General features: G+C 39.8%; 1 protein-coding gene across 3 annotated transcripts; it reads left to right on the top strand.

Annotated features, from left to right (window-relative positions):
* Positions 1-33545: 33545 nt before the first annotated feature.
* Positions 33546-47465, top strand: COPZ2 (COPI coat complex subunit zeta 2). 3 transcript variants are annotated; one of them, XR_007953291.1, is made up of 10 exons: positions 33546-33683; positions 34711-34785; positions 37018-37099; positions 38165-38256; positions 38725-38780; positions 39922-39999; positions 43696-43747; positions 45218-45256; positions 45762-45891; positions 47082-47465. XR_007953291.1 is itself a non-coding variant. In XM_051994714.1 (9 exons), exons 1-9 carry the CDS (start codon positions 33561-33563, stop codon positions 47127-47129), a joined length of 645 nt encoding a protein of 214 aa, XP_051850674.1. In that variant the 5' UTR covers positions 33546-33560; the 3' UTR covers positions 47130-47465. The 3 variants fall into 3 exon arrangements, 2 of the variants coding, with proteins under 2 accessions (XP_051850674.1, XP_051850675.1); XM_051994714.1 differs by lacking the exon at positions 45762-45891; XM_051994715.1 differs by lacking the exons at positions 45218-45256; positions 45762-45891.
* Positions 47466-72089: the final 24624 nt, after the last annotated feature.

Genomic DNA, 72089 nt, shown 5'->3' with positions numbered 1-72089 from the left:
CAATAAGAGTCGAGAAAGAGATTAAAGGAATTACAGTAGGCAATGAGGAAACCAAACTATCACTCTTTGCAGATGATATGATGGTATACCTAGAGAACCCCAGAGATTCTACTAAAAAGTTATTAGAAATAATTCATAACTTTAGCAAAGTAGCAGGATACAAAATAAATCCCCATAAATCCTTAGCATTTTTATACATCACCAACAAAATCCAACAGCAAGAAATACAAAGAGAAATTCCATTCAAAATAACTGTTGACATCATAAAATATTTGGGAATCTATCTATCAAAGGAAAGTCAGGAATTATATGAGCAAAATTACAAAAAACTTTCCACACAAATAAAGTCAGACTTAAATAATTGGAAAAATATTAAGTGCTCTTGGATAGGCCGAGCGAATATAATAAAGATGACAATACTCCCTAAACTAATCTATTTATTTAGTGCTATACCAATCAGACTTCCAAGAAAATATTTTAATGATCTAGAAAAAATAACAACAAAATTCATATGGAACAATAAAAAGTCGAGAATCTCAAGGGAATTAATGAAAAAAAAAATCAAATGAAGGTGACCTAGCTGTACCTGATCTAAAATTATATTATAAAGCAGCAGTCACCAAAACTATTTGGTATTGGCTAAGAAATAGATTAGTTGATCAGTGGAATAGATTAGGTTCACAAGACAGAATAGTCAACTATAGCAATCTAGTGTTTGACAAACCCAAAGATCCTAACTTTTGGGATAAGAATTCATTATTTGATAAAAACTGCTGGGATAACTGGAAATTAGTATAGCAGAAATTAGGCATGGACCCACACTTAACACCGTGTACCAAGATAAGATCAAAATGGGTCCATGAGCTAGGCATAAAGAACGAGATTATAAATAAATTAGAGGATCATAGGATAATTTATCTCTCAGACTTGTGAAGGAGAAAGAAATTTGTGACCAAAGATGAACTAGAGACCATTATTGAACACAAAATAGAAAATTTTGATTATATCAAATTAAAAAGCCTTTGTACAAACAAAACTAATGCAAACAAGATTAGAAGGGAAGCAACAAACTGGGAAAACATCTTCACAGTTAAAGGTTCTGATAAAGGCCTCATTTCCAAAATATATAGAGAATTGACTCAAATTTATAAGAAATCAAGCCATTCTCCAATTGATAAATGGTCAAAGGATATGAACAGACAATTTTCAGATGATGAAATTGAAACTATTACCACTCATATGAAAGAGTGTTCCAAATCACTATTGATCAGAGAAAGGCAAATTAAGAGAACTCTGAGATACCACTACACACCTGTCAGATTGGCTAAGATGACAGGAAAAAATAATGATGAATGTTGGAGGGAATGTGGGAAAACTGGGACACTGAAGCGTTGTTGGTGGAGTTGTGAACAAATCCACCCATTCTGGAGAGCAATCTGGAATTATGCCCCAAAAGTTATCAAACTGTGCATATCCTTTGATCCAGTAGTGTTTCTACTGGGCTTATATCCCAAAGAAATACTAAAGAAGGGAAGGGGACCTGTATGTGCCAAAATGTTTGTGGCAGCCCTGTTTGTAGTGGCTAGAAACTGGAAATTGAATGGATGCCCATCAATTGGAGAATGGCTGGGTAAATTGTGGTATATGAATGTTATGGAATATTATTGTTCTGTAAGGAATGACAAGCAGATGAATACAGAGAGGCTTAAAGAGACTTACATGAACTGATGCTAAGTGAAATGAGCAGAACCAGGAAATCATTATATACCTCAACAATGATACTGTATGAGGATGTATTCTGATGGAAGTGGATTTCTTTGATAAAGAGACATAACTCAGTTTCAATTGATAAATGATGGACAGAAACATCTACACCCAAAGAAGGAACACTGGGAAACGAATGTGAACTATTTGCATTTTTGTTTTTCTTCTCGGGTTATTTTTATTTTCTGAATCCAATTCTCCCTGTGCACCAAGAGAACTGTTTGGTTCTGCAAACATATATTGTATCTAGGATATACTGCGACATATCTAATATATATAGGACTGCTTGCCATCTAGGGGAGGGGGTGGAGGGAGGGAGGGGAAAAATCAGAACAGAACCGAGTGCAAATGATAATGTTGTAAAAAAAAATTACCCTGGCATGGGTTCTGTCAATAAAAAGTTATTATAAAATTTAAAAAAGGCTACTACAAACATTTTGCACATGTGGTTCCTTTTCTTTTTTTATGATCTCTTTGGGGTATAGACCTAGTAGAGACATTGCTGGATCAAAGGTTATGCACAGTTTGATAGCTCTTTGGGCATAGTTCCAAATTGCTCTCCAGAATGTTTGGATCAATTCACAATTCAACCAACAATGCATTAATGTGAAACCCAAAATCTTACAGAAATGAATGTTGACAACTATCATTACATGTAAGAGGAAAAATAAAATACAATTAAGTAAAAAAAAAAAAAAAAAGAAAAAGAAAAGAAAAGAAATGATGCTTGTGTTGAATGTAGAGAAGCAGGGAAAACTTTTATTTAAGAACTGCTGCAAAATGAAATAAACAGTAATAAAAACAATATACATAGAGAGTATAGCAAAATAAATGCAACAAAATAATCACTACCAATGAATCAAAACTGAATGCTATGGAATTATAAAAACAAGTTTGGTCCCAAAAAAGATACAAGAGAAGAAATTTGTTTCACTTTTCTGAAGAGATAGAGGACCATGGGCCTTGAACAATGCATGTTATATCAGACTTTTTCAATGTGTTTATTAGGATTCCTTTTTTTTCTTAGTTCTCTAAAAATAAAATAAAAAAGAATAATTCTTTCTGGGGGCAGAAATGAAGTTTATTAAGGGACATCTGAGTAATTTTAAACAAAGGAAATTAATTTTTTCTAAGAAAAGAAATTCACAGGTATGCTGTTCCTGAAAGTTTCCCTGGCCTTTCATATTATTAGGAAAAGGTAAGGCTGACACTTTCAATTATCCAAGGAAGATGATAGTCATAATATCTAAGGAAGATGATAGAGGAAAATGTTCTGGGAACATCAAAGGATCATAGATTTAGAGTTAGAAGAAATCATAACTGTCATGTAATCCAAAGCTACCTTTTTATAGTGGAGGAATCTGAAAACCCTAAAGTTTAAATTGCTTGGTAAATGTTACCTAAATAATAAAAATGGAAAAACTGAGATTCAAACCCAGAGATGTTACTCCAAGTCCTAGACCTCCTTCTGCTACTCAGACTGAATCAAATATAAACAGAGCTATATCTTTCTTGTGTTCTTAGATTTTAAGGCCTTGCTTCAATTTGGGCTTACTTTAAAAACTTTCTTCTCAGATATAGCCTTTCTAGTAGTTACTTACACTATTTCCTTCTTAGTCTCATTAAATTAATCAAGAAATGTAACTCAATGATTTTTTTTGATGCATGACAAATACATTTAGAAAAATTGCACATGCTTAACCTAAATTGGATTGCTTGCTGTTGTGGGGAAGGGGGAGGAAAGAGAAGAAGGAGAAAAATTTGGAACACAAATGTTGAAAACTATCATTGCATGTATTTGGAGAAATAAAATACTATTAAGAAAGGAAAAAAAATACATTTGATCCAAGAACAAAACATTATATTACTGTCCTTCAAGCATGCTATGTTCTTACCTAAAGAAACTGTTAGCCTGTCTCTGAACTTGAGACACCATCTTTCAACTCCATGTGTAAAGAAAGATGTATGTTTAACATATATTGGATTACTTGCTATCTAAGGGAGAGAGTTAGGAGAAAGGAGGGAAATTGGAACACAAGATTTTGCAAGGGTTAATGTTGATATCTAACATATATAGGACTGCTTGCCATCTAGGGGAGGGGGTGGAGGGAGGGAGGGGAAAAATCGGAACAGAAATGAGTGCAAGGGATAATGTTGTAAAAAAATTACCCTGGCATGGATTCTGTCAATATAAAGTTATTATTAAATAAAATTTAAACAAAAAAAGGATTGATGTTGAAAATTATCCATGCATATCTTTTGAATCAAAAAGCTTTAATTAAAAAAAGAAAGAAAGATGTGTGATAAAACTCCCGTGAAGCTCTTGGATTGTTCATTGGCATTGAGCCCAGAACATTAGACTTTAGGAATGGCCCCTTCTGAGTGGTCTATTTAAATTTATAAAGGCACTGAAACTTTGAGGTGTCTATTTGCATATGACAAGATCAGGAAACTTGCAGAGAACAGTTTGTTGAGATACCTTTTCCTCTGTCTACTCATTGATAAGGTCAGATAGGAAAGATGGAGAGTTTAAAAGCCAAGGAACAGATTTATACCCATTCAGCTAAATGGAGTAGTCCAGGAGTGTATGAGAGTGGCTGGTCCATTTCCTAGAGCTGGATTTTTTCTCCAGAAAGAGCAGACTCCTGCTGGTCTTATGGTGTGGGTACTGGTCTCTGCTGGCTTGTGTGCAGCCTATATATTCAATCAGTGTATCAGCTGATATACTAGAGCCAGTGAAGATAATGGCCAAGTAATGGGGACATGGGTCCAAAATCCTTGGAGCAGATCCAGGAAATTCCGGGGGAATGAATCAGAATCACAACATTGATGCTGTGATCTGCTCTACAAGGAACAATGCAAGGATGTCATGAGTAGACATGGTGGGATTAAGAGGGAAGTGATGAAGAAGAGGGCATGTAGCATAATAAAAAGAACATTGGATTTGTAATCAGAAAAAAAAACCTGTGTTCCACTAGATATGTGATTTTTGGCAAATCATTTAATCTCTCAATGCCTCAGTTTTCTTATTTGTAAGATGAGTCGATTTAATTCATTGACCTCTAAAGTCCTTCTAGCTCCTTGCACAGGATCTTGTGATCCCTTCAATGGCAGGCTGTAAGTTGCCTTAGCCACATGTTGTCTTCTCTACTTGTGAACTCTACATATGACTTTGCCTCTCACTGCCCCTAGGTATTTTAGTGGGAGAATTGCCCCAGTTTTATAGGGGAAATATATTCTTACTATAACACTACAGAAAAAGCTGATTGACTTGAGTAATTGTTGCTTCTGTTTGACTATGAAAAGTAAACATGAATCCTAAGCTTTAGTTTAGGAATTTTAGGAGGATGGACCAAAAAACATCTAGAACTTGAGTTAATCATTCCCCAGGGAATCAAATTTATTTGAGTGAGTAGCCCAGAATGGGCATTACACATGCAGTCAGGCAGGGTATCACTGTTTTTCAGAACCCTTCCTTGAAAGCTCAACTCAGTGCTTTCCCTTCCTTGTATAGCCTTCTCTAATCTCTCCCCCTCCCCACCAAACTTCAACTAAAAATGCTCTCTACTTCTCCACATGTTTCTGGAGATCTTGTGAGCTGTGTGATCTCGGGCAAATAATTTAACATCTTTCTGGTTCCATTTTCTCTTCAATAAAGTGGAAATGATAATAGTACCTCTCTCCTAGAGTTGGTGTGAGATGTGTGACCCTGGGCAAGTCACATAACTTCTGCCTACCTCAGTTTTCTCAATTGTCAAATTGGAATAATAATAGCAAAACGTTAAAGTGCCATGTAAATAGTAGCCATTATTAATATTAACTATGAAATATATTCAATTAAATAAAAGAGAAAGATATACAGTAGAAAATAGAAATTGGGTTTACCTACTTTGTTTCAGAATATTATCCTTCCCTACCTTGTCGTCCAAATCCTATAATGTCCCTACCCTCGATTTGAATAGGAAAAAAAAATGCTTTATTGTTCATTCATGTTTAAATTAAAGCTTTTGTTATGTAATCATAGTTGCTGGATATAGACTGGGTGATGGGCTAAGTGTATATGCCATCTGAGGCCCAACCTAATTAAATTCAGGAAAGTTTAACACTGTGGTTGGTCACAGGGTAAAGAATATTTAGGCCATAGCAAATTTTCAAGACCATCTACTAAAATGCAAAATGGTTACAATCTGTGTCAATGGGAGGTCATCCATGCCATGAAAATCCAGGATCCTTGAGGCATCATAGTATTATATAATCACAGAGTTAGAAGGTACTTGAGAGGTCATCTCCAAATCCAACATTTTCTGCTTGTTCTGTTACTCCATAGAGGTGATATATGTCGCAGGGAATAAATTCACCAAATTCAGAACCGTATAATCCTCTCTTAATGACCCCAAGAATAATTAGGCACTTAATAAGCACTTCTAGTCCTTGGAATAGTACTTTTTGTAGTAGCAAAAAATTAGAAACAAAGTGAGTTCCCATTGATTGGGGATGGGATGATCAAATACACTTAAGTGTATTTGTATGGCTTAAAGGAAGACAGAATAGACTTTTCTAACATCTTTTTTCCCACCCAAACATTCTCCAAGGGAGACTTTCTTCTTGCCATGAGGAGAAGCAGAAAAATGGGGTGAAGTCTCTGCTCTAGAATTTTATATACCTCCTCCTTTAGATATTATTAATATATGGTATGTGATCAGCTTCAAACTTATTTCTGATAGCTGTTAATTTTGGGCAGGAGGACCAAACTTTGTATCTAAGATTTGCTCTCTTTCCCACTAAATTTTTTCAACAGTTTCACAATGAACATACATAGCAAATAGCAAAGAAATTCATTTATACAATTTGGTAACCAACCTAGAATTCAGAGAAAGTATACATAGGCTGTTATACACTAGAAATACAGAATGAAGCAGCTTTCCTATTAGGGTTGAGGTAACAGATCAAAAGAGAGAGAATTCTAGATCTTACCCAATGGGAAACTCCCCAAAGTCTCTGGAGTAGCAAACTAGGTATAAGGACATAAAGAAGACTTTCAGCTCCTCTCTTGTCTTCCTAGAGTTTTTCCTTCAACAACCTGAAGTCAGCTTGACTCTTTTCGACAATGAGATAATTTGAGACAAAGTACCCTCTGCATCCAGAAAGAGAAGTATGGAAACTGAATATAGATCAAAGCATAGTATTTTTATCTTTTATTGTTGTTTCATTGCTTGTTTTTTTCTTTTTTGTGATTTTTTTCTCTTCTGATCTGATCATTATATTGATTAGAGTAGTTAAATCTTTTACAATTGATCATTATTACAATATGGATGTTATCATATACAATGTTCTGGTTCTGCTTGCTTTATTCTCCATTACTTCAAGTAAGTCTTTCCAAATTTTTCTGAAATTAACCTGCTCATCATTTCTTCTGCAAAGTGACTAATATGAAAATATGTTTTAAACTATTATACATATGTAATCTATATCAGATTGTTTAACTTCTTAGGAAGAGGAAAGGGAAGGGAAGGAGGGAGAGAATTTGGAATTCAAAATTTTTTCAAAATAAATGTTTTTATAAATTGTTTTTATATGTATTTAGGGAAAAAATAAAAGAGGGGACAAGGGGAAATGGGAAAAAGGAGAATAAAATGAAGAGAAGGAAGGAAGAAGAAAGAAGAGAAGAATGACTTCTTCCTAAAGATGCTGAAAGCTCAGTGAATGTATTGAGATCAAGATAGTGGACTTGATTTCAGCATGTCAGTCTTCCTCTGTTCCATGGAATCACTTAAATAAAAGTGATTTAATAACTTAAATTTAAAAAAATAAAAATAAAAGATGACCAAATATTTATCCCATGCAAATGTTTCTTTTTGCCATAAAATCAGTTCCACCAACTCTTTTATTTATCTCTCCAAGGAGAATCTATGAGCTAATTGTAACTTTTAAAATTTCTTCTGGTTTCACTTCATATTGCTACAATCAGTTTCTTTAGTAGTATGTTCATTCCTTTCTAAGTCATGAGACAATAATCCCCCTTATCTGTTGGAATACCAACAAATAAATTAAAGTTTACAGATGATCATAAATTATGTGATTCTGAACACTCTGCTCCCTTCCCAGCTCATCCAGTTATTGTCATTGTATAAGCAAAAAGGATTCCCATACAGGACTCAGAGCAACCTCCTCTTAGGTTCAAGATATTTTGTGAATGTAAATCTACACAAAATCACAACTCTTGAGTCTCTGTTGATGTGTTTAGAATAATAATAACTAGTATTTTCATAGCACTTTTAAGTTTGCAAAAGACTTTTTTACAAATATTATCTCATTCTAATCCTCCCAACAATCCTGGAAGGTTGGTCCTTCTTGGTTTTACACATGAGGAAACTGAGGTAGATGAGGTTGATTTACCAAGAGTAACAGAGCTAGAAAGTGTCTGAGCTTACATTTGAGCTCAATTATTTCTGACTCCAGGTCTAGCATGCTAACCACTGCTCAACTTAGTTGCCTCTTAATGATGATGATGATGATGATGATAACTAACATATAGCATTTACTCTGTATGAGAGACTTGAGTAATGTACTTTAAAATTATTATCTCATTTGAACCTCACAACAATCCTAGGAAGTAGGTGCTAATATTATCCCCATTTTATAGATGAGGAAACTGAAGCAGAGATATATTGACTTGCACAGGATCACACAATGGGTTAGCTGACTCCAGACCCAGTGTTCTGTGCACTACAGCACCATTTAGTTGCCTTTCAAAAGGCTTAAGTCACACTGTCCCACATCACTGATGGGGTAAATGGAGTGATCTCAAATAGGGAACATATATAAGGAGCATTATAGGAGCATTACCACTTATATTTCCTGGTCCACAAGTCTTTCTCTGCTCCTTGCTGGTTGGTTGGTTGGTTATGATATCACTATGTTAAAGTCAAATTTCAGTGAGTCCGGCTGTAGCTGATCAGAACAATATGAGCTCGGAATGCTGTGCTACAGGTCAGATAAATAGTCCCTATAAACATTTGGAGTGGACTCTGGCGTTTCTTCTGAGCTATTCAATTCTGCTTTGCTCATAGAGCACAGCATCTTCTCCATGCTGAATGGTTCTGTGCTAATCTCTCCCATGTCATGCACTCAAATCTGAAGTTCTTAAGAGAATCCTTGAGCGTGTCCTTGTACCACTTTTTCTGACCACCACATGAGCCCTTGCTCTGTGTGAGTTATCCATAAAACAATCTTTTTGGCAAGCGTACATTTGGCATTCAAACAATGTGGCCAGCCCCCAGTGGAATTGTATCTCTGCAGCAGAGTTTGAATAACTTCTCAGTTTATCTGTTCTGGTCCACCCAAACTGTCTCATACATATTTAATTGGCTAAAATATATAACTTGTGATATACTTTCTGGTCCACCCAAACTGTCTCATACATTTATAGTTGGCTAAAAGTATATAATTTGTATTTATTTAGTTGGCCAAAGTATATAATTATATCTAGGACCCATTTCCTAGAGTAGTCAGGATCAAATGGGATTATTTCTCTGCTTCACAGCTACTAGAGCCAGGCTGAATTACCCTCCTAATATCCTTCAAATTCCAAAATATGAAAGAGATCAAAGTCCTAGATTATGCAGAACTACCTAATTTAGGATTGGATAGTTGCAAAATCTCTGGTTTAGCATACAAATGAATTTGAGTCCAAAGGCGTTAGTAATTAATAATAATGATAATTAATACTTATATAGCACTTATTATCTGCCAGGCATTTTGCTAAGCACTTTACAATCATTATCTCATTTGTCCTGGGATGTATGCTATTATTATACCCATCTTACAGATAAGGAAATTAAGATAAACAGAGATTGAGTGACTTGCTAAGTATCTGAAGCTGGCTTTGAATTCAGGTCTTTCTGGCTCTAGATACAGCTATCTGCTGGATCACCTAGCTTATCTAAAAATAAAGGATCTTCACTCATCCAGCTGAATTCCTATCTTCATTATAAAGAGCTGTCAACAGCATAGCCTCAGCAATGCTTATTTTCTGCCAGCATAGCCTTCTAGAACCTAGGTGACTGGAATAGGACTGTGTGGTTGTAGACATTCGCCCTTACCCCTAATTCCTGACAGTTCGTCCATGGGAGCCTTTGCTCATAAATAAAACTAAATAGTGTGTGGATGGCTCAGGGCAATACCTCCAGATGGAACCAGAAACATATTTTACATTCTACCATAATAAAAAAGTATCATTTTCCCAGACAAGTGCACCTTTCATATTCATACATATGGCAAAATCTGATTGCTCAGAGAAGTTCGTGGTAGGTCGGTTTCACGCCGGTATATTTCCAGGTTCTGGATAACGAAGGGTGTTCTCGTGCTCTCCTGATCACTAGTGGAGTGGAGCAGTGTTGTGTGTGCTTGCTCCCGAGCTTTTTATTAGAATGTTTTCAGTGATGTTGTTGGATGCCTTTAATGAGGATAAAAACAGCATCAAGGTCAGCTTCTGCACTAACAGTAAATTATTTAACTTGAGAAGGCTAGGAGCCAGAATTAAAATGGGGGAGAGTTGGTGAGTGACTTTTTGTTTGCAGATGATTGTGCACTCAATGCAGCCTCTGAACCTGAGATGCAACAAAGTAGAGATCGATTCTCTGTAGCTTATAGTAATTCTGATCTAACAATTAACACCAAGGAAACACAGGTTCTCCACTAGCCAGCACTGCACCATCCATCTGTGGAATTGGTTTCAGCAAATGAGGGAAACTGAATACTGTGGATAAGTTCACTTATCTTGGCAATATACTTTCCAGGGATGTACACATAGATGATGAGGCTGATACCCACATTGTTAGAGCTAGCTCAGTGTTTGGGAGACTTCAAAGGAAAGGGCGTCTACCTACCAATTGAAGGTCATTGTGCTAATCTCATTGTTGTATATCTGTGAAACTTGGACAGTCTACCAGCACCATGCCAGGAAACTGAATCAATTCTATTTGAATTGTCTTAGAAAGACTCTGAAAATCACCTGTCAAGATAAAGGACCAACACTTAGGTCTTTTCTTGAGTTGAACCACCAAGTATTTAATTCTATTGCAAAGAAGGCAATTTTTAGGGCAAGCCTGAAAGACTATTTTATAGAGAGCTCACACATGATAGGCACTCACAAGGAAGTCTGAGGAAGTGATACAAGGACATTTTCAAGGTCTCTCTGAAGAACTTTAGAATCAATTGGGATTCATGGGAGATATTGGCACAGGACCACTCAGCATGGTTTGTCTGTGTCAAAGAAGGTGCTGTATTCTAAGAACAAAGCAGAATTGCATTAAGTCAAAAGAAAAGGAGATGCACAAATTTAGAGCTGTCTCCACTCCAAATGTTCATATGAACTATTTGTGCCTGACCCATGGTAGAGCCTTCTGAGCTTATCTGATCTATCACAGCTGAACACACTGTACCTTGACCTGGACATAGTGATATCATTTTGGTCTTATTCAAGAATGAAGGACAACAACCATTATAACGAAAAGAACAGAGGATCTATTACTTTACATGGGTTTCTTCTCATCACATAAAGCAGGAGTTCAAATACCAGCAAACACAATGCATTGGAATGGTAGTCAGAAGTCATAATTAAAGGAAGGGTCTCATGAACTATTCACAAAATGGCAACTGGTAATTAGGAATTCTTGCACCAAGATTCTCCAGATTGGAGAATGACTTGAGGGGGAATTAAGTATGACACTCCTCTGGAAATTAAAGTAATCTTTAAAGTAGGGAGAAGTCAAGGAAATTAAAGAGGCTGAGGAATTAGTAAACAAAAGTCTTTGAGCCATGGGCATGATGGAGAAGAGGGAAGGTGACCCTGAGGGCCATGCATGACAGCAAAAAGTATCTGCACAAAAATAGCAGCCTTTTTTGTAGTGGTAAGGAACTAGAAATTTAGAAAATGCCCATCAGTTGGAGAATGGCTGAATTCTGGCATATAAATGTAATGGAGTATTATTGTTCTATAAGAAATGATGGACATGGGGGCAGTTAGGTGGTGCAGTGGATAGAGCACCAGCCTTGAAGTCAGGAGGACCTGAGTTCAAATTTTACCTTAGATACTTAACACTTCCTGGCTGTGTGACCCTGGGCAAGTCATTTAACCCCAATTGCTTAGCAAAAAAAGAAAGAGAGAGGAAGAAAGGAAGAAAGAAGTTTGTTTTTTTTTTCTTTTTCATGCTTTCTTCCCTTTTGGTCTGATTTTTCTTGTATAACATGACAAATATGGAAATATGTTTAAAAGAATTGTACATATTTAATCTATATCAGATTACTTTTTGTTTTGGGGAACAGGAGGTAAGGAAGGGAGAGAGAAAAATTCGGTACACAAAGTCATACAAAAATGAATGTTGAAGACTACATGTATTTAGAAAAATAAAATTCTATTGAAAAATGAATTTTTAAAAATATTTGCACAGGAGGCAATTAATTTAATTTAATTTAAATATTTCTTTGTGTTCACCAAATATATCTTTTTTTAATTAAAGCTTTTTATTTACAAAACATATGCATGGGTAATTTTTTAACATTGACCCCTGCAAAACCTTATGTTCCAAATTTTGCCTTCTTCTCCCTCCCCCCCTCTCCAGATGGCAGGTAGTCCCATACATGTTAAATATGTTAAAAATATATATGTTAAATCCAATATATGTATACATAGTTATACAGTTATCTTGCTGCATAAGAAAAATTGGATCAAAAGGGAAAAAAACTGAGAAAGAAAACAAAATTCAAGCAAATAACAGAGAGAATAAAAATGCTATGTTGTGAACCATATTCATTTCCCACAAGCCTCTCTCTGGGTGTATATGGCTCTCTTCATCACTGAACAATTGGAACTGGTTTGACTCATCTCATTGTTGAAGAGAGCCACATCCATCAGAATTGGTCATCATATAGTCTTATTGTTGCCATCTCCTGGTTCTGCTCATTCACTTAGCATCAGTTCATGTAAGTCTCTCCAAGCCTCTCTGAAATCATCCTGCTGATAGTTTCTTACAGAACAATAATATCCCATAACATTCATATACCATAACATTCAGCCATTCTCCAACTGATGGGCATTACCTCAGTTTCCAGTTTCTTGCCACTACAGAGGCATTTTTTGCATGTATGGGTCCCTTTCCCTCCTTTAAGATCTCTTTGGGATAGAGGCAATTAATTTTAAAGAGAAGTAGCTTCTATAAGATAATGTCAGAGAAAGGGTGTAAAAGTAGAAATGGTGAGTAAATATACCCACTCTTCCCCCTGGTCTCATGACTTTATCTCTTCTAGCATATTTTGGTGATAGAACTGATATGGAGTCCTGAACTTAGAGTGAGGAAGACTTGGGTTCAAATTATCTCTCTGAGGCTTTCCATATGACCCTGGGCAAGCCTTAATGTAGGTATAAGCTCCTCCATTTATAAAATGGCAAAATTTGTATCTTGATATATGCAATTAGGCTCTTATTTTTCAGAAGCCACTGCCAAGATGCATCTCCATAATTCCAAAAAGAGTGAAGCATATCTCTTTGCAAAATTTAACTTAGTATATACTAATGCTTTGAGAGAGCATTTGGTTTGGAGTGGGGGTGAGAACACTTGCAAAGGATTCTCTTTAAATCAAAGCCTTATTTCACCAATAGCATGGGCAACTAATTGGCAATTAGAGTCAGGGAGAAGAAAACTTATATACCATAATTTTGGCTTTAAGCCATGTTAGGAATACTAAGGCTGCTAAAAACAGAACCTTTTTCAGACAATAGCTTAGCCACAGGATCTGTTAAAAACAATTAGTCAAAACATCAACTTGGGTTCAAGGAACAGCTTTTGGGGCAAGTGTTCCTTCTATGAGCCCAGCAAGTCTAAACATACTTATTTTAGTGATTTTAGAAAATATTTCTATTAGTAATTTTCATGAGCTAGTCTAGGGACCAGGATTGGGATTTGCCAAGTCCTCTACACTAACTTGCTCAAATTATGTGATTTAAATTTGTTTTAACTAAATTAAACTTTTTAATAACAAGTTTTTCATAATTTTCCTCCTTGCAATCTCAAATTCCACATATGCTTTTTCATTTCCCTCTTCCAGTGGACTCTTTCTACTCTATCTATAGGTAGGTTCCCAGATCTGCCTGATCCTTATCTAGAAGTATGCTGATAAATGTTTAATAAATGGCTGTGGGGAATGGGAAAAGAGAAGTAATTCATAACACACCTTTAAGTTTCATCTGCACTATTAACATTTTCTCCATCACTTTCCACTTTCTTAAGTCTAGACAAACAACAAAACAACAAACCAATCCCTGTTTTGTTACATTTGCTGATTTCTAAGGTGTAAATTCTTACATAAAAAATGCTCACAGTTCTGACTCCAGAACACTCCTGCTTATCACTATTTTCTAGAACTTTTCTCTCTGCTTTTCACAGGAAATGATACCTACAAAACTACCAGTATAATTAGCCATATTAATAACCAAATTAACAAAAACCATATGATCATTTAAATAGATGCAGAAAAAGATGAAATCCAATATCCATTCCTATTAAAAACACTTGAGAGTATAGAAAAAATGGACTTTTGTTGGAATCTTTACAAACTGCTAACTAATTAGAGTTGATCTAATCTTACAAGAAGATGTTTTGGGCAGAACCTGAAACAAGGTACTAAGTAGAACTAATTAGTACAATGCTTGTGTTTGCACCTTTACTCATTGGAGTTCACAAGTATGCCAGCTTCACAAAGTAAACTTTGTAACTTTGTAAGTTCACACCTCCCTTGAAGCTCTTTGGGCCAGAGAGCATTATGGGAGAAAACCCATAATCCCTCTCTCTCCTATCCCACAATTCATCCCTCTTGTATAAAAGAAACAGACAGAGCCTCTCGGTCAGATTTCAGCAGAATTACGCCAGAAGCCCTCTCTCCGAGGCAAGGCAAGAGAGAATATATTTTCCACTTGGCTGGCTGGTCGCAGAAGAGAGTTCAGCTGGACTGGAGAGGAGCACTCTGGTGCAGACAGAGAGCACTGTGAGGGATTTCACCGGAACGACATGAAGAGTGGTGCTGGCTCTGGAGGCTGAAGAAAGCAGAGGCAGAAGCAAAGGACAAAGCGGCAAGAGCTCTTGGAACCAAGCAGAGAGATAGGCCTCTAAGCTAACCGGGCTATATTGGAGATAATAAAAGATCTGAACTTTTATCACCTGGCTGCATTTGGGAAGAAGATCACCACAGACTTTTCCTTAAAATAATCAGTAGCATCTATTTAAACCATCAGTAAACATCATGTGTAATGGGGACAAACTGCAACCATTCCCAGTAAGATCAGGAGTGAAACAAGGTTGCCCACTATCACTGTTACTATTTAATGTTGTATTAGAAATGCTAGCTTTGGCAATAAGAGTTGAGAAAGAGATTAAAGGAAATGATACCTACCTATCCTAAAGTTTTCTTTTAAGAAAAGTATCATTTTTAGCAGTGATTCTACTGGCTCTGTATCCCAAAGAGATCATAAAAGAGGGAAAAGAATCCACATGTGCAAAAAATGTGTGTAGTAGCTCTTTTTGTAGTGGCAAGGAACTGGAAATTAACTGGATAGCCACTAGATGGGGAATGGCTGAATGAGTTATGGTATATGACTGTAATGGAATATTATTGAAATGATGAGTAAGCAGATTTCAGAAAAACCTGGAAAGACTTACATGAACTGATGCTGAATGAAGTGAGCAGAACCAAGGGAACATTGTACACAGTAACAACAAGATTATGTAATGATCAACTGTGATGGACTTGGTTCTATTCAACAATGTTGTGATTCAAGGCAATTCCAATAGACTTGGAATGGAAAATGCCATATCCAGAGAGAGAATTATGGAGACTGAATATGGATTGTAGCACAGTATTTTCATCTTTTTTGTTGTTATTATTTATTTGCATTTTTCTTTCTCATGATTTTTTTCCCTTTTGATCTGATTTTTCTTACACAGCATAACAAATATGTAAATGAGTTTAAAAGAATTGTACATATTTTGCCTATTATCAGATTGGTTGCTGTCTTGGGCAGAGGAGAGGTAAGAAAGAGAGGGAAGAAAATTTGGAACACAAAGTTTTACAAAAATGAATGTTGAAAACTATCTCTACATGTATTTGCAAAAATAAAACACTACAAAAAAATTTTTTTGAAAAGAAAGTTATCTTGGAAGAGGATTCTGGGAAGATGGGGAAATAGGTTAGAAAACTCCAAGCTCGCCATTCTCCAATTGATAAATGGTCAAAGGATATGAACAAACAATTTTCAGATGATGAAATTGAAACTATTTCTACTCATATGAAAGAGTGTTCCAAATCACTATTGATCAGAGAAATGCAAATTAAGAGAACTCTGAGATACTACTACACACCTGTCAGATTGGCTAAGATGACAGGAAAAAATAATGATGAATGTTGGAGGGGCTGCGGGAAAACTGGGACACTGAAGCATTGTTGGTGGAGTTGTGAACAAATCCAACCATTCTGGAGAACAATTTGGAATTATGTCCAAAAAGTTATCAAACTGTGCATACCCTTTGATTCAGCAGTGCTACTACTGGGCTTATACCTCAAAGAGATACTAAAGAAGGGAAAGGGACCTGTCTGTGCCAAAATGTTTGTGGCAGCCCTATTTGTAGTGGCTAGAAACTGGAAAATGAATGGATGCCCATCAATTGGAGAATGGTTGGGCAAATTGTGGTATATGAATGTTATGGAATATTATTGTTCTGTAAGAAATGGCCAGCAGGATGAATACAGAGAGAGTAGGAGAGACTTACATGAACTGATGCTAAGTGAAATGAGCAGAACCAGGACATCATTATATACCTCAACAACGATACTGTATGAGGATGTATTCTGATGGAAGTGGATTTCTTTGACAAAGAGATCTAACTCAATTCTGACTGATCAATGATGGACAGAAGCAGCTACACCCAAAGAAAGAACACTGGGAAATGAGTATGAACTGTTTGCATTTTTGTTTTTCTTCCCGGGTTATTTCTACCTTCTGAATCCAATTCTCCCGGTGCAACAAGAGAACTGTTCGGTTCTGCACACATATATTGTATCTAGGATATACTGTGACATATTTAACATATATAGGACTGCTTGCCATCTGGGGGAGGGGGTGGAGGAAGGGACGGGAAAAATCGTAACAGAAGTGAGTGCAAGGGATAATGTTGTAAAAAATTACCCTGGCATGGGTTCAGTCAATAAAAAGTTATTAAAAAAAAGAATTGGACATATTTAACCTATATGAAATTATTTTCTGTCTTGGGAAAAGGGGGGGAGAAAAAATTGACACACAAAGTCTTACAAAAATTAATGTTGAAAACTATCTTTACATGTATTTGGAAAAATAAAATACTATTGAGAACAAAAAAGAAAAGAAAAGAAAACTCCAAGCTCCCCAGATTTCCCCCTGAAACAAGACAAAATTGTGTTTCAAGGTGAGTGTAGAACAGTTAAAAACAAATAACAGTTGGTCAGTTTTCTGAAACAATTTGAGAAGATCCAAGGAGAGATACTAGAACTGAGGATTGACTCACATGAAGTATAAACACCTCTGAAACAGTAAACTGCAAACCCTGGAGCTAGCTTGATTGGGAAGTAGCCTAGGCTACAGTCACAGAAAATTTCACCTTCCACATAGTGTGGGGCATCAAGTGTCTGAGTCCAGGAAGACTGAGGGAACTTCTGCTGATAAGGAATGCCAGAGCCTGGTATTTTGCTCAGAAGCAGCCTTGGGTGACAAGGAATTAGCACATACTCAGTGAAATGATTGCAGAAGTTTTGGGGCAAGGAACTGCTGATTACAGGCACTTACAGATGGGTGAAATTTTTGGTTTTGCTAGGATATAGGGGAGAACTGAAGGAGGGTCTGAAGTTAGAGGCACCCCAGGACTAAAAGTGATTACATCAACAATCTGCTATGAGCAGGGAAAGGAGAAAGATTCCAACTAGAGAAAGTTACTATAGGAATAGGGAAGACTAAGTTCATCTTCAGAGGATGATAAAAAAGAATTCTCCTACCCCAAAGAGTAGTATCAAATGGTCACCTGTTCATAAAGAATTCATAAAAGAATTTTTAAAAGATTTAAAAATCAAATGAGGAAGAGTTAATAAAAACTAAAAGAAGGAAAAGGAGAAGAATACAAGAAAAACATGAAGATTACGTAAAGAAAGTCAACCAACAAAGAAAATGACTGGTTGGAAACTAGAATTTGGCAAGGGAAAGCTAGCAAATTTATAAGAGACCAAGAAATAATAAAACAAAATATAAAGAATGAAAAAATAGAAGAGAATGTGAGCCATCTCATAAGGAAAATCAACTGATCTGAAGAACAGATCAAGAGAAAACAAGTCAAAGGATATAAACAGACAATTTTCGGATGAAGAAATTGAAACCATTTCTAATCATATGAAAAGGTGCTCTAAATCACTATTGATCAGAGAAATTAAGACAATTCTGAGATATCACTACATAACTCTCAGATTGGCTAAGATAATGACAAATGTTAGAGACAATGTGGGAAAGCTAGAACACTAATACATTGTTGGTGGAATTGTGAACAGATCCAATCATTCTGGAGAGCAATTTGGAATTATGCTCAAAGGGCTGTCAAAATGTGTATAACATTTGATCCAGCATTTTTTATTGGGTTATATCTCAAAGAGATCTTAAAGAAGGGAAAGGGACCCACATGTGCAAAAATGTTTATGGCATCCCTTTCTGTAGTGGCAAGAAACTGGAAACTCAGTGGATGCCCATCAATTGGAGAATGGCTGAATAAGCTATGGTATATGAATGTTATGGAATATTATTATTCTATAAGAAACGATCAGCAGGATGATATCAGAGAGGCCTGGAGAAATTTACATGAACTGATGCTAAGTGAAGTGAGTAGAACCAGGAGATGTACATGTATTTGGAAAAATAAAATACTATTGAGAACAAAAAGAAAAAAGAAAAGAAAACTCCAAGCTCCTCAGATTTCCCCCTGAAATAAGACAAAATTGTGTTTCAAGGTGAGTGTAGAATAGTTAAAAACAAATAAAAGTTGGTCAGTTTTCTGGAACAATTTGAGAAGATCCAAGGAGAGATACTAGAACTGAGAATTGCCTCACATGAAGTATAAACACCTCTGAAACAGTAAACTGCAAACCCTGGAGCTAGCTTGGTACATGGCAACAACAAGACTATACAATGATCAATTCTGATGAATGTGGTTCTTTTCAACAATGAGATGATTCAGGTCTGTTCCAATGATCTTGTGATGATGAGAGGACTGTGGGAATTGAGGGTGGATTACAACATAATTTAAATTACATAAATTATAACCCTTTTTTGTTGTGGTTTGCTTGAATTTTGTTTTAGTGTCATTTTAAAAAACTTTTTGATCTGATTTTTCTTGTGCAGCAAGATAATTGTATAAATATGTATGTCTATTTTGGATTTAACATATATATTTACCATGTTTAATATATATTGAATTACATGCCATCTAGGGGAGGAAATGGTGGGAAGGGGGGGCAAAATTGAAACACATGGCTTTTCAAGGGCCATTGTTGAAAAAATTATCCTTGCATATGTTTTAAAAATTAAAAAATTCAATAAAAAGTTAATTAAAAACAAAAAAAAGAGAAAACAAGAATAATTGGATTACCCAAAGCTATGATTTTAAAAAGAATTTTGATTCAATAATATGAGAAATAATTAAATAAATTGTTTTGAAGTATTAGAACAAGAGGGGAAAGTAGAAATAGAAAAAAATTCACCAATCATCACCTGAAAGAGATCCCATGAGGAAAATCTACAGGAACATCATAGCCAAATTCTTAAACCTCCAGGTTAAGGAGAACATATTATAAGCCACAAAGACAAAAACAAAAACAATTCAAGTATGGCAGAGCCACATTTAGAGTCACAGAAGACATAACAGTAGCTGCATTAAGAGACCATAAGTTTCAGAACACTGTATATTGAAGAACAAAAGAACTGTGTTGTGGCTGAAGATATACTCAGCAAATTTAAGCATAATACTGAATGGAAAAAAAGATACATTCAATTAACTGTCAGACCTTCAGGATTTTATTGCAAAAAGACTTGAACTTAATAGAAAATTTGATATATAAGATCCAAGAGAAATATCAGGTAAATATCAAAGATTAATTTCAAGGGACTTAAGGACAAACTGTTTATAATTTATATGTGGAAATAAAAAATATGTCTAATATTGCATTAGTAAGTGGGTAACTCAAAAAGTAACACTGGGGTAGAGCTGAATATAATGTGATTCTAAAAAGGAAAAGTATATTGGAAAAGGTAAAAAGAGTAATTAAGCTAAACAAGGTATGAAAGCAAGAATTGCCACAGAGGAATTAGATGGGGGAGGAGAGTCAGTAGTTCTGGAATCCCACTTACATGTAGAATGAGTTAAAAAAGCAACTATATATATATATATATGTGTGTGTATATTATACATACACTCACATTATATATGTATACATATATATGTATACCCACCTTATATATGTAGGCATAAAAGTCTTCTAAATTTATTAAGAAATAAGAGGGAAGAGAATAGGATAAGGGAGCAGTATAGAAGGGTATGTAGATTAATAAGAATGGTATAAAGAGGGAGGGAAAGGATAGACAAAAGTGTAAGGAGAGAGGATAAGGAAGGGATCCTTGGAGGGGGATAAGTTAAATAATAGCAAGGCAAAGGTAGAAAGTAGAAGTAAAGTAGAGGAATCAGGAAGAATAGGAAAGAAGAGATACACACAAATAGAATAATACTGATCAGAAATAGAATATATTGGGGAAAAAAGCAGGGGAATAATCATTGATCTCAAAGTTAAAATAGATTCAATGAAAAGTGAAAAAGAGGGAAACTACATTATTTCAGCCATATTAATCAATATTGTTTTAGATTATTTAAAACAACTAGATAGTATAAGATTGGAATATTGTTGTGGTATAGGAAATGATGAATTGGTAGATTTAGAAAAATACGGAAAGACTTAGACCTAAGAAGGATGATGTTATCTATTTTCAGAGAAACAGAAGTGAAGTACATCCTCACATAGATGTATGTGAATGACTATGGGTATATGTTTATGATTATAAATATCTATGTATATGCATGTATATATGTGTATATGTATGTGTATGTGTGTGTATAAATATATCCATGCTTAACTGTAGCCTGCTTAGGGGAGGTGAAATAGAGGAAAGGGGAAAAATAGAATAACGTAAAAAGTGCACAGCAGAAACAAAATAAAGCCTATAAGAAAGCAAAATTAAAGAGGAACAATTCTGAATACAATATATAACATTTATTACATATACTTTCTTGAAATGGAAAATTTTTGTTTCATATTTTGACTCCTCTCCTATGATCTGCTATATATATAACAATGTTTTTTTTTCTTTTTTTTTCTTTTTCTGTTTTGTACTTATGTTTTAAATAAATAAATATAAAAGAAAGAAAGGTATCATGATGTAGATAGTAGAAGGAAGAAGTAAGTTCCTTTTATACCAACCTGAAAACTATAAAATTAAAACTGACCAGCCTGGGCTGGCACGGTGGATTGTGTGGGATTTAGAGTCTGGAAGAAGAGAGTTTGAATCTTGGCTTTTAGACACTTACTACCTGTGTAAATCTGGCCAAGTCACTTAATGTCTCAGCTTATATTTGTCAAGAGGGAATGATATTAGCAAGTATATTACAGGATTGTTATGAGAATCAAATGAGATCAAATGTGAAGTGCTTTGCAAACTTAAAAGTGCTATAATATTAGCTGTGTTATTATATTTAGTTAAGTGTCAAAACAAATTCCTAGATGTGTTCTAAAATCATATTTAGACTCCAATCAGGATGCATATATAACATGTTTTTTTTTTTTTCCCTACAGTATGGACAGTAATTGTTCATGATCAAGGAAAAACTGAGACCTTGTAAAAGCCTGAAGTACCTTCTTAAGTAAAGATTAATTATTTCCTCCAAAGTCTTAATAAATTAATAAAGTGGTAATTAATAAAGTTAATAAATTAACTTCTTGTATTCAATTTTTTTGGAAACTGTTGATCTCTAAGTGGTTTGGAGCAGTTAAGTAGTACAGTGGATAGAGTGCCAGGTCTGGAGTCAGGAGGATCTGAGTTTAAATCCACCTCTCAGACACTTACTAGCAGTGTAATCCTGGAAAAGGCACTTAATCCTGTTTGCCTCACTTTCCTCATCTGGAAAATGAGCTGGAGAAGGAAATGACAAACCAGTACAGTTTCTTTTCCAAGAAAACCCCAAATGGGGTCAGGAAGAGTCAAACAAGACTAAAGTGACTTAACAACAGCAACAACAGGTGCTGTAGAAAGTTTTTCTTGACTGGATAGGAAATTCAAGTAATTTCTTAGGACTTTTATTTCATCTATAATACAAAAGAATTGTATTAAATGACCTCCAAGGGAGCTTTCAAAATCTAAATCCTATGAACAGATACTCTCATTCCACAGTCATTCTAGTCTTGAAGTCTCTCTAGTGCTTTTCTTCTAACTTGAATTCAAAGCTTAGGTCTCACAGGAGTGACTACTACCTAGGATTCTGTGGCTGCCTTATAGAACTGTCCTTCTAAAACTATAGGTCAAGAAGGATGATTTCAGAAAGGACTGGAGGAACTGATGCTAAGTGAAGTGAGTAGAACCAAGGGAACGTTGTATACAGCAACAAGATTATGTGATGACCAACTCTGATGGATGTGGCTCTTTTCAACAATGAGGTTACTTAAGGCAGAACTGTGATGGAGAGAACTATTTGCATCCAGAAAGAGGATTGTGGGGACTGAATATTGATCAAAACATAGTATTTTCACCTTTTTGTTGTTGCTGCTGCTTCCTCACTCCCACTCTTTGGATTTGATTTTTCTTATGCACCATGATAAATGTGGAAATGTATATAGGAGAACTGCACAAATTTAACATATATTGGATTGCTTGCTGTCTAGGAGAAAGGGTGAGGGAAAGGAGGAAGAAAAATTTGGAACGTAAGGTTTTGCAAGGGTGAATGTTGAAAACTATTTTTGCATGTATTTTGAAAATAAAAAGCTATTATTTAAAAAAACTAAAACCCAACATCTCAAAAGAAAAATAAAATTATACATCATGAGCCCTCACCAGTGTTTTATCTATTACCAATCAGACAACAGACTAAATTAGTTCTTAGCAAAGACATTTAACTAAATGGTATAACTAGAATAGTAAAAAAGAAAAAAGGAAAAAAACAACCAAATATTAAGTACTTATTATGTGCCAGGCCCTCCTACTAAGTATTTCACACTGATTATCTCATTTAATCCACACAACAACCCAGAAAGATAAATGCATGCTATTATTATTCCTGTTTTACAGTTAAGAAAACAGTCAGACCAAAGTTAAATTACTTGCAAAAAAAAAAAAAGATCCTTCCCAAAAAACCTTGGGGAATACTTTCCTACAATATACATTGTCTGTGAGGAGAGTGAGAGAACAAATTTAATGCACAATGGTAGAGAGGCATATTTATAGAATCCTTAGTTCAGCAACATATCCAACATATATAGGACTGCTTGCCATCTAGGGGAGGGGGTGGAGGGAGGGAGGGGAAAAATCGGGACAGAAACGAGTGCAAGGGATAATATTGTAAAAAAAAATTATCCTGGCATGGATTCTGTCAATATAATTATTATTAAATAAAAATTTAAAAAAAAAGAATCCTTAGTTCAAAGATGAGAGTCTTGTCAGTGAGAAACTTCACTCAAGAAGTAGCCAGATGATACAGTGTAGAGCACTGGGCCTCGTGTCAGAAACACTTGGATTGGAATTCTGCTTCAGACCTGGACTAGTTGTGTGTCATTTAACCTCTGTTTCCTAACTTTGAGTTTCCTTAAATATAAAGTGGGGATAATAATAGTACCTTCCCCCCAGAGCCATTGTGTGGATCAAATGAGATAATCTTTTTTAATTATTTAGTATAGTCCCTAAAAAACTGCCTCTAGCCTTCTTTCCTGTAACTCAAGGTACACTTTCCAAATCTTCATCTCTGCAGCCTAGGGCATAGTAAAACAGTAACTATTTGCCCAATAATTATCAATCAACTCTGGGTTTCAGGTTCCTCTATTTTGAAAAATGAAATTTCTTTATAAACTATTCAAATGGACAGATGAGGAAAAAGTACTAAGAATCTAATATCTCTATGTCCTGAAGGTAAGTTTATTGCCAACACTGGCTTTTTTTTAATATACAAATGAGCCTTATCCATAATCATTTCCAACCAGCCCTTACTAGATACAAATGTCATTTAGACATACACCGTTAAATGTCATTGCCTCTAATTTAGGAACAGAAAATTTGTTTTACATGATGAATATGGAAATATGTTTAGAAGAATTGCACATGTTTAACCTATATTGAATTTCTTGCTGTCTTGTGGGGCCGGGAGGTGGGGGGAAAGAGAAAAATTTGGAACATAAAGTTTTCCAGAAGTGAATGTTGAAAACCATTTTTGAAGTACTTTAAAAAATAAAATACTATTTTTTTCAAGAATATTTGCCTTATGTAAAAAGATATACCTTTATATCAGAGGAAGGAGAAACAGAGAGAAGAAGATAGGTTGAGGAACAGAAGGAGAGATTTTGCTGGAAACAACTTGGATCAAAGAATCATAGAGTTGGAAAGGACCCTAGAGGTCTTTCTGAGCCTGGGCCTAAGGTCACCTGACTGCTGGGATTTTACAAGTTACTGTAGATATTTCTCAGTTCCTGTTTAATTCTTGGACCAATTCTTTTTCCATTTGGGAGCAAATAATATTTGTAAAATTGCTTAGCAAAGTGCCCAAGACATTATAGGTACTTAGTAAATGTTTACGTAATTACTATGTGTTCCATATATATGTGTGTGTGTATATACAAAATATATACATATGTATACAGGTGTACAAGTTCATTATAATTTTTTAATTGCAATGGGAAATTTCAAATAATTGAAATGGGAAATCAGGCACAGAAATGGAAAAAAAATGCCATAATTTGTAGAGAAATAACAGTGGCGAATTTAACTGCTCACTATTCTATAACTGATACAGCTAGATAGCACAGGAGATAAAAGTGTTGGATCTGGATTCAGGAAGATGTAAAATCAAATCCTGCCTCAGACACTAAGTGTGATCCTGAGCAAGTCATTTCATTTCTCTTCATCTCTGTTTTCTCATCTTAAAATAAGAGTAATAATAGCACTAGCCTTTTGAATTCTTCTTATTTCTTTTCCCAATTTTTTTCTACTTTTTAAATTTGACTTTTAAATTCTTTTTGAACTTTTCCAAGAAGGCTCTTTGGGTTTGAGCCCAATTCATATCCCCCTATGAAGTTTTGCATGGAAATATTTTGTCCTCTTTTGAGCTGGTGTTTTGATCTTCCCTGTCACTGTAGTAGCTTTCTATGGCCAAGAATTTTTTTGTTCCTTGCTCATTTTCTTTTTTCATTTTTTCCTTCCTCTCTCCCTTCCTCTCTTCCTTCCTCCTTCTTTCCCTCTTTTTCTCCCTCCTTCCCTCCTCCTCCTCCTCTCTCTTTCTCTCCCTCTTTCTCTTTCTCTCTCTTGTCTATTATGTGGCTTTTAAAATTGAGCTTTGTTCTAAGGCAATCCTAATAAACTTTGGATAGAAAACACCATCTGCATCCAGAAAAAGAACTGTGGAAATTGAATACAAACCAACATGTGATATGTTCATTTCTTTTTTCTGTTTTTTTTTTCTTTTCCATAGTTTTTTCCTATTGTTCTGATTTTTCTCTCCCAACATGACTCATAAAGAAATGTGTATCAAAAATAAAAATAAAGACATCAGAAATTACAAAAAGAAAATAATAAAATTGAACTTTATTCCTGGGGCACAGGGATGGCTGTTTGACATTTCTTGTGTGGCTTTGAGTTTTAGGGTACTTTGACCTTTGATTTTTGCCTCTGGTGTTTGGTGACTTGCTCACAATACTGTGGATAGCCTGACCTAGTCCCTCCTGTTGTTATCTGGTTGCCTTCAGCACTGGAACGGGAGGCTCTATCACTAGTTGTTTGCACTACTGTCTTGTTGAGCTAGAACCCTGGGGTCTCATTTGCTAATCTGGGTTGTGGCTAAAACACTTCCAGAGCTTACCTGATAACCCTCTGCACTGGGCTGTGCTCCCCTTTTACCCAAAGTCCTTTCCTGAAGTCCTTCCAAGCTATCTTGAGCTGGAAAATTGTTTCATTTCCTTTCTTTATAGGTTTTATCACTCCAGAATCTGTTCAGAGGCTTAGTTTCATGTATTTTTTTTTTTTTTTAGTTTCATGAATTTTCTAAGGAAAACTGAGAAGAGCTCAAATAACTCCCTGCTTCCTTCTACCATCTTGGCTCTGGAGACCACCCTCAGCAGTTTTTGTGAGAATCAAATAAGATAAACATATAAACCTTTTTTGTTGATGTTGTTCATATCTTTAAGTCATGTCTGACTTTTGGTGACTCTCTTTGGGATTTCTGGACGAAGACACTGGGATGATTAACCATTTCCTTTTCCAACTCATTCTACCAATGAGGAAACTGAGACAAACAGAATTATAGATAGTAAGTTTGATCTGAGATTAGATTTGCACTCAGGAAGATGGCTCTTCCTTGACTACAGGCCTGGCATTCTAGCCACCATACTACCTAGCTGCCCTTGTAAACAAACTGATTCATAAACATTATGTTGTTGTTGTTTTTATTATAAGTATAGTGGAAAGAATACTAGATTTGAAGACAGGACTTAAGATAAAAATTGAGGATTTCTACTTATTTTCAAAGTAATGTAGGGTAAGTCACTTACCTTAAGAAGACCTCAGTTTCCTTTCCTGTAAAAATGTTGTAAGGAGGGCCTAGATTCTGCATGTATCTTGAGGACACTTTATGGGGTTGCAAGAAGCCAAAGCAGAGAGCTTCCTATTCTTCTCCAAGGGAGATCTTAATTCCTACCAGAAGCTTTCTCTGAGGAAAGGAAAGAAAGAAAGAAAGAGGATATTGGGCCAGAATTTAGATAGATAGATATTTATAGATTTATATTTATTACACATCATATAATAACAAATAATTATACATAAAATATATAATAATATTTATATATTTTTTCTTAAATATTGTTGGTATATGAAATGAGGTTTTCAGGTCCAAGCTAACTTCTGAATTACTGTTTCAATATTAGAGGGAAGGAGGACACCCAAGCACTATATCTGAGTCTTGATCCTTTTCCCACCAAATACCAATTCTACAATGAACACACATAGCAATTATCAAAGAAAACTCATTTATCCAAATTGGTAGCAAAACAAAAAGCAGAGAAAGTATACATAGGACAATATATACCAGGTAATACTGAATAAAGGAGCTTTCCCATTGGGATCAAAGTGCCTCAGATCAGCTAAAAGAGAATCCTAGATCTTAACCAAAAGGGAAATAAAGTCTCTAAAATAGGATGTAGCCCCTCTGATATCAGGACTTGCTGAGATTTTTTTCAGGTCTGCTCATCTACCTTTGTTGTCTACCTGATTCACTCACCTATTGCTTCAAGAAGCCATAGCATATACAGCAACCTCACCTCGAAGTGAAAATCAGAGTGTAACTGAGGGATCTCAAAGCTATTGCTGAACAGGCCGTGATGTCTGCACCAAGCTCATGAAGACTTCGTGGGACAGCATGGCAGATAAGAACAATTTGCTCCAGTGGACAAGCAGGCGTCTGAAGCAGGTACTGAGGAGCTCTTGAGCTTGGTCATCCCTCGCATCCAGGGCCATCACCAGTCATCCTGACTTTTGTCCTGCCTCTGGACTTTGATAGCTGGAAGAGAGAGTGAGGCTGTAAAAATCTGCCTCCCTTAAATCCTCTTTACCAGAAAGTCAAGGCACTCCCCTGTGATGTCATTGTTCATCTTAACAAAGGAGGACAAACAACAGAATAGTAAGCCGGAGATGGGGATGCGATGGAGACTATCAGATTCTATCATGTCTTCACAGATTTTTTTGCTTCACCTCTTCCATATTTCTTCTAGAAGATGGAAGCCAGAATCACCTAAAAGAATATCTGAAGGAAAATTGAAGGGATCTCTTTCACTCTGCCCAGTTCATACACCCTTTCCCTGACTGCATCTCCCCCTTTCTTTATTGAGACAGAAAACATCAATCTCCATCCACACCGATGTGCTTTAGGACTGGAGTTACATATAAACTGTTGTTTGCCTTTTAAAATCCTTCACAACTTTGCCTTTTCTTATCTTTCCAGTTACTTTTATTTTTATTCCCTTCTTAGTCCTCTCTGATCCAGCGACATTGGCCTTCTTGTTTCTCAAACATTAACCTCACTTTCTCTATTTTGTCCTTTTTCTAGCTGTCTTCAACCTTCCTTGCATGTCTCAGCCTCCTGACTTTCCTGGCTTTCTTGAAGACTCAATTCAAATTCCAAACTCCTGCAAAACGCCTCTCCCTGTCTTCCCCCATTCCCAATTCTCCTCTCTTCTCTCCTTCTCTCTCTCTCCCCTTTCTCTCTTTTCTTCTCTCTTCTTTCCTTCCCTCTCTCTCTCTGTTTCTCTCTTTGTCTCTGTCTCTGTATATCTGTCTGTTTGTCTCTCACTCTTTGTGTCTCTGTGTGACTTTGTCTGTCTCTATTTGTTTCTCTGTCTCGGTTTCTGTCTCTCTCATATAGCCATAGATAGATATCTATGTTAATATATCTTATTGTTTACATGTTGTCTGCTAATTCCTTAAGGACAGGTATTATTTTTACAAAAAAAAATTATCCCACAGCACTTTCTCACTCACTTACTCACTTGGGTGATTATTGTTTTTGTTCTCAAAGAAAAGCAAAATAACATCACTATTTTGAGGTCAAGATACAGTGTGTATGACAATAGCTGATCAGATGAATATGAGTTGAGAAGGCTTTACCAAAGGCCAGGAATTTAGTAATTGCTTAAAAAATGATTTTTGACAACAACTTGAGGAAAACCCGGGCACAGATTATACCTTTGACACATACTAACTATGTGATTATGAACAAGTCATTTAACCTCTCGGTGTCCTAGGAAACTCTCCAAGAATATGTTACATGAATCAGTACATTGAGTAATTATTATAATCAATCATGGGCCTCAAGAAAAAATAAAGAAAAGTATCTTCTTTCTACCTGAGTGCAGTGAGTGGATGAGTGAATTCATCTTCCTGAGTTCAAACCTAGCCTCAGATACTTACTAGCTGTGTGACCCTGGTTAACTCACTTAACTCTATTTGCTTCAGTTTCCTTATCTGTCAAAAGAGCTGGAGAAGGAAATGGCAAACCTCTCCAGTATCTTTACCAAGAAAATCCCAAATGGGGTTACAAAGAGTAGGACAAGACTGAACAATAGCAACAACCACATTTCTTTTGTAAGAGAAATGGAAATCTGTTATGGTATGGAATGTTATATATGTAGTCACACCGGATTATATGGTGTTGATTGACTTTCCTTAACCTTTGTTGTTGTTGTTTTTAGAAACAAAGACTCCCAGAGGTTAAGAGATGGAATAAAAGGATAGCTTCAAATATATATATATATATATATATATATTTGAGTATAAGTTACAAATGAATTGTAGATATTCCCTAAATCCAGAATTACATAGTGGAAGTTTCTCATACATCCATATGCATAAAATCCACATCACTATAAGTTTCCATTTTTTCAGAAAGTTGAGGTATTTCTATTTCCGGTTTAAGAGGGCCATTCTTTCTCTCTACTGCTATAGTATGAACAAGTAAATTGACTAAGAGGGCTAGACTAAATAAGCTTGAGGGTCCCTGTGATTTCTATTATTCTAGGTCTAAATCCATGATGGGAAGTGTTTAGAAGACTTTCAAAAGATTGTTCCAAAAGTTGTTCTCTATCACTTCTCAGGTTTTTTGATTATTAATCTCTTCCCAACTTCAAGCAAGATAATGGTAATAATATATGAAGAGACAATTCACATTCTGGACCCATGATATTTGGCCAAAAATATGGGTTCTGCCTACTGCTTTCTTTAGATACCCTGGAGAAATCAGAAACTCAGAAGAATGAATAGGGTGTGTGAATGAAAAAAAAAAATGGAAGGCATTTGCTGTGAGATTTCTCTTCTCCTCTCTTCCGTATCTCCTGTCATATAGATACCTTTATTATCATCTCCTCCTTCATCCCTGTTTTACACGATGAAGTAGGCTTACTCCTTACCAAGGCCAAACCATATACTTGTTCAAATGATCTCATTCTATCCCATCTCCTCCAACAGATTGCTCCCTCTGTCATCCCTACACTTTCACTAATTTCCAATCTCTCCTAGCCTACTGGCTCCTTCCCTACTGACTATAAACAAGTCCAAGTCTCCCCCATCCTGAAAAAAAACAAAAACACTCACTTTGTCCTTCCATCCTCTCTATGTATCTTCCTCTATATTTTCTCCTCTTTGAAGCTAAATGCCATGAGAAAGTCTTCTACAATAGATACCTCCACTTTTTCTCCTCTCATGCTCTGCTTATTAACCCCTTACATTCTGGTTTCTGACCTTATCATTCTGCCCAAACTGTTCTCTTCAAAATTGCTAATGATCTTTTAGTTACCAAATCCAATGGTCTTCATTTCTCAGGCTTCTTTTTTTCTAGTAAATTTACTTATTTTTAATACATATTACTTTATGAATCATATTGAGAGAGAAAATCAGAGTAAAGCGGAGAGATTAAAAAAACAGAAAAAAAGAAGTGAGCATAGCATATGTTGATTTATATTCAGTCTCCTTAGTTCTTTTTCTGAATGCAGATGGCATTTTCTGTCCAAAGTCTATTGAGATTGCTTTGGATCATGAACCACTGAGAAGAACCAAGTCTTTCATAGTTGATCATTGAACATTCTTGCTGTTATTATGTACAATGCATTCCTGGTTCTGCTTGTTTCACTCAGCATCAGTTCATGTAAATCCTTCCAGGCCTTTCTAAATCAGCTTGTTCATCACAATAATATTCATTATCTTCATATACCACAACTTATTTTGCCATTCTCAATTGATGGGCACCTACTCATTTTCCACTTCTTTGCTACCACAAAAAGAGCTGCTACAAACATTTTTGCACATGTGAATCCTTTTTCCTCCTTTAAGATTTTCTTGGGATACAGACCCAGTAATGGCACTGCTGGGTCAAAACGCACAGTTTTATGGCCTTTGGGGCATTGTTCCAGATTGCTCTCCAGAATGGTTGGATCATTTCACAGCTAGTGTCCCAGTTATCCCACATCCTCTCCAACATTTATCATTATCTTTTCCTGTCATTTTAGCCAATGTGAGAGGTGTGAGGTTATACTTCAATATACCTCAATAATGATTTAAATTCTCAGTCTTCTTGACCTCTCTTCAGTCTTTGCCATAGTTGATCCTTCTTTCTTCCATACTCTTTTGATTTAAGGACACTACTGTCTCCCTGCTCTCATTCTATCTATCTGACTACCTCTCCTCTGTCTCCTTTGCTGGATGCTCTTATATATCATGCCTTTTAATTATAAGGTTCTGTCCTAGGCTATCTTCTCATCTCCTTTTATATTTGGTGACCTCTTCAGCTTCCATAGATTGCATGCAAATATAATTTTCAACATTCACCTTTGCAAAACTTTTCCCTATTACTGTAGAATGTGACAACATCCTCCTAGTCCATCAGGCTGGCCACCTAGGAATCATTCTGAATCTCTTTCTCTCCACATCCAAGTTTATGCAAGGCCTGTCATTGTTACCTTTGCAATATCTTTCAAATACCTTCTCTTCTCTCTGATACTGCTACCTCTTTAGTACAGACTCCTATAACCAAATATCTGGATTATTGGAATAGTGTAATAGTGGGTCTGCCTGACTCTACCATCCTCATACCAATCCATTCAGCCAAAAAAGTGATTTTAGCAATCATGTCATAACCCTACTCAAATAACTCATAACTACTCTTTGATTCAGTAACACTGGCTCCTTTCTTGTTCCATGAACAAGATACTCCATCTTAGCTCTGAACATTTTCTCTGGCAGTTACCCATGACTGGAACATTCTTTCCTCCTTTACTCCAAATGTTTAATGTTCCTGGCTTCCTTTAAATCCCAACTAAAAATCTCATTTTTTGCTGGAAGCCTTCTTCAACTCCTCATAATTCTAATGTCTTCCTTATGGTAATTATTTCCTATTTATCCTGCCCATGGCTTGTTTATTTGTTTATATATTCTCCCTCCCCCTTAGATTGTTAGAGGACAGGAATTTTCTTTTGCCTCTTTTTTGAATCCCCCAGGGTTTAGCACAATGCCTGATTCATTGTAGGAGCTTAATAAATGTTTATTGATTGACTGTGTGTGTGTGTGTGTGTGTGTGTGTGTGTGTGTATGTATACAAGTGAAAAGGAGGAATGAGAAAAGTTTGAGGAGAAAGGAAGAAGATTAGGTACAGGTAAGTATAAAGAAGGGATGGAAAGTAGAAGGAGAGCTAGGCAAGATAGCAGAGAGAAACACACTCTATGTTCACTTCTTTTTTCTGCTTTTTTTTTTCCTCTCCCATGATTTTTCCCTTTTGCTCTAATTTTTCTCTGTCAACATGATTCATAAAGTAATGTATATTAAAAATAATTTTTTTAAAAGAAGAGAGAGTAGGCCAGAGGGAAAAGAGATATGGGGAACTTCAAGAAATTTGAAAAGGGAAGAAAAGAAAAAAGAAAAAAAACAACAAGAATGAGAAAAGAAACAGGATCAAGGGGAAAGAAAAGTTAAAGTGAAAAACAAAGAAGAGAAGAAAAAGAAAAGTGAGGAGAGCAAAGAAAAAGGAAAAGAGAAGAATGGAAGGAAGGAAATAAGCTTCCATTATATGTGCTAGACATAACTGCTCTGTGCTAAATGCTTTACAAATATCATCTGATTTGATCCTCACAACAATCCAGGGAAGTTGGTAATGTTATTATTAGCATTTTATTGAAGGAGTCAGGTTAACTTATCTGCCTAGAGTCACATCAGTATAGTTAAGTGCCTGAGGCCATATTTGAACTTCGGTCTTCCAGACTAGGAGTCCAGCAGAGAGAGAACGGGGAAAGGGGAGGCGAGAGGAAAGGGGAGAAAAGAAAGAAAGAAGAATATGGGGAAAGAAAAGGAAGAGAAGAAAGGAGAGAAGAGACAGGGGGGAAAGAGCATTAAAAAGACAATGAAAAGTGGAAGGAGGGAGAAAAGGAGAGGGAGACAGAGACAGAGGCAGAGACAGACAGACAGACAGACAGACAGGCAGAGACAGACAGACAGACAGAGGCAGAGGCAGACAGACAGACAGAGGCAGAGACAGACAGACAGAGGCAGAAGCAGACAGACAGACAGAGGCAGACAGACAGACAGACAGACAGACAGACAGAGGCAGACAGACAGACAGAGGCAGAGGCAGACAGACAGACAGAGGCAGAGACAGACAGACAGACAGAGGCAGAGGCAGACAGAGACAGAGAGATGAGAGAGGCTCTTCCCTGCCTCTCCTGCTGGCAATCCCCTCGGGGCGGGGGGCGGAGGAGTGGGGGGTGCTTAGCTCCGAGGTCTGGTTTCTGAGCTCTGCGCTCTGCACTCGGGGCTCTGAGGGCCAGGACGGGCCGGGCCAGCCCCGCGGGGGCGGGCGGCGGAGGCGGGGCCGGAGCCGGGCGGCGCTGTCAGTGCGGATCCGAGCGGAATGCAGCGGCCCGAGGCCTGGCCACGTCCGCACCCAGGGGAGGGGGCCGCCGCGGAGGTAGCGGCGGCGGCCCGGGGGGGAACGGCGCCGGGCGCTGGGGCCACGGAACCCCCGGGGCTGCGGGTACGCTGCGCGCTTGGCAGAGTTCGGCGCTTCGGCCAACTCACAACTTCCCGGCTCAAGGGCGGCGGCGGCCAGGGTGCAGCTCCAGGAACTTTCGGCCACTGCCGTCGTCCGGGCTGGAGCGCGGGGGTGGGAAAGGGTCCGAAGGAGTGGGAGGGCGCGCGGGGCGCTGAGCCCGAGGAAGAAACGGGCTCTGGGCTACGAGAGGAAAAAAGTTAGGAGTTCCTGTTCCGTACTCACGGGACAGGTTCTGGATCTGGGCTTGGCCGGGATTCTAGATCGATTCAGGATTGGGATGGGGGTGCAGGGTGTGGGCACAGTGAGCAATGCGCCTGGCACAGCTGTTGGGAAAAAGCCTGAGTGCTCGTTGCTTTCGGGGGGTCCCGGGGGGACACGCTAAGTCTAGCAACCCGAAAGGGAAGAGCAAGGCTGCCAACTTGATAGGGGATGAAGGGTCGGGTTGGGGAGAAGGAAAGCTGCCCCTCCTGATCAAGTTCCGAGATCCAGTCCTGGGGATGTGTCGGATTCTGCAAACGACTGACATTCCCAAACTCTCTGGGAATGTGGATCCCAGCCCTGGATCAAATCCCGAAGCTCTGGAAGCAGTAGGGAGAAGGTTTTGCTGGGGGGAGTCAGAAAAGGACCCCCATCAGTCTCCCCGACCCAGGTTCTGTGATACACTCTGACTTAGACTCTGGAGCAGTCAGTGCATGACAGAACTTGGGTTTGGGTGGACCTTCGGCACGGAAAGGGATCACCCAGCAACAGGCCTTGGCCTCTGAGACAGGGAGTAGAAGCTGCCTGGAAATTCAGCAGATAGTGGGGGGTGGGTCTTGGGGGGGTGCGGAGTGTTCAGTTGTTAAGAGAGTGAGGAAACTCAGAAGAGCTGAGTTGAATACTCTAGATCTCCATGAAAGGGATCCGTTGAAGCCTGAGGAATCCTTTTTTTCAGTCAGTGGGATGAATAAATAGGTCTGAGGGTCACTTCTTTCCTCAGCCAGCTTACTCTACTTTTTTGGGGGGTCAGTTGCAGGAACCATCTCTCTACACTGTCAAAGCAGTTTTCATCCTGGATAATGATGGACAACGGCTTCTGGCCAAGGTAACTCCCTTTCCTCTCCTCTTCCCTGTAACCTCCCCTACCCTAGCTAGTCAAAGAGTCCCTGGAAATATAAGGCTCAGAAAGACAAACAGGAGAGCCCCCTGCACTCTAGGCCAGTGTAAGACACTTAAACCTTCTCCATGATATCTCAGCATAGGTTCTATTAGAGGTCCACCCTCTTCCACTTTCAGATTTTCAGTTTGGATTGTCTTCACCCTGAAGTATCTCCTTGAAGAGAGTCTTATCTTTTCTCCACCCTTTCCATTTACTAGTGGAAATGAACATTGTGTTCAGCCTCCTAGAGATTTAGAAGTGAAGACACAAATAAATGGAACTCAGCAATCCCATTTGCCCTAAATCTAGCAAATAAGCTATCTTCGCTATCTGTAACTTAGCAAACAGCCCTAACATCACAGAACAGTTTAGAAATTATGTAGTCCCTCCCTCTGCTCTTGACAAAAGCTACCAAAGGCCTAGAGAGGGGATTCACCCAGTTAGTTAGGGGCAGAAGCAGGATTAGAACTCAGGTATCTTGATTACTAATTTGCTTTATCTATCTTGCCACATTATCTCTCAGTCAAGTCTGCATTATGTGTTTATTGCTGGAGGAGAGTCATGACCTAGCTAGGGGAAAAAAAAAAAAAATCACTTATATAGTTGTGCCAGTTAGCAGGGTAAGTATCCTCCAAATTGCTCACTCTGGAGTTTGGAATAAATTTTTGGATTATTAAACAATTATATTTTACTTTCCATAATATTTAAATGGATTTGTATTCCAGGCAGACAGTGCCCTCAAAACTTTCTGGGACGGGGTAGGGAGTGAAGCAGATGGTCCATTGGTTCAGTACTGTATTTGTAGAAAATCCACAAGCTAGATGTACATGCAGCTAATTGAGGCTGAACTGTATCTAGCCCTTTGTAGCTGAAAACAAATCATAGGATCATAAGGTTTAGAGATGAAAGGGTCCAGCTAGTACAGCCCTATAATTTTAAGGCAAAAACTGAAGCCCCAGAGGAATGCCGTGAGACCCAGCTAGTAAGTATTTGAGACTAGATTTATATATACCTAGGTCCTCTGCACTAGCCTAGGATCTAAAGTTCCATCCAGACATGGTAAATAAATACCACATTTTTTTTTCCCTATAGCTCCTTTCTGGGGGAAAAGAAAAAAATAAGTATTTTCTATCAATGTTATTCCATTTATCATCTGACTACGCAAATCCCCTGTTAAAAAATGAATGGTGACCCTAAAGCTGACATTGTAAATTCATACAAAACAGCATGCTGGGAAAAATAACTCAAGTCTGTGAGTCTCTTTGGCCAAGATTCTCTTCTTATCCCAGATTGTTAACTGAATACCTGATCTAAGCATTCCAGGCTCCTTGTCTTCCCGGACACATCATACTAAACTATCAGATCAGGCCATAGTTTCTCTATCCCACCTTGAATAAAGTCAAAGGGGAAGTTGTGTAAGGTCCCTAGCCTGGTGCCAAACTGCCCCAATGGGTAGCTTCCCCTCCCAGAACAGCTAAACCAAGTATCAGATCTGGAAGGGACCTTTGAGATCAGCTAGCCCAAACCCTCCATTTTAACATAATATATTATAAGATATAATATATTAAGATAAGGATACTAAGTGGGGAGGTGATTTGCCCAATTTCATGAAATTAGTAAAGTGTAGGAGGCCGGACCCCAACTACAAGTCTGGAGGCTCTGGATTCTAGAGCCGGAAGGCTCCAGTAATTACCACAAGCCCTTGAAAACTTGGGTGAGATTTGCCTCTGGAAAAATTCTCTTTAGGAGTTGAGTTCCTTAAAAGAAGCCAGACTCTGGCCAGACCATCTTTTCTGGACCAAAAGCAGCACAGACACCAATGGTGGCAATTGTGTCCCCAGTGTAGTCTAAATCAGGTTGGCCCTCCAAGCAAAGGAGCAGGACAATTAAAAGAAAACCAAATTGCTGACTGACCTCCTGCTGTTTCTAAAAGAAGACAGCAGACTTGAAAAACAAATACTTTTCTTTTTATAATCATTTTGTTTGGAATTGTGTCGGTGGGGTGGGGCTTTGCTGAATGTGTTTGCTCTAGACAGACCCTAGGGACCTGGAGAGCCATAAGAGAGGGGACTCTGTAGGGAGGTGGCTCAGAGATTCCAGCTCGCTGACTGTTGCTGCTCAGCCAGTAATAGTCCCCACTACTGCACAAGGATGTCATCTCTTCTCCCTTTTCTCTAGTACTATGATGATACATTCCCCTCCATAAAGGAGCAGAAAGCCTTTGAGAAAAATGTCTTCAACAAGACTAATAGAACTGACAGTAAGTGATTGTATTTCCCTTGTTGCCCCCCAATTTAACCCACTTCTGCCTCTTTCCCCACCCCCCACACATTGCAAAATTTGACCCTGTCTCCTCTCTACTTCCTTTCCCACCTCTGAGACCCGGGGTGATTGCTCCCTGCCTCTGACCCTCCCTCCCTTCCTTCCCATGGCCCTCCCAGCTGTTTCTTCACAGAAGCTTTCCTGACCCACTCAACACCCATGCTCTCTTGTTACTTTAAGACTAATGTCCAGAGGTTTCCCTTGTATCTCCAAGTTCTTTCTTTCCTACCTACTGACTTCCTCTCCTTTGGAGTTCCCTGAGGGCAGAAATTATGTTTAGCCTAGCTCCCAATGAGCCAGTTTTTCTCTGAAAACTTTTAGACTGTAGAGTGCCCCATCCATCCTTTATATCTGGGCTGTAGGCTTGTACCTCAGCCTTCACAAAAGTTTCCCTGACCCAGCCTGGGAAAATATGAAGGAGAAGAAAGGAAGTTGTGGGAAATGTATAGTCTGTTAATTAGTAAATATTTATTCCATATGTACTACAGTTATCCTTTCCACATTGCAACTTTACCCATGGAAATTTGCATATATCATAGGCCGGCATAAAAAATTAAATTGGGAATTTTGTGGAAGCCACAGATAGTATTTGAAAGTCGGCAGCAGATGACATAGAAAAAGTTTAGAAACTCAGCTATGAAAAAAAAAAAAATATATATATATATATATATATATATATATATATTACTGTATCATATTAACCCAAATTCTATGGTAACATACTGTGCAAACACTCTAGGAAAGGAAAAGGAAAAAAGTCAGACTTCTCTGGTACAAGGGAGGACCAAATTTTTTACATGAGTTTTCCAAATCTCATGGCACTGTGCCCCTAAGTCCTGTGATGCAGAAGGGGTAACTGTTTACGCCAGGCACTGGGATCCAAAGAAAGATCTTTAGGAGCTGGAGATGGGATGAGTAAGGCAGGGTCCGGCCATCTGTGGCGGGTGGAGGCCTGGGGAAGGGAGTCTGAATGTCCTCTCCTTCCCTCTCCATATTCTTTCAGGTGAGATTGCCTTTTTTGGAGGTATGACCATTGTCTACAAGAGCAGCATTGACCTTTTCCTGTATGTCGTGGGCTCATCCCAGGAAAATGAGGTGAACACAAGGGCCTGGGGGCGAGGGCACCAAAGTGAAAAGTCTGGAAAGAGGGTTGAGATGAGTGGGGGGGGGGGGAGTCTCCAAGGATCTGGCAGTGGAGTCTTGGTTTCCTTCATGGGGCAGATCTAGCCTACAGGATGGCAGGAAATCTTTGAGCCAAAAGAGACCCTGAAAACTCATCCATGCTCCTGCCTCCGGGTGAAACGAGGCTTGATTTCTCCTAGTTACTTGCCTATCATTTTCTTGTCTTAAAAGGCAATTCTGTGCTCTTTCTTCATACAGTAATCTAGCTTCACTCAGATGTGAAGCCATTCCCTTCTTTACTAAGGTCTGCCTACTCAGGGTCATCCCAACACCTTTTAGGAATTGAAAAACCATTTATCCCCAACAGAGATGTATTGTGTTTGAAGTCTCTCTTTGGTCTTACTGAGTCTAGTCTCTTTTTCTTTTCATCCCCCTACCCAGCTGATGCTTATGTCAGTCCTTACCTGCCTGTTTGATTCCCTGAACCACGTGTTACGGTAAGTGACACCTGTGGCCACCAAGAGGTAAAAAAGCCATTCCCCGAGCCCTGACAATGTGATCCTCCAGATAACCTTCTACACCAAGAAAGTGCCTTCCTCTAATGCTCTTGTAGCTCGAGTGCGCAAAACTGGGAAGAGAACCCTCCTCTAGTTCTCATTCCTAACCCCCTTACCCTGTGACTGCCCCTCTCTAGACTGTCCCTCTCTAGCCCCCTTGCCCTGTGACTGCCCCTCTCTAGCCCCCTTGCCCTATGACTTGATGCTCTCTAGCCCCCTTGCCCTGTGACTTGATGCTCTCTAGCCCCCTTGCCCTGTGACTGCCCCTCTCTAGACTGTCCCTCTCTAGCCCCCTTGCCCTGTGACTGCCCCTCTCTAGCCCCCTTGCCCTATGACTTGATGCTCTCTAGCCCCCTTGCCCTATGACTTGATGCTCTCTAGCCCCCTTGCCCTGTGACTGCCCCTTTCTAGACTGTCCCTCTCTAGCCCCCTTGCCCTGTGACTGCCCCTCTCTAGCCCCCTTGCCCTATGACTTGATGCTCTCTAGCCCCCTTGCCCTGTGACTTGATGCTCTCTAGCCCCCTTGCCCTGTGACTGCCCCTCTCTAGCCCCCTTGCCCTGTGACTTGATGCTCTCTAGCCCCCTTGCCCTGTGACTTGATGCTCTCTAGCCCCCTTGCCCTGTGACTGCCCCTCTCTAGCCCCCTTGCCCTGTGACTTGATGCTCTCTAGCCCCCTTGCCCTGTGACTTGATGCTCTCTAGCCCCCTTGCCCTGTGACTGCCCCTCTCTAGCCCCCTTGCCCTGTGACTGCTATTTTAGTAGAAGGCTGAGAGGGTATGGCCATTTAGACTATAAGGCAATTGTGGACTTGCCCCCAATTTAAGTCCCTTGATAATTGTGATGTGATGTTGCCACCTTAAGTGAAGGTTTGGGCAGTGAGAGAGAGGGTAGATAAAGAAGTTCTACCACAGGATCGGGATAGTTAGACCAATTCCTCATTCTCCCTCCTGCCGTACCCACTCCCCACTCCTTCTCCAACCCCTGAGCACCTGTGTTTTCTGGGAGAGGGTAATTATTAGGGGAGCCCATGATCCCCTGCCAGAAGTGGGAGGTAGCTCATATGTCTGACTCTGCCTTCAGGAGGAACATAGAGAAACGCTCATTGGTGGAGAACATGGATGGAGCCTTCCTGGTGGTGGATGAGATCGTGGATGGCGGGTAAGTAGGGGACAGGTGGGAAAGAGGCCACCATGAACAGGAATTGTTACGAATATTCATGTAGTGACATACAGATAATGTTCTGAGCTACAGCTTTCACAGAGGGTGTGAGACTTTGTAGACTTAAAGTTCTACTGGAGAAGCAGCCTATGAATAGAAGGCCAATTTACGCCACTAGTTTCATTTCTAATAGTCACCAGCCTTGAACCAGTGACTTAACTTCTCAAGGCTCCAAGAAACCCTAAGATAATAAATTGCTGATAAGTTGTTGAGCTACTTTGGTAAAAGAAATTTCCCTGCTATATGTTCCTTACATGGGTAAAATCATTTGTCTGTTACCTCTCTCGTCCAAATCTATATAAATGTGAATTATTATGATTTTAAAACACACCTAGATCAATATGGATCATTGTCAGTTATCCACATTACATGTTATTTGTAAATCCTGGGTCAGCTTTTTCCAAATGTATGGCATGAGCTCCATTTATTTTCCTACATTACTTAGAGCTCATAGAATTGTTTAATTTTTTAAATTTATTTTTAAATGATAGCTTTTTATTTTTAAAATATATGCAAACATGGCTTTCAATGTTTACCCTTGCAAAAATCTTGTGTTCTTAACATATATTTTAATATGTATAATATATATTGGATTACGGAGGAAGGAGGGGAAAATTTGGAACACAAGGTTTTGCAATGGTCAATGTTGAAAAATTACCCATGCATATGTTTTGAAAATAAAAACTTTAATAAAAAAAATCTTGTGTTTCAAATTTTTCTCCCTCTTTTCTCCCTATTCCCTCCCCTAGACAGCAAGTAATCCAATATATGTTAAACATGTGTAATTCTCCTATATATATTTTCACATTTATCATGCTGCACAGCATGAAAAATCAGATCAAAAAGGGAAAACATGAGAAAGAAAAAAAGTAAACCAACAACAAAAAAGGTGAAAATACTATGTTGTAATACACTTTCAATCCCCATAGTCCTCTTTCTGACTGCAAATAGCTTTCTCCATCACAAGTCTATTGGAATTGGCCAAATTCAGTCTAATTTTAATATTAGCCAAGGTCAAAAATATCTAGGAAGTTAAATATGATAAAAACAAAAACAACAGATTAGAACATTGAATAAAAGACTTTTTGGATTATTCACTATTTGGGGATTATCTAAATTGTGGCCATCCAATATTGGTACAAATAACTGGAAAATGGCCAAAAATGTTGTTAGCCTTTTAGACAGTATAAAATATTCTATACACAGACTCTTCCCATTCCCTGAGAAAAAATCTCAGAGTCCTTATGAAGAATAACAGACACTTGTGCAATACAGAGTAGAGATGATGTTCCTTGAAACCCCAGTCTTTCTTTGGAAAAGAGGAGGCATTTCATTAAGAGGGCGGATTTCTGAAAGAGAATGGCCAGGTGTTTTTGGCATGAGGAAAATCCCTGTCTTCACCAGATGGGAGTGGAAGGCCTTGTAAACTTTATTGTGAAATCAGAATACAGTAATCAAAGAAAATGACTTGAGCTTCTTAAATGTCAAGGTACAGGGAATACTCTATTATCAGCCTGAATGCATAAGCTGCCTGGAAAGATGTTATGCAATAGACACAAACATTTACACAATTTGTTTAAATAACACAATAAAGAAAGTAAAAACAAATAGCAGTTACTCATATTTATATAAAGAAAATAATTCACATTCATATATATAGATAGGAATATGAGTAACCTACATGTATATATAAAGGTTACAAAGCACTTATCTTACAATTCTGCAAGATCATAGAGACCACAGGAACACAGACAAACCATAAAGTCGATATTTTCATTTTACAAATGAAGCAATTGAGATACAGAGAGATTAACTGATTTGCACAGCATCACACAGCTAAGTGCTTAAGGTGAAACTTGAATCTTCTGATATTATACCCCAGTTCACTACAGATGAGGAAACATAACACAAATAAGTTAAGTGACTCAAATCATACAATTAGTAAGTGTCAGATCTGATATTCAAAGAAATACAAATGAACAGAGTAAAGCCTCAGTAATTTGGAATAAAGCAAGAGAAAGGCCAGTCAAACGTCTTTAATTTTTTTAGACTTACCGGTGATTTCACAGGTACAGAGCACTTCCAATGAGGGCATTCCTGGAGATCAATGATGATGGCATCTGTTCCTTAGTTTTATAGTTTGAGAAAGTCATCTGAAGAAAATGAAAAAATTAAATGACTGGCCCAGGATCACACAGCCAGCATGTGTCAGAAAGAGCATTTGAACCCCCATCTTGACTCTGAGGCTGCTTCTCTCTCCATGAAACCAAGCTGCCAGCTGCCTCCTTTGATTGTGTGGTATTAAAATTATTTTTTAAAATAAATGATTAAACATCATACTTTCAAGGATGGCATATATTAGAACTGAAGACAAAAGTAGGATGCTCATAAGTAACATAGGAAAATGGATGGAAAAAAATTATAGCTCACTAGGGGACTTAATTATATAAAAATGTTTAGTAAACATCAGAGCCCTTCCAAGTACATTTTCAAGTACAGGAGTTTATTGCTGGACTGGGGGGAGGGGAAGGGGAATAAATACTTAGTAATTGTCTACCATGTGCTAGGCATTTTATAATAATTATCTCATTTGATTCTCACACTAACCTTGGAAGGTAGTTTTTATGATGGAAGAAACTGAGGCAAAACAGATTAAATGATTTTTCCAGGGGTTACACAGCTAATAATTATCTGAGACTGGATTTGAACTCTTATCTTTCTGAATTTTCTATTTCCTGTGGCAGCTAGCTGCCTGTAGAGGTTAAAGATATAATTTATGAAAGAGCTCTTAATTTAGTAGCTTTAAAAAAAAACTGAATTTGCGATTGGATCCCCTCTATCTACTACTTTAAAAATTGTGATATTTCTATCTTATAGGCAGCATGGGTAGCATAGGGTACTAAATCAAAGTCAGGAAGACCTGGCTTCAGATACGGCTTTTGACAATGGCTATGGGACTAAGAACCTTAGTCTCTCACAGAATCCTTTTTCTCCTCTGTAAAATGAAAATGGGAATACCTTTAGGGCTATTTGCTTGTCAGAGTTGTTATACTTCCTCTAATGAGTTAATGGGTATAAAGCACTTAGCCAGCTTGAAAGTTAGCTATCATTCATGACTCAGTGGCAATCACAGTGTGTGAATTGTTAGTGCCAGTTCTGAATGAATGAAGTAGATGCTGAGCCAGGATGGGGATGGGAGGGAAAAGACAATCCAGTTCAATTAAGTTGGGGAAGGCTTCCAGGAAGAGGTGTTCACTTGAGTTTTGAGAAGCAAGGAAGCAAAGAAGGGAGGGAACGAAGAAAGAAAAAAGGGAGGAAGCAAAGGAGGGAGAGAAGAAAAGAGGAAAGAAAAAAGAAAGAAAGAAAAGGAAGGGAGGGTGAAGAAGAGGAAAGAGGGGAGGAAGGAAAAGGAGGAAAGAAAAAGGGAAGAAGTAATAGAGAACAAAGAAGGAAGGAAAGAAAAAGAAAAGAGAGGAAAGAATATAATTTATGAAGAATTTATTATATGCAAAGCACTGTGTTAAGTACTGAGGACACAAACAGAAAATCAAGTCAGTCTCTGGTCTCATTTTAATGGAGAGAAAATTGGGAAGATAATTTTTTGCACCATTTTTCTTCTGTCATTTTTGTTTTTAGTGTGATTCTGGAGAATGATCCTCAGCAGGTGATTCAGAAAGTGAACTTCCGGGTAAGGATCTCTGCTCTCCCTTCTTTATCCTAGCTTGAGACACAGGGTAGTAGGTGGGTGGGGCTGGAAACTTACTCCCCTTCCCCAATTCCTTTTCTCTCTCCTGATTGAGTACTGGAGTACCCAGCACCTGAAAGGGCAGAACATACCAGAGACACTCTGGACGTTTGACTTGGTCCTTAAGGGGTGGTTGATTTGGGTCTGCCAGGAAGGTAGAGAAGGTAAGATATTTTAGAAAGAAGAATGAGAAAGATCTAATAACTGAAAGATCTTTCCCCTAAATTCTACTTACTTACCCCAACTCTTTTGGAACTATAAATACTTGGTCCTCCTTTCTGAGGAAGTGCTCTTTGTCAAAGAGCTATAAACCATGTCCTCTAAGAAAAGCATCTATTTGTAATAGGAAATCCACCAAATTTGGGTCTAGAGCAGACACATCAAAACATTGGCAAGTCACATTAGGCCTGGCTGAGAATCGGATTAAAATATCATCAGGGAATATTTAACAAAATAAATAAAAAATATACAATAACACATAAATAACATTACATTTAAAAACTAAGTTGACATGCAGCTTGCAAGAATCCTTATGCACAGATTGGTGGTTCCCTTTTCTTTGGGAGGCAATCAGAGTTAAGTGACTTATCCAGGGTGACACAGCCAATAAACATCTGAGGTCATATTTGAATTCAAGTCCTCCTTATTTCAGGGCTGGTACTCCATCTACTAGACCACTTAGCTACCTCTAAATGACCTTCTTTTCTATTTCAGTTTGACAGTACCCCTCTATAAAATGGGAATAGTAATCCTTTTGTTAATCATCTCAGAGGATTGTTTGAGTTACATGTGTTAAAACTTAAGGATCTATGTTGTTGTAGTTTTTCAGTTGTTTTCAGCTATGTCTGACTTTTCATGATCCCATTTGAGGTTTTCTTAGCAAAGATCTTAGATGGTTTGGCCATTTTCTTCTCCAGCCCATTTGACAGATGAGGAAACTGAGGCAAACAGGATTAAGTCACTTGCTCAGTATCTGAAGCTACATTTCTTTTTTTGTGTTAATTAAAAAAATTTTTTAAGCTGGATTTCAACTCTAGAAGATGTCTTCTCTCTAGGTTTGGTGCTCCATCCATTGCAACACCTAGCTACCATTATTATTACTGTCAGTTATTATTAATCTATAAAGAATGGGGAATAGGTTAAATGGTCTCTAAGATTCTTTCCTCTCTCTTCCATGATTCTAAAGTCACCTGATTGCCTTGACTTTAAAAGTCATTTAACCTAGTCTAGTTAGTTGAGATTTTTCTTCCTTACTCCTTCCCTTAAATATCAGGAGAAATCCAGGGGCCTCATTTGCCAAAGCACCATCTCGGGGTTTAACTCGATGGGAGACAGGCAGCCCCGGCTCCCTCCCCGTGCACCTGCCCCACTCTTTCTAACACTCCTTCCGCCACTGGCTTTGCTTCTCCACAGGTGGAGGACAGCGGCCTGTCTGAGCAGAGTGTGGCCCAGGTAGGCACCCTGGGCCCTGGAATCCAAGCTGGACAAAGTATTCCAAGGGATTAGCTTGAGGAAGGGGAGGAAGGAAGGGGCAGACCCAGAAACTTGCAGGGGGGAGGGGCTGGGAAGAAAGACCATCACAGAAGGCACCGAAGGATGAGAAGAACTTGATCTCCTCTGCTGATCTCATCCTTCTAGATGAGACCTTTACTCCCCTCTCTCCTTTTGACTGAAGAGGGAACCTCCTTCCCGCCTTCCTCTCCATTGCCCTTTGGAGTTCATGGCTATGGCTGCGGACTCTTGGATCCTGTAGAAGGATTTATACTGCTCCCCACCCTCCCCACTAGCTCCTTATTCTCACTCACCCTCACGCGCCTAACATTGGGCTCTTCCAAGTCAGCCACACTCGCCCCGTGCTCTGGGGGGGAGGTGGGGTTCCCCAGCTGTAGTCCCAACTGGTTTCCAGCGGTACAAACTTTCTGCTTATCTGGCCATCCTCTGCGGTCCACGCCCACAGGTCCTTCTACCCAGACTAATCCTGCCTGCATGAAGCCTGCTCCAGTCACGCACTAACACCTTACCCCCCTCGGCAGTAACTGAGGCCGGAAGACACGCTGCTGCTCCTTCTGTCTCTTGCTGGGCCCCAGGTTTGGCACCCATGTTTCCCACTGCAGCTTGCAACAGTTTACACTCCCCCGGCTTATCTGGGCTCCTCCCGGTCCCGGGGATCCCTCCCGGTCCCGGGGCCCCCTCCCGGTCCCGGGGTTCCCTCCCGGTCCCGGGGCTTCCTCCCGGTCCCGGGGCCCCTCCCGGTCCCGGGGTTCCCTCCCGGTCCCGGGGCCCCTCCCGGTCCCGAGGCTCCCTCCCGGTCCCGGGGCCCCCTCCTTGTCTTGACTCGGGTAGGTTTTGGGGTGCACAGAGGTAGGTTGAAGCCGGCGGCTCAGCAGGGCTCCACGCTGTCGCCAGGGAGGGACGGAGAGGACCTAGTTCCTTCAGTGAGGGGGATTCCTGGGGAAGGGGCGGAGACTAAAACGAGGGAGTTCCAGGTGGAGACGCGCTGGGAAGCCTCGGCTCCGAAGGAGAGAGGCGGACTGCGGGAGGGTCTCGGGCCGGGGCTTCAGGGCACGCCGCGGCCCGCACAGAGCGGGGATGGAGGGGAGAGGTCAGCCGCCGGGGCAGGCGTGTCTGCGAGCGTTTGTAGGAAAGGGAGCCTGTCTCCACAAGTCCCGCAGCCACGCTGAGCTGGGCGCAGCCCCGTGTTTGTCTTGGAGTGGGCTGCGGACGCTTTCAGCGCCAGGCTCGCCGCCGGCCGGGTGCCCTCCCCGAGGACGGAGTCGGACTGCCCGGACAGGCCGACACTAGCCCGCGGCCCCGGGGTGGGGCCCCCGCCGGGCCCCCGCCTGGCTTTGCCTCCGGCTTGGACGTGGCGCTGGCCCCGGCGTGGGCGGGACCTGGCTCCCTCTGGCCTTGCTACGCCCGCGGTGGGGGCTGGGAGACGGAGCGCCACTCCCTTTGCCCACGTGTCAGCGGGTGGCAGGGAACCTTGGACTGCCAGGCAGGGCCGGGACGGATGGGTTAGTTTTTGGGTCCGGACCAGCGCTAGAAAACCAGAGTTTGAACTGCCCCCGTGCGCCGGCCCCCGGCCCTCCCACCACGACCAGGTAGATGCTATTGCCACCTAGTGGCTAAGGGCCAGCTCTGTGGCAACTCAGGCCAAGCGGTGTCCTCTCCCCTAGTACATGCAGGGAGAGCAAAGGGGCCCAAGGTCACTGGGTGACTGACTTTCCTCCTCTCTCCTTCTGTTCTCTCTCCCTCCTCCCCCTTCCCACCAAAACAGGTTCTACAGTCTGCCAAGGAGCAAATTAAGTGGTCCTTGCTGAAGTAAAAACCACAGGAGCTAAACCCGCCTCTGCTCCAAGGACCATCTCCTCAGTGCTGTGAACCGCTGAGGACCCAGAAGGACAAGAGTCCCTCCCTCTTGCTCTCCGCAGGCCTCCTCCTCATACTAATTCAGAAGCCGGAGTTCCCGATCTCTGACACAGTGACCAGAAGGGACCCTGTCATTGCTCTCCAGCAAGGATCCATTTTACTTTTAGACCATTTTCATGTTGGAGTCAGTCATTCCCTACCCCTGCCTGCTCCCAAGGCAACCAACTGATCTGCCTCCTTCATATGGGACTCTTGTCTCTGAGGACTGCAATAAAACAAGTTTTTCTCCTTTCTGGGGTCTCCTGTTTCTCCTAACCCAGGAGCTTGTGTGTCTGTATGAGACTGATACTTGGGCAATCTGTGCCCCTGCACTGTCCCATCGGGTTATGTGATCCTGTGTTTGTGTGTGATTGTGAGGATGAATCACGTGAAACATGAGGGAATAAGGGGAAGGAGGGATGCTGATAGTATATTTGCCCACATGTGGAAAGTGACTTTGCCAAAGATCCTTGGTCATTCACTCATTTTTTTCCCTGCTTCCCCCAACTCTCTAGTGGTTCCTACAGCCAAGTTGGACCTCAGACCAACCATCATCATTTGTCTTGCCATATGGGGTTCTCACCAATCCTTTCATGATCTGTAATTCTGAACTCTGGAAAGTTCTTCAGCATGATCACAATCTTCAGGCCAGCCACATATATGCACAGGTACACAGTACCCCTAAAAGGAAGAATCCAACTCGTCTAAAAAGACTGAACAACAATATTGTCTTTATATGCTGAAAAAGTTGATTTGCAACTTTGAGAGTTAGGAGGAAGCTAGGAGGACTGCCCACCACAAATATGTGACTAAACAGATTATGAAAACACACCTGTTCTTCAGGCAGGTACACAGGGAGGAAGTAAAAGAATCTGGAAGCATTTTGGAAAGGGAGGAGAAAGATGGAGCTTTATTCCATTCCAGGGTCTTTCTCAGGTACCACAGGCTCAAAGTTACCTGTCTTTCAGAGCTGGAAGGTTCTCAAGTTTTAGTCCTAAGTGAACAAGCATCCTTTTGAAATATATAATAACTAACATTTACATGGCCTTTTTAGCATTTTACATATATTATCTCTTTTGATCCTGATAACAACCCTGTTTAATGTTACTATGATCTCATTTTACAGATAAGAAAATTGAGGATTAGAAAGCATAAGTGATAGAGTCAGTGTCTGAAACTAGCCTCAAACCCAGGATCAATGCTCTATCTATGCTGTGTTCCCTTTTTCCCACATCACCTAGCTTTCTTCAGAGTGATATAGTAAAAAGACCACTGAACTTGGAGTCACAGGTTCTGAGTTCAAATCCTAACTGCCATTTAACCTTTATGAACAAGGGGAAATTCTAGTCAACTCTGGGTTCGATTTCTCTTTAAGGTGAAATTGGACCCAGCATATATTAATTGCCTACTCTACCAAAAACTAGATATAGAAAGGTAGAAAACAGTTCCTTCCCTAGAAAAGCTCCCAGTCACAGTTCTGAGTTCAAATCCTAACTGCCATTTAACCTTTATGAACAAGGGGAAATTCTAGTCAACTCTGGGTTCGATTCCTCTTTAAAATGAAATTGGACCCAGCATTTATTAATTGCCTACTCTGCCAAAAACTAGATATAGAAAGGTAGAAAACAGTTCCTTCCCTAGAGAAGCTCTCAGTCTAATGGGGAAGATATCTTGCAAGAAAAAGATGTAATAAGTTAGAGTTCTGCTTCGTGCCTATGGCTCTCTTTTTAGACTCTTTTAGTCCTTTAGACTTTGAGGAAGGAGGTTTTTCTGTTTCCTTCCTTCACCTGCAAATTTCGCGTTCTAGTTGAGAAAGAACTTTCCTGAGAATGCCTAATATCCACGCCCCAGCTGGGTCATTTCCTTGGAAGTACTGAGTCCTCCGTCTCCAGCTCCGCCCCTTTCCAGGTCGGGCTGGAACCAGACGGAGCCTTCAGTGTCAAGCTTAGCTCCACCCCAGAGCAACATCCGCAATCCTGTAGCACCACCTGGAGGGAAACTTGGAAAATAGCAAAGCGCTCAAAAATCGGCAGGCTCCCTCCCTCCTTTCTGTCCTGATTTGCCTCTCAGGCCCCACCCTCCATCTCACTCCTCCGCCTCCTCTAGGTACGGTTTGGGCACCTCCCTAGCGACCCAAGAGCAACCTGGCAATTTAAACTCTGTTTGCAACTCCCAGGAACCAGGCAATAAATAATAAGCGAATTTCGGCCCCTGAGATTCTATCTCCCCTTCCTCCCCTTCCCCCGCCCTCCTCACTTTTATGGTCGGCCTAATCCGACCCTGTTTAACCGGTCTTAACAATAATAGACCGAAAGTGTGCACAAATGTGAAAAGACTAATTCGATTAACTTGGATTTCAGGGTCCAACTGCCCGAGAGCAGTGCGGCGACGGAGAATGAGGAATTTTGCAAAAATAGCTTGGCGGCTCTCCCAGCCCAGCCGGTGCGGGTCCCGGCTTCGCCTCCTCCCGGCCCATCCCCTCCTACCCCCGACTGCTGGAGGCAGGGAGGGGTGGGAGTCTCCCAGGAGAGTAGGACCGGATCGCGCTGACTGACCCAAAGTGGGTGGGGTGGGGAAGAGGCGAGGAGCTGGGAACTGGAGAAACAGTAAGGGGATGAGCCAGGGGCCACAGTTCCTTCCTGGCATCCGGTGCCAATGTCTTAGAATTCAGTTAATTGAGTTATGAGAACAGGAATGAACGGGGCGGGGAGAAGGAAGGAGAGCTAACTAGGGGTGAAGAGAGTGGCGGAGATCCAAGAATTTCCCTGGTTGGGGCAAAGCGGAATACAGACGTGGGGGGTGGGGGGAGGATGGAGGTGCGGGGGATGGAGGTGTGGGCTGCGGAGAAAGCTCTTAGGTAAACGGGAAGGGCAGAGAAAGGGAGGGTGGCGAGAAGACCAAGTGGGAGGGGATTAGAAAAGAAAGGAAGGGCGGGGTGCATCGGACAGCTGAAGTGACTATTCCTGGGAGTTTAAAAAAAAAAAAAAAAAAAGTGCAAAGTTTTCAAGTCAGAAATTCCTCTGGAGAGAAAGGAAGGACTGCATGTCTCCCCCAACATCCCAGTACTCCCTGACGCCCAGAGCCCAGCGGGGCTGGCTGGCTGCCCAGAGCTTTACCCGCTGGCACCAGTCCTTCCCTTAGACGACCTCATTAGTGGGTGACATGGGGCCGGAGTCCCCAGGACGAAAGAAGGAGTGTAGGGGAACTGGAGACATTTATGTAGAGGGCAGGCGGTGAACTACCAGAAGACAGACTTTCGGGAAAGGCAAATTAGCTAATTCCGGGTTGCTGCCCGGGCCTTCCCGCTCGACTTTCTTATTCCCTAGTTTCCTATTTTATCTTGTAAACCCCGTTCCGCCTCCACCTTCTTCAACCACTCCCCGCCCCCCGCCATATTCTCTCTCTCCACCGTTCCTCTCTGTGGGCAAGGCAGAGAGGGTCTAATTAGAGGTGGATGTGTGTGTGTGTGTGTGTGTGTGTGTGTGTGTGTGTGTGTGTGTGTGTTTTTGGGGGGAGGGAATCTATTGGAGTACTGGGGTTCCAGGCTCCCCCTCTCCTCATTAGATGGGCACCAGGGCATTTCAGAACACTGAAGATTACGAATCAAGCTTCCTGCCCGTATTCTATCAAATATGAACTCCACGCCTCCTGGGGCAACAAGGGGCCACAAATTTCCCGCTACCCCTTAAAACCAGCATGTATAGCTGGATGACGCGAGGGATACTGTAAACTGCAGAGCCTCAGTCTTTGAACCTCCCCCTCGCCCCCCCATTTCTTTTATAGTCTCACTGAGCCAGTTTCTACCAACACCACCCCCAACTATCTTCTGGTCATTGGCTGGCTGAAAGTCAACAGCCCGTCTGATTGGCTGCAAGCCAGACAGTGATGGATGACTCGCCGTCCCACTGGCTGGTAACCAGGCTGATGTCCAGGCTTAGTATCTCAGGATTGGGGGAGACTGCAGCAGGATCCGACCCGGGGGCCTTGAGGGTAGAATAGGGAAGGAGCGGGGGCTATGGGAGCCTCACCCCCTGAATCCACAGAGATGCTTCTTCCCACGGCTCCTGATTGTCAGGGCAACGTCCTTTTCAGGGCTCTGTCTCGGGTCTCAGAACCACCTATTTCATGTGTCACATTTCATCCTCACTATTCCCTCTTAACCAGACTGAGTGCTGCCAGATCAGTGTTGCATCTCAAAGTTAGGGACACAGGCTGCTGATCCCGGTGGTTCTGGGATAATATAAACTACGCTACGGATTCCTCCTCCTCACCTTCCAGCCCAGCACACAGACATGCCCCTGAATCAATATTAGATGTAGGCAATTCAATCAACAAGCAAAGCAGGCAGTCGCCTGAGACAAAGCACTTCGGGTGGTTAGCGGGAGCGAGACACTTTATAAACAAATTCCCTATTTTTAAGGTCAGGGAAAAAAGTGTGTCTCCATTATACAAGGGCCACAGTGTAGTGAAAAGGTCACTGGTTCTAAAGATGGAAACCCTTGGTTGAAAACCATGGCTGTTGTTGTTGTTCAGTCATGTCTGACTCTCTGTGACCACATTTGGGGTTTTCTTAACAAGGATATTGGAATGGTTTATCACTTCCTTCTTCAGTTATTTTATAGAGGAAACTGAGACAAACAGTGTGATTTTCCCAGGGTCACCTTTTTAATAAATGATTGAGGCCAGATTTAAACTCAGGAAGATGAATCTTCCTGATTCCAGACCTAGTGTTCTATCCATTGAGCTGTTTAGTTGCCCCTCACCATGGCAGACTCGTGACCTCTGTGACTTTGGGCAAGTAACTTCATCTTTAAAATCTCTTCCATCTCTGTATGTTAGAAATAGCTAACATTTCTCCAGCTCTTTAAGGTCTGCAAAGTAATTTGCATGTATGATCTCATTTGCTTCTCATCAAGGGAAGGAAAGTGGGAAGGAGGGAGCATGTTATCCTGATATTACAGATGAAAAAACTCAGTTAAGCTCTGTCCTAAGATGCTAAATCTCATGTGTTATAGTGAAATCATATGGATAGTATTGCCCAAGGAACACAATTTTTGAACCTTGCTTAGTATGTGCAAATACTCAGAAGTATAAATGTAAGTTTGTGTGTGCACACTGAGTGCAATCTGGCTCCTTCCCAATCTGATAAATCTTTTTCTAAAAAACATTTTTGTTCAGTCATCTTCACAATCCCATTTGGGGTTTTCTTGGACAGATTTACCATTTCCTTCTCCAGCTCACTATACAGATAAGGAAACTGAGACAGAGTGATATGACCGGTAAGCTACCTGAGGATGAATTTAAACTCAGATTTCCTGACTCAGGTGCTCTATCCACTGGACCGTCTAGGAACAAATCCTCCCCCCTCCCCAAAAGTAGCTGCGAAATTCAGTTTAACCTGCAAAGTTGGCATTTGATGCTATTTTAAGCTCCTACTCTGTACAAGGCACTGTCCCTTTAAGAATTTTCAAATGGCTCTGACACCTCACTTTTGGAGGGAGCTTTTTTTCCAATGGTTCAAGCATAGCCAATCCATGCCTGCTGGTCCTATTTGACTGTTGACCATCGTCTCCCAAAAGGTCACCACAGGGGGTCCAGATAACATTCTGGAGACCTTCCTCATTTTCTTCACTTTGAGGACATCAGTGAAGCACTGGCCATAATTGCCTGTCACCCCTTATCCCTTAAGGTCAGAAAAAAAAGTGTGTCTCCATTATACAAGGGCAACAGTGTGGTGAAAAAGTCACTGGTTCTGAAGGTGGAAACCCTTAGTTTGCTGATCTTTTCTTCCTGTAATAAAATTCCTTAATGATAATAGCTATCTAGCATTTTAAAATTTGTTAAACATCTTTCAAATATTTCTTTTTTTATCCCTCCAACAACCCTGGGAGAGAGCTACTATTATCATCTCCATTTTAGAGATGAGGATACTGAGGCAGGCGGAAGTTAAGTGACTTGTCCAATTTTACCCAACTAGTAAGTACATAAGGCTGGATTTGAATTTAAGTCCTCCTGACTTCAGGTCGGACCATTCAGTGGACTCTTTTGGACTTTCTTGTTCTTCCTTGTTGATTAGAAGCTACAGCTCTCTCAAACCCATGACACAGCTCTCCATTGCCATTTTAGTGATACTCCTCTTTTGTTCTTTGGAGGCAGTGGTGTTCTATATCTCCCTGCCATACAGTTCTGGGAGGAGTGGTCCCTCTGGTGTGAGGGCTTGTCAGCCCTTTTCAGGGATGTGCATTCACCTTCCGTATCCACCTTCACCCAACTCTCATCTGTGGCTTCGAGAAGCTGTAGGATGCACAGGAGCCACACTCTGGCAAACTGTCTCAGCAGATGGTTGAGAGTAACCAACAGGCTTCAAATCCACTGGTGAGTTAGGGGAGTGTCTACCCTGAGGGAATGGGGAGGTGAAAATTTGTTCCAGTGCCCCTGAAAGCGGCTGAAGCAGGTGCAGTGGAACACTTTGAGCTTACTCTGGCATGGAGGATGCCAAGGTCATCTCTACATCTTGAACCATCAGCTGTCGTCTTAATTTTTTTGTCCTGACTTGGATGACTCAGAAAGAATGAGGCACTTTGCACATTTCTGCTTCTCTTAAATCCAACTCTCATCCAAGACAAGATATCATCCTGTGATAGCACTGGTCTTCTTCGAAAATGAAGAACTAACAGCAGCCAGACAGTAATACTAGTGAAAGATAATCATTTAAAAAGGAGCCTTACTGGAAAGATTTACACAAACTGATGTTGAGGGAAACAAGTAGAACCCAGGAATATAATGTACATGATAACAGCAGGAATGTGCAACGATCAGCTATGGTTCTTCTCAGTGATTCAGTGATCCAAGGCAGTCTCAATAATATTTGGATAGAAAATGACATCTGCATCCAGAGAGAGAACTATGAAGAATAAATGTAAATCAACACATGCTATGCTCATTTTCCCCCCTTTTTCTTTTGTTTTTTTTCTCTCTCGTGGCTTTTCCCTTTTGTTCTGATTTTTCTCTTCCAACATGATTCATAAAGAAATGTGTATTTAAAAAATTAATGTACATATATAACCAGAAAAATAAAAAAAAAACAATAAAAAAGAAAAAGGAGCCTTAGATTTTCATAATAAGGTTGGGGTCAGCAAAAGCTGAAAATAAGCCAGGCTGGTCTCTTTTTCAACTCTGGACCCAACTCATGTCCATTTATATTATCTGCCCCAGATATACATAATGTTGATGAGAGAGGCACAGGGACAAAAATGAAAAAGCTTTCACCCTTAAGAAATAAATATGGGGGAAAAGATGAAGAATACATAATAATGTGTAAATAATAATAATAATTGGGATTTATATGATACTTTAAAGCATCCAAAATGCTTTATATACATTGTTCTCATCTGAACCTCACAACAAGGTAGAGGCTAAAGGTATTATTTACAAAAAGAGAAATTAAGACTCATATATATTAAATGACTGATTGATGATCAAAATACTATAGTGAGTATTAGGGGTGAAATTTGAACTCAGATCTTCTTGTCTGTTAGTCTAGCACTGTTTCCAGTGCTGTAGGACACAAAGATAAACTATGAAGAGAGCAATTACCACTAAGAGGAAGGATCAGAAAGAGCTTTTTGGAGACAGTGCCTGAGATGAGCTCATTCATTACCTAATCCCTTCATTCACTGAACCAATTATTTTCTTCTGATTTGTAGCAAACATAAGGGGTGATTAGAAAATATTGACACAAATTTTTAAAAATTAACAAATACTTCCACCAACAAATGAGTAGTTTTGCCCTCTTCAAAAAAGTCACCTTGGGAGGCAATGTACTTACCGCCATGTGCTATCATTGCTCAAATTATATTTAGAATTATCTTTAAAGTCAGTTTATAAAACACAAGAGAAAAATCAGTTCCATTTTTATAGTTACTGTGTGAGGAAAAAAGGAGAGTGGGGGAAAGTAGATGGGGAAGAGAACAGAGAGGCAGGGAAGAAGAGAAGGAAGAAAGAAAAGAAGGAAAGAGAAAGAGGGGAAGAGAGGGAAAAAAGAGGGATAGAGCTCAAGAAAGAGAGATGGGAGGCAGAGAAAGAGGGAAGGAGAGAGAGAGAGAAGGGAGAGAGGAAAAACAGAGAGAGAAAGGGAGGGAGAAAGTTGATAATGATGATGGTGATGATGAAAGGAGAGAGAGTCTGGCTGAATAATAAATGGAGGATTTACCTTTTAATCAGAAAAACTCAAGTTCAAGACTTGCCTCTGACATAGTCATATATGTCAAAGCTAGATTAGATGACCTTGTGACCATGATCAGGTCACTTTAGCTGTAAGTGTTCCCAGGCAACTATAATATTATAAATTGAATGTGAGTTGCTAATTTGCTCCAGTGAATAGCATTTCCACACTAAGTATTCCTCACACAAATAACTCACAAGTTAGTGCCAAAAAAAATTTTTTTTTAAATTTACAGGGGAAAGGGAAGAGGAAGAGATACCAAAAACAGTCTTTTTAGTCTGATTATACAGCTCATTCATACATTTGGATTCTGCATTTTCCCCAAAACCAAGATCATTTCCAAGGGACAAAGATGTTTCATCCTTACATATACTCAAAAGATTGCTTTGAAGGCTCACAAAACAGTTCTAAGGAAGAAATTTCCAAATTAGTTGAGAAGCCTTCCAAGATGCCTATTTGAAAGAGGAATGATAGGTTATATATAAGTTGTTCTGTGCTTGTCGAGGGACAGTATGGTATAATGAATATAGTGCTGGAACTGGAGAGGGGATACCAGGTTCAAATCCTGCCTCCCCACACTTAATAATTCTTCTAAGCATGAGCAGATCAAATAACTTCTATGAGTCTCCTGCTAATCTCTGTTGATATGTTGATACATTTGTTTAAAAATTGAAAAATGGACTTCCGGTTAAGATGGCGGAGAGGAGGCTCACAGTTGCATAAGCTCCGCGCTTTCTCTCACTATCCACTTCATTACAAGCCTCTGAATCAATGCTTGACTGAAAAAAACCCACAAATAGTTACCAAGAGAAGCCATCCTTGAGATCCGCCAAGAAAGGTCTGTCTTTACTGGAGGGCTGGGGCGGTTTTAGATCGGGCACAGGCTGAGGGCAGCGGCAGTGAGAGCACGGGAGCAGACTGGAGAGGGGGTGGAGAGTGATCGTAGCCGTTTCTGCGGGGAGAGCTTCGCTACAGGTTTGGATAATTTCCTCCGGCAGCAAGTCAACAGCCCAGCAGAAAAGCTAAAAACACCGGGGCTGAAGAATACAACCGCAAACAGCTGAAGTCTCTCAGGACCTGCCCCCCCCCCTTCCCCCCCCTCAGTGACTCAGCACGCTCTGGGATCTCAGAGCGCAGGCGCAGCACAGTCCTGCTAGTGCCTCACTGCTGCCACCTGCAGTCTGTAGAGGAAGCTCGATAACACACCCAGCCCCTCCCCCAAAGAAAGACTCCAGTTTTTTTCTGTTTTTCTTTGGTAGTTTATCTCTGATTAATAGACAGAATGAGCAAGAAGCTGAAGAGGACTTTAACCCTTGACAGCTTCTATACAGATAGAGAGCAGACTCTAAATCCTGAGGAGACTAAAAACAGGCAGTCCCCAGGTGATTCCCCAAAGGAGGAGATCGGCTGTTCCTCAGCACAGATGAACCTCATAGAAGTGATTAAAAAGGCTCTCACAAGGGAGCTAGAAGAAAAATGGGAAAAGAGTCTGGAGAAAGTTAAAGAGAGAGTGGATAAAGAAGTAAAATCCTTGAAAAATAGGATTAGTGAACTGGAAACAGAAAACAGCTCTCTAAAAAACAAAATTGGCGAAATGGAAAAAAATTCCACAGAACAAAAGAACTCAATTGGACAATTAGAGAAAGATTTTAAAAAAGTGAGTGAAGAGAATACTTCACGGAAAATCAGAATTGAACAAGTGGAATTGAATGACTCGAGGAGACAAGAAGAATCAGTCAAGCAAATCCAAAAAAATCAAACAATGGAGAAAAATGTGAAATACCTTCTGGGGAAGACAACAGACCTGGAAAACAGATCCAGGAGAGACAATCTGAGAATCATTGGACTCCCAGAAAAACATGATGAAAAAAAAAGCCTGGACACTGTCTTCCAGGAAATTATCAAAGAGAATTGCCCAGAAGTCATAGGAACAGAGGAAAAAATAAACATTGAAAGGATTCATCGATCACCCACTGAAAGGGATCCTAAAATCAAAACACCAAGGAATATAGTGGCCAAATGCCAGAACCCTCAGGTGAAAGAAAAAATATTGCAAGCGGCTAGAAAAACCCAATTCAAGTATCAAGGAGCCACAATAAGGATCACCCAGGATCTGGCAGCATCCACATTAAAAGATCGAAGGGCCTGGAATATGATATTCCGAAAAGCTAAGGAACTTGGTATGCAACCAAAAATAACTTACCCAGCGAGAATGAGCATCTTTTTCCAGGGAAGAAGATGGACATTCAACGAAGTAAGCGAATTTCATCTATTTCTGATGAAAAAACCAGAACTTAACAAAAAGTTTGATCTACAAATATAGAACTCAAGAGAAATCTAAAAAGGTAAAGATTAATCTTGGGAACTATATTTTGACTATATAGATGTATAAAGAATACATGTATACCTTGTTCTAGAAATTGATGTGGAAAGGACATTGTACCAGAAAAAGGGTAAAGTGGGGGTAGTACATCTCATGAAGAGGCATAGGAAACCTATTATATCTGAGAGAAAGAATGGAGGGGGATGAATATAGTGGGTATCTTACTGCCTTCAGAATTGGCTTTAAGTGAAAAATCTTAAGACATATTCAATCTATGGTGAAACTTCTCCCATCTCATTGAAAAGTGAGAAGGGAAAAGTGGAAAGGGAAGGAATAAGCTAAGGGGAAGGGAATACAGGAACTGGGAGGGAAAGGGGTAAGATAGGGGGAGGAACTCTAAGGAGGGGGGAGGGATACTAAAAAGGGAGGGCTGTGAGAAGCAAGGGGTGCTCACAAGCTTAATACTTGGAAGGGGGGGAAAGGGGAAAGAAGGGAGGAAAGCATAAACCGGGGTTAACAAGATGGCAAGTAATACAGAATTGGTCATTCTAACCATAAACGTGAACGGGGTAAACTCCCCCATAAAGAGAAAGCGGTTAGCAGAATGGATTAAAAGCCAGAATCCTACAATATGTTGTTTACAGGAAACACACCTGAAGCGGGGAGATACATGCAGGTTAAAGGTAAAAGGTTGGAGCAAAATCTACTATGCTTCAGGTGAAGTCAAAAAAGCAGGGGTAGCCATCCTGATCTCAGATCAAGCTAAAGCAAAAATTGACCTAATTAAAAGAGATAAGGAAGGACACTATATCTTGCTAAAAGGTAGCATGGATAATGAAGCACTATCTATATTAAACATATATGCACCAAGTGGGGTAGCATCTAAATTCTTAAAAGAGAAACTAAGAGAGCTGCAAGAAGAAATAGACAGTAAAACTATAATAGTGGGAGATCTTAACCTTGCACTCTCAGAATTAGATAAATCAAACCAGAAAATAAATAAGAAAGAAGTCAAAGAGGTAAACAGAATACTAGAAAAGCTAGATATGATAGATCTCTGGAGAAAATGTAATGGAGACAGAAAGGAATACACTTTCTTTTCAGCAGTTCATGGAACCTATACAAAAATTGACCATATATTAGGACATAAAAACCTCAAACTCAAATGTAGTAAGGCAGAAATAGTAAATGCATCCTTTTCAGACCACGATGCAATGAAAATTACATTCAACAAAAAAGCAGGGGGAAGTAGACCAAAAAATAATTGGAAACTAAATAATCTCATACTAAAGAATGATTGGGTAAAACAGCAAATCATAGACATAATTAATAACTTCACCCAAGAAAACGATAATAATGAGACATCATACCAAAATGTATGGGATGCAGCCAAAGCGGTAATAAGGGGAAATTTCATATCTCTAGAGGCCTATTTGTATAAAATAGAGAAAGAGAAGGTCAATGAATTGGGTTTGCAATTAAAAATGCTAGAAAAGGAACAAATTAAAAACCCCCAGTCAAACACTAAACTTGAAATTCTAAAAGTAAAAGGTGAGATCAATAAAATTGAAAGTAAAAAAACTATTGAATTGATTAATAAAACTAAGAGTTGGTTCTATGAAAAAACCAACAAAATAGACAAACCCTTAGTAAATCTGATTAAAAAAAGGAAAGAGGAAAATCAAATTGTTAGTCTTAAAAATGAAAAGGGAGAACTCACCACTAACGAAGAGGAAATTAGAGCAATAATTAGGAGTTACTTTGCCCAACTTTATGCCATTAAATTCGACAACTTAAATGAAATAGAAAAATACCTCCAAAAATACAGCTTGCCCAAACTAACAGAGGAAGAAGTAAATATCCTAAACAGTCCCATCTCAGAAAAAGAAATAGAACAAACTATCAATCAACTCCCTAAGAAAAAATCCCCAGGACCAGATGGATTTACATGTGAATTCTACCAAACATTTAAAGAACAATTAACTCCAATGTTATATAAACTATTTGAAAAAATAGGGATTGAAGGAGTCCTACCAAACTCCTTTTATGACACAGATATGGTACTGATACCTAAACCAGGTAGGCTGAAAACAGAGAAAGAAAATTATAGACCAATCTCCCTAATGAATATTGATGCTAAAATCTTAAATAAAATATTAGCAAAAAGATTACAGAAAATTGTCACCAGGATAATACACTATGACCAAGTAGGATTTATACCAGGAATGCAGGGCTGGTTCAATATTAGGAAAACTATTAACATAATTGACTATATCAATAACCAAACAAACAAAAACCACATGATCATTTCAATAGATGCAGAAAAAACATTTGATAAAATCCAACATCCATTCCTAATAAAAACACTTGAGAGCATAGGAATAAATGGACTTTTCCTTAAAATAGTCAGGAGCATATATTTAAAACCATCAGTAAGCATCATATGCAATGGGGAAAAACTGGAACCTTTCCCAGTAAGATCTGGAGTGAAGCAAGGTTGCCCACTATCACCATTATTATTTAATATCGTATTAGAAACACTAGCCTCGGCAATAAGAGTCGAGAAAGATATAAAAGGAATTAGAGTAGGCAATGAGGAAACCAAACTATCACTCTTTGCAGATGATATGATGGTATACCTAGAGAACCCCAGAGATTCTACCAAAAAGCTATTGGAAATAATTCATAATTTTAGCAAAGTAGCTGGCTACAAAATAAATCCTCATAAATCCTCAGCATTTTTATACATCACCAACAAAACCCAACAGCAAGAGATACAAAGAGAAATTCCATTCAGAATAACTGTTGATACCATAAAATATTTGGGAATCTATCTACCAAAGGAAAGTCAGGAATTATATGAGCAAAATTATAAAAAAGTCTCCACACAAATAAAGTCAGACTTAAATAATTGGAAAAATATTAAGTGCTCTTGGATCGGCCGAGCGAACATAATAAAGATGACAATACTCCCTAAACTAATCTATTTATTTAGTGCTATACCAATCAGACTTCCAAGAAAATATTTTATTGATCTAGAAAAAATAACAACAAAATTCATATGGAACAATAAAAAGTCGAGAATCTCAAGGGAATTAATGAAAAAAAAATCAAATGAAGGTGGCCTAGCTGTACCTGATCTAAAATTATATTATAAAGCAGCAGTCACCAAAACCATTTGGTATTGGCTAAGAAATAGATTAGTGGATCAGTGGAAAAGGCTAGGCTCACAAGACAGAATAGTCAACTATAGCAATCTAGTGTTTGACAAACCCAAAGCCCCTAACTTCTGGGAAAAGAATTCATTATTTGATAAAAACTGCTGGGATAATTGGAAATTAGTATGGCAGAAATTAGGCATGGACCCACACTTAACACCATATACCAAGATAAGATCAAAATGGGTCTATGACCTAGGCATAAAGAACGAGACTATAAATAAATTAGAGGAACATAGAATAGTTTATCTCTCAGACTTGTGGAGGAGAAAGAAATTTGTGACCAAAGATGAACTAGAGACCATTACTGATCACAGAATAGAAAATTTCGATTACATCAAATTAAAAAGCCTTTGTACAAATAAAACTAATGCAAACAAGATTAGAAGGGAAGCGACAAACTGGGAAAACATTTTCACAGTTAAAGGTTCTGATAAAGGCCTCATTTCCAAAATATATAGAGAACTGACTCAAATTTATAAGAAATCAAGCCATTCTCCAATTGATAAATGGTCAAAGGATATGAACAGACAATTTTCAGAGGATGAGATTGAAACTATTACCACTCATATGAAAGAGTGTTCCAAATCATTATTGATCAGAGAAATGCAAATTAAGACAACTCTGAGATACCACTACACACCTGTCAGATTGGCTAAGATGACAGGAAAAAATAATGATGAATGTTGGAGGGGATGCGGGAAAACTGGGACACTAATGCATTGTTGGTGGAGTTGTGAACGAATCCAACCATTCTGGAGAGCAATCTGGAATTATGCCCAAAAAATTATCAAAATGTGCATATCCTTTGATCCAGCAGTGTTTCTATTGGGCTTATATCCCAAAGAAATACTAAAGAAGGGAAAGGGACCTGTATGTGCCAAAATGTTTGTAGCAGCCCTGTTTGTAGTGGCTAGAAACTGGAAAATGAATGGATGCCCATCAATTGGAGAATGGCTGGGTAAATTGTGGTATATGAATGTTATGGAATATTATTGTTCTGTAAGAAATGACCAGCAGGATGAATACAGAGAGGCTTGGAGAGACCTACATGAACTGATGCTAAGTGAAATGAGCAGAACCAGGAGATCATTATACACTTCGACAACGATATTGTATGAGGACATATTTTGATGGAAGTGGATTTCTTTGACAAAGAGACCTGAGTTTCAATTGATAAATGACGGACAAAAGCAGCTACACCCAAAGAAAGAACACTGGGAAACGAATGTGAACTATCTGCATTTTTGTTTCTCTTCCCGGATTATTTATACCTTCTGAATCCAATTCTCCCTATGCAACAAGAGAACTGTTCGGTTCTGCAAACATATATTGTATCTAGGATATACTGCAACATATCCAACATATAAAGGACTGCTTGCCATCTAGGGGAGGGGGTGGAGGGAGGGAGGGGAAAAAAAATCGGAACAGAAATGAGTGTAAATATAATGTAATTATTAAATAAAAAATTTAAAAAAAAAAAAAAAAAAAAAAAATTGAAAAATCAGTCTTATTACTTTGTGTTCACACCCAAACTTAGTCTTACACTCAATAGAGAACCCTAAGACCCCCAAACATGGGGAAGAGGAATAAATGATATAATAAGAGAGCCGATGTCTCAGTTCTATCATGGGATCGAAGATTTTAAGAACTTTCTGATCTACCTTCTCTCCTGCCTGGTAAATACTTGAAAAAAAAATCTTTTGGCTAGTTAATCCCATTTAATCCATGACTTCATGATATATCTCTGATGATAAACTCTGACATATCTCACTTACACAGTCCAAACTATTATGTGAATTTTGGTTATGAGAGCAGTGATGGTGGTGATGGTCATGGTGATGGCAGTGATAGTGATGGCGATGGTGATAGTGGTGGAATGATTTTTTTCCTTTTTTTAAATTTTTATTTTAATAGCTTTTTTATTTACAAATTATATGCATGGGTAATTTTACAGCATTGACAATTGCCAAACCTTTTGTTGAATGATTTTTTTTGAAGATGCAAGTCAAAGCACATTGTTCATGGTTGCTCTATGGCTTCAGCTTCTTATCCTCTCATAATATACCCAGATATTCATGTTTTCTCCCTCTTGCAATTACTTTGCATATACTTTATATTTGTAATATCTGAATAGTGTAGTGGTTAGAGATTTAGCCTTAAAATTGAGTGGACTGGTTTCAGGTCCTAAGTTTAACACACACAGATGTCCCCTTGCAATTCACTTAACTCTCAGCTCCTTCAGGCAATTTTCTAAGTCTATAAATTACAAGTCAATTGCCAACTTCATCGGTGTAGGACATTGCCCTAAATTTCATCAAGAGTCCTGAATCCAAGAGAAAAAGTTGTTTACTTATTTTCCGTTGGATTGCATCCTCCTTGTAGAATATAAACTCCTAGAGGTCAGGATTAATTCATTTTTGTTTTTGTATCCTTACCGATGGGGTCTGGAATCAGGAAGACTCATCTTTATGAGTTCAAATCTAGCCTCAGACACTTACTCTGTGACTCTGGACAAGTCACTTAACTCTGTTTGCCTCAGTTTCCTCATCTGTAAAATGAATTGAAAAAAAGAAACTACTCTAGCATCTCTGCCACAAAATTCCCAAATGGGATCATGAAGAGTCAAACATGGACCCAACTGAAAAACAATAGCAATCTTTACAGACTAGGACAGTGACTTGTACACAGTAGGTACTTAAACTTACAGTTTATGTCCAAATCTTCCTTTCTCTATTCCCATCTCCCAGGTAGATAATATCTGAAGAAAGTTTCAGATACTAGTTAATCCCTCCCACAATTGATGGTGGGACCATCTCTCCAGGAATTTTTTTGGGGGTGAAGATGAAAAAAAAGGGGTAATCATTGATTAAGTACCTAATATATGGTACGGAACAGTGGCTAAGCCCTCTCTCATTTTATCTTCACAGCAATCCTGAAACGTAAATGAGGTTGGATTTGAACTCAGTTCCTACTGACTCCAGGTAGCTCTGTACCAAGTAGCGGCTTTTGAGCAAGGAGACAGGTAGAAGTGGGGAAGGGAGTCATAGAAGAACAAGAGGAGGCTGATAAATGATCAGAAGAGTTCCTGTCTGGGACACCGCTACTTATCTATGTGTCCAGAATGCTGAATGAGCTCCTCAAGTTGCTTTTCACAAGCAATTTAGGTAAAAACCTAAGTACCAAGAATTTAGTAGCCATAAATTGCTCTCTGTTGGGAAGTGGAAACTAGGGGGTTTGCTCACAGCCAATCTGTCCAGGAGATGGCGATGTAGGACAGGAGCCCACTCATCCCTGGCTGGAATCGACAGGGTGGACAGAGGGACTGGCTGGAGAGAAGACCTTCTTCCCAAATAAGCCTTCCTTAAGTGAAAAGCTGTGACAAAGCACACACTGAGAGAGGGAAAGGGTCCATGGCCAGTCCAGCACATCTCCCAGAGACAATGCTGGCAAATGTTTAGCAGCCAAGGCTAAAAACAAATATTATTCCACAAATAACACACTTTAAGCTTAATCTATTTTACTAACTTTTTTCCATAGCTTTCTTAATTCTAACAATTAACAAAATAATCAAACCCTGATTCCTATGCTTGCTGATTTACAAGGAGTAAAGTCTCGCATTAAAAAGGACATTATAATCCTATTGTGTTTTATTTAACATTATTCATTAAATATTATAAAATCATTTTTAATAAACATTATTTTAAATATTAAGTAGTCTATAAGTTTTACCATACTGCTAAAGAGGTTTCTTGCACAAATTAGGTTAAGAACCTTTGATCTCTAAGAGTTATTCCAGATATAACGATCTATGATTCTCTGACCTTTCATTATCTCCACAGAGAGCTCTGTACAGCAGAGGCCCCCAAATGGAATATGGGGGTATAGTGGAATGAATACTATCTTTGGAGTAGGAGGATAGGTTTCTTCATCTGTAAAATGAGGGGGCTGGACTAAAGGAAGTGCGATATCCCTTCCAACTCCTACTGTATATATGAATAACCACTTATAAAATACCTATGATCACAGGGGAAATAGAAATAATGGGAGAGTTGTCATGGGAGAACCTGGGGCGGGGGGCAAGGGGGAGAGTCAGGTAAAAGAAATAGGTGAACTATTCCTAGCTAGAAACAAAAAGTAAGATGATTCTGAGAGGAAGGCAGGCTCCTCTAAAGGGAGATGGAAATTAACAGGCTATGAACACAATTCTCTTAGCCAGAAGGATCTTCCCAGAGGGAAAATGTTCTAGGGCTTTTGGCTGAGAATAATAATTTGCATCTTGCTTTGCAGTTAATTTGTAAAGACTAGAATTCTAAGGATATAAAAGGAAATAAGATGAATATCCACATACCATCCTGTGCATTTTTTTCCTCCTTTTCCCATCTCTTTTCTTTCTTGCCTTCTTCTCTTCCCTCTTCCTCCTTCCTTTCCTCTTTCCTTCCTTTTTCCCTGCCTCCTCCTTTTCCTCATTCCTCCCTTCCCTTCCCTTCTTCCTTCCTCCCTTCTTTCTTCCCTTCCTTCCTTCCTTCTTTCCTTCTCTTTCTCCTTCCTTTCTTCCTTCCCTCCCTCCTTCTCTCTCTCCTTCCCTTTTTTCTTCTCTCTTCCTTTCCTTTCTTTCTCCCTTCCCTCTTTCTTTCCTTCCTACCTTGCTTCCTTCTTTCCTTCTGCTCTTTCCTTTTTCTTTCTTCCTTCTTCCTGTCTTTGAAATGCAGCCACTCACCGGCCCAATTCCACTGCTTATCAGCATTCAAGCTTTGACTACTTCATTTCCAACCTGAGCTAATTTGTACCTCCTTCAGCAACTTGGTGGCCCCCACCATATTAAAGCTGTACTTAGTCTGGACAATGGGTCACCTTTAGCCAGACTGAAGTTCAGAACTCCTGAGCTCAAGCAATCCACTCTACATATATCATGGACAATTGATTTGCATTTGTTTTCAAGTAGATATCCCAAGTTGGATTTGAGGAAACCAGAACTGCTTATTAAACCAGCTTTATCCTCTTCTGAGCTGGGAGAGATAGAATCAGTAGCTAACTAAAATATTTGATCATTGGCTCTTGGGGAGAGAGGCAGGCAGGATCTAAGCTTGGTTCTGGATTTACCTTTTCTATGGCTGAAAAGAACTAAATCCTAAGTCAATGTCTTGCTTTGCCCTGCTATAGATAACCCCATGCCCTTACCCCCATTTCTCTTATGCTTAGATGGCATGGAGCTCTTTAAAAGCTCTCCTCCAATAAGATATTGCTCATGCATCTGTTAAGATGGTACAAGACTGCTTTTCAGATGTGAATACAGAGCTAGTATTGTTTATATAACATTGATCAGCTGGAGATAACCATCATGCAAAGCATCAAACAGGGAGATGTGTGTTCATCAACAAGAACTACATAACATTTACCAGCATCATGGAGGACATTATGTGCAAAGACAAAATGGAAGAGAGGTTCCCTGTCCTCAAGCAATACCTCAAAAGCTTCTGTTTTTGGATGACAAAGTATGCTGATTACACAGGGCCCTGGGATACTACTTCCTTTTTTAAAAAAATTATTAAAGCTTTTTATTTTCAAAACATATGCATGCATAATTTTTCAACATTGACCTTTGCATAGCCTTGTGTTTCAGATTTTCTCCTCCTTCCCCCCATCTCTTTCCCTAGATGTCAAGCAATCCAATATATATTATACATGTTAAAATATATGTTAAATCCAATATATGTGAACAGATGAATACAATTCTCTTGCTGCACAAGAAAAATCAGATCAAAAAGGAAAGAAAATGAATAAGAAAACAAAATGCAAGCGAACAACAACAGAGTGAGAATGTTATATTGTGATGGAATACTACTTTCTAAAGAAGATCATTAGCTCAGATCTCATCTGATTCAACACCTCCATTTTATAGATGAAAAAACTGAGGTCCAGAGAGTTTAAATAATTTCCCCACAGTCACACAGCTAGCAAATAGCTTAGAGAGAATCAAAACATTGATCCTATTACCCAACAATAACCATTATACCGTCCCTCTCATTTCCCCACTTTACAAATGAAGAAATGGGAGGGGGGGCGGGTTAGAGGGGTCCAGTAACTTGTTCAAGATCACACAGGAAGGTGACGGGTCACATTCATACCCATATCCTCTGGCTCTAGATTCAGCTCTAACTCTACTACAGAATGCTTCCAAAAACCCTTTAAACTAGTAGAAATATCTTGGAGATTCTCTCATTTGAAAGAGAATAAAAAAGAAAGAAAGAAAGAAAGAAAGAGAATGAACTGAAATTTATTTAGGAAGAGTCACTTATATCAGTTTTCATTCGCAATCAAGCAAACCACTAAAATACTCGATTGAACTGCAGCTTTGGATTCAGCAAAACAGGTTCAATTCTTGGGGGAGGAGGAGCATCTCAATAATAACTCAAATTAGGTTCAATCCCTCAGGACATCTGCATTAGACTCATTTCTAGCTCTCCCCTAGGGGTATTTAGTTCTCCCGCAAGCATCCAAGGCTCTGTGGTTGCTCATGAGGGAGTTGCCTAGACATCCACAGAGGAAAAAGAAAATGTGTGAGCTCATATTGCTCACATTGTGCCATGCAGTTGGACGGGCACTGAGTTAGTCCAACCACGCAAATGCGTCACTGCAGCTAGACAATGGGCCGAGCAGTGCCCCGAGTCGGACAGGAAAGATCTGGTGAGGTCCAACGCAGGAAACTGTTCGGTACTTTCAGTGACCCTAAGCTGCCTCCTGCCACAAAACCCATCTTTCAAATGCCAGTGTTGTCCCAATGAGGTTACACAGCTTCTAATCATGAAAAAGCAAGACCTCTAAAGAATTAAATTGCAGGTGACCCTCGGGGCAATGAAAAGACCTATGGTGGGTGTAAGTAGCCTGGAACATATTACCCACAATGACTGGCCCTTGAGAAGGGACACAATAATATCATCAAGGACACCAGTGACCAAAAAGGACAGTCATCGTGATAGTAACAGTTCGTATTTATAGAGCAGTTTCAGGGTTGTAAAGCACTTTATATAGACCTGTGAGCCAGGGCTATTGTTATTTTCACTTTACCGATAAGCAAACAGGCTGAGAGGACCAGCCCAGACTCGCACAGCCAGGTAAGCATCTGGCACAATTCCAGCCCAAGTCTTCCTGACTCTGACAGGATACCCAGAGTGATGGATAAGAGGTGGACACCAAAGGTTGCTCAGAGAAGCAGAGGAAAGGCTTCTGATCCATTGGGTGCAAAAAGACACAGAACAGAGTCACTTAGGATGAGAAGGCACGGATGGTTTGTGATTTTCACCAGTTCAGGCAGCATACACTTTGATGAGATAAAAGATCCTTTGAAGTAGTGAATTATAGGAGGAACCAGGGAGGAGGGAGGGCAACAGCCTTCCTGTTCTGTCACTAACACAGTCATCATCCAGGGTCAGCCCTCAACACCTCTCACCTACACTATTGCAATAGCTTCCTACTTTGGCTCCCAGCTTCTAGTCTCCTTCATCCAGATGATTGCATTGGACTCCAATTTGTTCTCCTTGCATTCAATCTCCTTTATTTGTACTATTACATTTGCTTCTTATTTGGGCTCCTCTCCCTTACCTGCACATTGTATGAAATTCCTAGCAGTTCTCTTGCTTTCAGTCTCCCTCAACTGGATTATTTTAATATAATCTACTTCAGGCCTCTCTCCTCTCCAATCTTACTTCTATAGGGCTGCTAAAATAATTTTCCTGAAGCATAATTCTTCCTCTGCTGAAAAAATGTATAGTGACTCCTCTCTGCTGCCCTCTAGAATAAAATAGAATTGTCTCTTTTTGGCAAATAAAGACCTTTCCAAACTTATTTGACATAATCCATCCTCCCTTACAGGCTACTTTACCCAAGTGAGTCTGAGTACTGTTCTAGGACAGAAAATTCCATTTACTACCTCATAGTCTGCAAAGGCTCTGCCCCTTTCCTAGAATGTACCTCTTGGGAGCCCTACTTTCCCTCTGAGCTCAGCTCAAGTACCTTCTCTTCTTTGTTTGTTCAGTTGTGTCATACTCTTCCTGACACCATTTGGGGTTTTCTTGGATGAAATGGTTTGTTGTTTTCTTTTCTACTCGTTTTTACAGATGAAGAAACTGAGGTAGAGTTAATTGACCTGCTCAGAGTAAAATTGCTTGTAAATGTCTAAGGCCAGATTTGTCATTTCCTTCTCCAGCTCATTTTATGAATGAGGAAATTAAGGTAAGGATTGATCTTGCACAGCCCTCCCTCAACTAAATCCAATTCACTTGCATGTCATATCATCACTTCCCTGAAGTCATGGTCCTTTTTGAGGACGAAGGACAAACAAGGGTCACACAGCTTGTAAATGTCTGAGGCCAAATTTAAGCTCAGGAAGATGAGTCTTCCTGATTTCATGCCTGTTACTTTAATTTCTGTGCTACCCAGATGCCACCTTTTACATGAAACCTTTCCTGTCGTCACCAGTTGATGGCTTTCTCCCCAAATTATTTGCATATACAAATTACTTTGTATATATTATATATGTGAGGAGTCCCAGACCGAATCCATTTCCCCTAAAAATGCCATTTATTTATTTCAGTGTTATATCTCCTCCCTCTCATTCCCTTATCTGGCCCAAATTCAAAGTAAGCTTTTTAAAGGCAGGAATTGTCTTTTTTTTTTTTCCTTTCCTTTCTTTTCTTTTCTTTTCTTTCTTTTTTTTTTTTTTTTCGGCTTTGTACCCCCAGCATCTAGCACAGTTCCTGGTCGTTAGCAGGTATATTTAATGGGATTTGTAATAGAACTGGAAGGATATTAGAGGTCATTTAGTCCAATTCATCCTTTTTTCAGATAAGGAAACTCCCTTCTAGGAGATTAAGTGACTCTAAGGAAGGTCCCATAGGTAGGAGCTGGCAAAAACAGGATTTGACTGCAGATCAAAATCCAGGCTTCTAAAGCCAGAGTTTTCTGAGGTCACTATGGAATGCTAATTGAATTGAATTGAAATTCCTATTTCCCAGAACACTTGAAATGAGGAATTTTGACTGTCACTGCAATGCACTATTTGTGAAAGCATCAGAGGTCAGCAGGAAGGGGAAGAAACCTAGCAGTTACCAAAGACTCACCCCCATCCATTTCAAGAGTTAGGATCAAAGCAAGGGAGAGAGAAAACAGCCCTGAGTCTAAAGCTAGAAGACTCTGGTTTTTCTAACAACGTGACTTCTGTTCAAACAGGCTCTCTGGAACCCAATTTTTTCATCTGTAAAATGAAAGTTGAAGTGATTGCTTCTTTAAGTTCCCTTCTGGTGCTAACATTGTGAGAGAACTCCAGGTAGTCTGTTTTCTTGGAGACAGATAGGATGACATCTGCAAAGCAGGCTGGGCAAAGTCCAAGCTGCCATTCAGGGTTTCTAATAGTTTAGGCCCTCCATACCACTCCCCAGGCTTCTCGGGATGCTCCCTTGCCCCAAGAGAAATACTCCAAGCTCAGATTCCCTGTAAAGAGGGCCTGAATGTCAGCATCATTTAAGGAACCAGAAGTTCAGATGCAAGGAGAGGCTAAGCAGGAGCCTCTGAGAACAGCATGAGAGTGGAAAATACCAAAGCCACAGTATTATAGCTTTGCAGAAGAGAGAGACAGACACACAGAGGGAGGGATGGGGAGGAAGGGAAAGGAGGAAGGAAAGTGGAGGAGACAGAGAGGCAGAAGAAAGGCAGATAAACAGGAACAGAAATAGGCTGAAGGAGGGAGTGAGAGAGAGAGAGAGGGAAGAAGGAACAGGAACTAAGGAGACAGAGAGTAAGAGCGAGGGTGGGAGAGACAGAGAAACAGAAAGAGAGACAGACACAAAGAGGGAGCCATGGGGAGGGAAGGGAAAGGAGGAAGGAGAGAGGAAGGGACAGAGAGGCAGAAGAAAGGCAGATAAACAGAAACAGAAATAGGCTGAAGGAGGGAGCGAGAGAGAGGGAAGAAGGAACAGGAACTAAGGAGACAGTAAGAGAGAGAGTGGGAGAGACAGAGAAACAGAAAGAGAGACAGACACAAAGAGGGAGCCATGGGGAGGGAAGGGAAAGGAGGAAGGAGAGAGGAAGGGACAGAGAGGCAGAAAAAGGCAGATAAACAGAAACAGAAATAGGCTGAAGGAGGGAGCGAGAGAGAGGGAAGAAGGAACAGGAACTAAGGAGACAGTAAGAGAGAGAGTGGGAGAGACAGAGAAACAGACAGAGAGACAGACACAAAGAGGGAATGATGGGGAGGGAAGGGAAAGGAGGAAGGAGAGAGGAAGAGACAGACGAAAGACATAAACAGGAACAGAAATAGGCTGAAGGAGGGAGTGAGAGAGAGGGAAGAAGGAACAGGAACTAAGGAGACAGTAAGAGAGAGAGTGGGAGAGACAGAGAAACAGACAGAGAGACAGACACAAAGAGGGAATAATGGGGAGGGAAGGGAAAGGAGGAAGGAGAGAGGAAGAGACAGACGAAAGACATAAACAGGAACAGAAATAGGCTGAAGGAGGGAGTGAGAGAGAGGGAAGAAGGAACAGGAACTAAGGAGACAGAGAGTAAGAGAAAGAGTGGGAGAGAGACAGAAAGAGACAGAGAAAGTGAGAGACAGGGGGACAGAAACAGTGAAAGAGACAAAGGGGGAGCCTGAGACAGACACCAGACATAGGCAGGACGCTAGAAAGGGAGGGAGTGAATTTGAGCCACCTCCATAAAGCTTGCTTGCTAAGGTCCCACACGGACCCGCGGGGTAGCTTGCCAATGTTCTGCTTAAGGTATGGCAGAGAGTCTGCTCCAGATAGCAGCACTGGAGAGGGGAGTGAGGAGTCCCAGGAAAAATCCATTTCCCCTAAAAATGCCATTTATTTATGTCCGAGGCAGAGGAATTGCTGAGTTCTTGGGGGTAAGAGACCTGTTTGAGACCAAAAAAATGCAAAAACTTTCCCTGGAGACAAACTACCCACTACTGTCCCTCCTTATTGAACATCTCCCCTTCCTGTTTTCTTAAAAAACAAACAAAACAAAACAAAACAAAAACCAGCTAGGTCCCCCAGGCAGGGAGCAGCAGAAGCTGGAGAGAGATTCGTGTACGAAGGAAATCGGGGAGCCTAGAAA

This window comes from Antechinus flavipes, chromosome 4 (assembly GCF_016432865.1).
Source record: "Antechinus flavipes isolate AdamAnt ecotype Samford, QLD, Australia chromosome 4, AdamAnt_v2, whole genome shotgun sequence".
Classification (NCBI taxonomy): Eukaryota; Metazoa; Chordata; class Mammalia; order Dasyuromorphia; family Dasyuridae; genus Antechinus; species Antechinus flavipes.
This window is presented reverse-complemented; position numbering and strand designations above follow the sequence as displayed.

Coding starts and splice junctions, on each gene's coding strand:
- COPZ2 (XM_051994714.1), top strand. CDS start 33,561: ATGCAGCGGCCCGAGGCCTGGCCACGTCCGCACCCAGGGGAGGGGGCC. Junction 34,786..37,017: donor GACAACGGCTTCTGGCCAAG/GTAACTCCCTTT, acceptor CCTTTTCTCTAG/TACTATGATGATACATTCCC. Junction 43,748..45,217: donor TTCAGAAAGTGAACTTCCGG/GTAAGGATCTCT, acceptor GCTTCTCCACAG/GTGGAGGACAGCGGCCTGTC.